Below are 72089 nucleotides of genomic sequence, written 5' to 3' on the forward strand. Positions count from 1 at the left end.
CCATAGTAGAGGGCCGGCCCTCCCCCTCCTCCACTCCTTTATATACGGGGGAGGGGGCACCCCATAGACACAAGTTGAACATTGATCTTTTAGCCGTGTGCGGTGCCCCCCTCCACCATAATCCACCTCGGTCATATCGTAGCGGTGCTTAGGCGAAGCCCTGTGTCGGTAGCTTCATCAACACTGTCGTCACGCCGTTGTGCTGACAGAACTCTCCCTCGAAGCTCTACTGGATCATGAGTTCGTGGGACGTCACCGAGCTGAACGTGTGCTGATCGCGGAGGTGACGTACGTTCGGTACTAGGATTGGTCGATCGTGAAGACGTACGACTACATCAACCACGTTGTCATAACGCTTCCGCTTACGGTTTACGAGGGTACGTGGACGACACTCTCCCCTCTTGTTGCTATGCATCACCATGATCTTGCGTGTGCGTAGGATTTTTTTTGAAATTACTACGTTCCCCAACAGCTAGATGGCTTCTTCTCTTTTTTTGATCTTCAATACAATGTTCTCCTTGATGTTCTTGGAGATCTATTTGATGTAATGACTTTTTGCGATGTGTTTATTGGGTCCGATGAATTGTGAGTTTGTGATCAGATCTATCCACTAAACTCTTTTATGCATGATTGTTATATTTCTTCTCCGAATTATTGGTTTGGTTTGGCCAACTAGATTGATTTATGTTGCCATGGGAAGAGGTGCTTTGCGATGTGTTCGATCTTGCGGTGCTCAATCTCAATGACAGAAAGAGACATGACACACATGTATAATTTCTATTAAGGGTAACAAGATGGGGTTTATTCATATGTGGGTTTATCTTGTCTACATCATGTTATCTTGCTTAAAACATTAAAAAACAGTTTGGCATCGAATTACATCAAATTAAAAAAACAAATATTACATTCTGACATTGTTGTCCCCTTTAACCACCCACTGATGCACAATCAGATCTTTCTTTAGTTGCTCGTGAGTTGGTCGATGCCGAATTTGTAGATGCATTTGAATAAAATTTTCAAATATGGTCGGATTCTGGTCTGGACGTTTGATAGAATCACCCATGTTCTCAAATTCTTGAGTTGCGGCAGCACCTCGCCCTCATCCTCGATGATCATGTTGTGCATGATCACACAACATGTCATCACCTCCCACAAGGTCTCCTAATCCCATTATTTAGCAGGTCCACGAACAACTGCAAAACGGGCCTGCAGAACTCCAAATGCCCTCTCGACATCCTTTTTTAGCTGCTTCTTGTCTAGGGTAAACTGAGACTTTTTTCTGGCCAACTGGGTTAGAGATGGTGTTGACAAAGGTAGCCCATGAAGGATAGATACCGTCAACCAGATAGTTGCCCATGTTGTACTCATGTCCATTGACAGTATAGTGGCAAGGAGGAGCTTTTCCTTTAGTCAGCCTCACAGTCAACGGTGATCGGTGCAACACATTGATGTCATTGCGAGACCCGGCATGCCAAAGAAAACGTGCCAAATCCAAAGATCATGTGATGCAACTGCTTCAAGAATGATGGTGGGCTTCTTAACATGACTCTAGTATTGCCCTTGTAAATCCTTTGCACAGTTCTTCAATTTCCAATGCATATGCAGTCAAGAGATACAAGAAAACCTAGCCACCCTATTGCTTTTGAGATTTCCAAGAGCCTCTCGGTGTTTGTCAAAGTTGGTTCTCTCAGATACTGAGGTCCAAGCACCTTGACTTCGACAGTTGCAAACCTAACCATGGTATCTCCACATGTGCTCTCAAACATACGTAGATACTCGGGCCCACGAATTACCGGTCGTGCAATATGCAAGCATCCGGACGCAATGGTACAAACGATTGAAGACAGTCTTGCGCATCCGAAAATGCCGGCAAAAATGGTCATCGAAGAGTGTATCGGGGGCAAATTAGTCAGTCATCAGTGTCAAATGGTCGCGCACCCTGTTGCGGTTGAGCGCTCGATGACCCTTGATCAACCACTTAAAATTGGGAACATGCTCCTCCGCATGCTCCGCGTCTTCAAGGATCGCCTACATCATCGCCGTCTCATCCGTGCAGTCGTCCTCGTCGGACGGCTCAACATAGTGCTCATATATGTACTCCAAATTGGAATCCATTGTTTGAAAGAAGAAGGAACAACTTTTTGAGCTCCGGCAAATCATTTAATAGTTGCCGGGCATGGTGAGTATAGCAGTAGCAGATGGTACGGCGACGAAGGAGAAGCGGGGTGGAGCCCGACTGGAACGTTTGAGGTGGCAGAGACGTATAGTTCCGACAAGGGTGTTGCGTGGCGGCCAGGATGGTGGAGCGGCGGCGGAGGTAAGAGAGAGAGAAAGAAGAAAAAATGGGGAGGATGGAGGTGCGGGGTCCGGGAAGGTTTTTGGGTGGGCCGGGGCTGTTGGAGTCCTACATGTCTACTGACTGGACTCCAACAAAGCCACCCCCACGCTTGTCTTGGGTTTGCCAGAAAAAGTACGCCCGGTACGCTCGGTGGACCGATACAGACCCGCATTGGATGGCTTCCGTGGTCCATACCACGCGGTCCAGACGTATGTGGACGGTTTGAGGGTCCGCCTTGAAGATGTTCTAAGCATTATTTGGGCTACTATACAGCATAACTTAATAAATCAGTATTTAAATAACATCTTTAGCATACAGGGGCATTGTAGATTTTCACCACCAGCTACAGCCTCACCTATCGTCCTAAAATAGTACCAAACAGGTTTTTTTGGCTTCTCAGCTTGTACTAGCTCCATCTTGCTTCTCGGCTTCTACCAGCTCTAGCCGCTTCTCGTTCAGCCGCAGCCCAAACAAACATATGACCTAAGTGTAATGTTGCACTGTCGTGAAACATATCTCTTATTTATCCACACAAAAATCATGATGCCACATTTTTTTTGAGAAAACTTCAAATCTATTCATGAACTGTCATGGCAGTACAAAGAACACTAGAATTATAAAAATTACATCCAGATCAATTGACCACCTAACAACGACTACAAACACCGGTGCGAGCCGAAGGCGCGCCGCTGTCATCGCCCCTCCTTCACCGGAGCCAGGCAAAACTCGTTGTAGCAAACAGTCAGGAAGTCGTCGTGCTAAGGCCCCACAGAACCAGCGCACAAGAACATCAACCGCCGTCGATGAAGAGAAGTGTAGATTAGAAGAATCCAACCAGTACACATGAACGTAAACGCACCAAGACTGAATCCATGGAGATCCACCGTAGATCAACACCAGCCGAATCCTGCGAGATACGCCGGGGATTAGGCAGGAGGACCTTATTCCAACTACAGGGAGCCGCCACCGTCTCGCCTTCCTAAATAGGATATAAACCCTAATCAACCCTGAAAGAAAACCTACAAACATAGCAGGAGCCCTCCCACCGGCTAGGGCCGAGGTCCACCACACCTCCATGGCCCTAAGGCCACCGGAGACAAGGTGGATCAACGGCGGCGGCGGCGGGAGGCAAGAAGACCCTCGTCTTTGGAGGAGTTTCTCATCATGATGCCATGTACTAATTCATGTTTAGCACCAACGCAACAAAATATATGCCACTGTGATGTCCAATATGAGCACGAAAGATCCATGGCATAACAACATCAATGAAAGACGATGAAAGACGATGACGAAGCGCGCGTTTGCTCTAGTATAGTATACACATCGCTTGGTACAAGAAGCCATTGATAGTGGGTCCCGCGGGCAAACGACGAGGAATGGTCAACTCGATCAACATGGCTAGGACTCTTATTTTATCAGACTACACTAAGCTCTTCATTTGAATCATTACGCACCAAACAAACCAAAGCGTAAACAAACTAGGCAGAGGATTTTCCATCTTGCCTTGAGTAACCTAAAATTTAAAAAAACTGAAAACATTTAATCATTAAATCCATATTGTTAATCGATCACAAGCAATAGATTTTCATAAGTGCACCCATTCGTTGAATGGCGGTTCAAATTTGCCAAAATCCATGACTAGTAGTAATCCTTAAGGGTAGCAAGTTTGTCAACAATATCTTTGAGAACGGATCATATGGGTATCATGTAGTTACATTGTACAGGCCATCACATCGCCTTCACCTGACCTGCCGCATGAAAGAAAAAAAATGTCTTACTCAAACAACATGACATCTAATGGTGGCCAGAAAGTAAGGCTTCAACTTTGAAACATAGGTTTTCAGGAACTAACCGGTTTTGTCGATTTTAGGAAGCAAACTTGGCAATGAGCTCCTTTAAAAGATAGGGGCATGTACTAATTATGTCGTCGAAGACTTCAGCCGCCGTTATCTCTTTCAAATTAGACGGTGTCTTGAGGAACTCAAGGCATACCTCCTTCAGTCCACCACAGCTGTGCCGCTCAGCTAGAATAAAAATAGTTCTGACCGAGCTCACGGCTATGTGTTTGCATAACTTTTCTTCACATAGTACCTTCAGCCTTTGGAGATCGTATCTATCTGCCGCTGCAAGCAAATGCTGCAGCCACAACAATTCTTGGGCTTCTCTTTCCTCCACGTTGTCGACCTCTATGTCGGGTAACGAGTCGGTGTAAATAAAGCTAAGCAATGCCCTAAACACTCTCGCCTCCATGTCTTCTATTTGTATGACGCTTGCTACCGTGCCTTCCATCATGGGGCCAAAGAGCTCTGCCTTGAAGACCGAAGACCGAGCGGCAAGCACGCACCGGTGCGCGACGATCGTCTCGCCGCCGACGCTGAACGTCACGTCGGTGCCCTCCTTGGACAGGAGGAGGTTCATGATATGCCGTTGTATGCTGGAAGGCGGCACCGTGATGAAGCGATCAAACGTGGTGGCGACGGCGAGGTCGCATCGGATGGTGAAGCAATTGCCCTTGAGATGACTTGACTTCTCGAGGTCGTCTCTTTTCCAAAAATACTTATGGCCCCATGTCGCATGGCAGCTGGAGAAATCGTGTGCCTTTTTGGCTCGAACACATGCGGGGCCTTGGTTTTCAACCTCGTCGACGAAGCTAAAGGAGTAGTGCACCTTCACAGCCTCTGTGACATCTTTATCGACAAGGTGCAGATAGAGAGAGATGTATTGGCTGCTTTCCGAGGTGTCGCCGTTAGGGAAGCAGCGGATGGACCAACGGCGGCCTCCTACCGTGAAAGGGAGAGACGCGATCGCCTTGCCAGGAGGCACAGAGGCTTTCGTACGCAAGTAATAATCGGTGACCACAAACAGGTGGTACCCGCTGGCCGTGGAGACGTCGACGGCGTGGCCGGTGGCGGTGTCACCAGCGTAGCGGGTGATAGAGACGCCGGCGAACGACATGGCGGACGGGCAGAATATAACCGACGAGTCTCCTGTGCGAGTCGCCGGAGTTGACGAACAAAACACGCACGTCGCACCCAGACGAGCAGGTCGATTCACATCACGTTGTGTATGTATGTATGTATGTATATATAGACGCCGACATACAACGCCGTAACACACCCGGACTCTAAAAAGAAGCCGAGACTGACACGCGGACAGGTTGGTTATTTGGACAAGCGGCGGTAAATCTTGATCCCCCAGTCTACATAAAAAAAACTCAATCTATCTGCAGCTTTGATTGAATTTGAATGTAGCAAGTCACGGAGATTGGAATTGGATAGGAATAGGAGGCTGCTAGGCGTCATGCGGATGCAAAAAGAAAACAACATCCACCTGAACCGTACGATCTGGGTGTCCCTAGCCGCCGATGGAAGTCAACGCAGTCTTCCCTCCCTCTGTTCTTCCCATCGCATAACACAGCCATGACCATGACGCCTAGCAACTCTGGCGGCCTGCACGGCAGCGCCGGCAGCAACGCCACCCGTCGTATCAACTCCGGCGGCCTCTCAGCATCAACTCGCTGCACAGCGGTGGCGTCGCACCACTGGCTCGCAGCATGACGGCGCCGGCAGCACCGGCTCGCAGCAACTCCACCCGTCGTAGCAGCTCCGGCGGCCTCGCAGCATCGGCGGTGGCGTCGCAGCACCCTCTCGTTACTTGTCGATGATTGTCGCAGCACTGGCTCGAAGCACGACGGCGTCGTCGCAGCATCGCCGGCGTCGTCGCAAACATCGCCGGAGCAGTTCGAATCGCTGTCGCAGCAGTTGAGCCGCCGTTGCCGAGATGTCGTCGCAGCACGAATCGCAGCACGATGACGCCGTCCAAATGTCGACGGCCGTCGCAGCACGGCGCGGCGGCGCCGTCGCAGCATCACCGGAGCAGTCGAGATCTTGTCGCAGCATCGGGTCACCGTCGCAATCCCGTCGCAGCATCAGGTCGCCGTCGCAGCCGAACCGCCCCCCTCGCAGCACCCTCGAATCACTTAAAAAAAGAGCTTGTGGAGGGCATCCATGGTGGGTGAGATCCCCGCCCGATGGAAGAGAAGAAATGGGAGGGGAGAAGATGGTTTGAACAGGAAGAGGGAGGACGTCTGGCTGAAAATGATCACATGACAGGATAAGGGAGAGAAAGAATAAAGCGGTGGTGGGCTCTATGTGACGCGTGGCAGTCAAAGAAGACGGCTGCGCGAGCGAGTCGTCTGCATCCGGATGAAACCAAGCAGTTTCCATAGGAATACTGAAACAGATGGAGCACAGGCTGTCCAGTTGCCAAACTGTTCTAGCCGAAATCAACGATACTACTGGCACATTGCTGCAGTTGATCTCTCTCTAGGGTAAAATATGCCTTGTTGACAAAACAAGTTTCAGATAGGAACTGACAACAGTACAAACCACTGGTTATCCTTCAGCGACAGTTTAGCGCCGATATCTTCGACAACGGAAGGGCACCATGATGTAGCTTGACTGTCCGTCCAGCTCACCCATCGCTATGACTCTGCCACTGAGTTCCTGCCTGAAAAGAAAGAAACAGAATGTTCATACAGTATGTCGCAAACTATCAAGAAAAGACACACAGCGAGACATGACGGTATGTTGCTTCTCTGAATTGGAAAAATAAAATCTCGGATTGATGGGCTGGGCATGATACATCCATTTTCTTTTCCCAAAGCGCAGATGATGCAACCAATTAAAATGTTTTCTGGCATAACATGAAGTCACACTAACTGACTGGTGCCAAAGGAAACAAAAGTACAACCTAGAAACATAAATATCAAAACAGTATATTAAAAAATACAGAAAAAAAAACTAACCGTTCTTATACATTTTAGGATGTAAACTTAGCAATGAGCTCCTTTAGAAGAGAGGGACATGTTCTAGTTATGCCCTCCAGGCCATCAGCCGCCGTTATCTCTTTCAAATTAGCAGGAGTCTTGATGAACTCAAAGCAAACCTCCTTCAATCCAGAACAGCTGTGCTGCTCAGCCAGAGCAAGGATAGTCGTCACTGAGCCAACACCTATGTGTTTGCATAGCTTTTTTTCGCATAGTGCTTTCAGCCTTTGGAGATCGTACCTATCCGCCGCTGCAAGCAAGTGCTGCAAAAACAATGCTTCTTGGGCTCCCCCTTCCTCCTCCCCCATGTCTATCTCCATATCAGGTAGCGTGTCGGTGTAAATAAATTCAAGCAAGGCGCTAAACACCTTTGCTTCCATGTCTTCTACATATATGACACTTGCTACAGTGCCCTCCTTCATGGAGCCAAACAGCTCTGCCTTGAAGACCGCTGACCGAGCTGCAAGCACGCACCTGTGGGCAGCAAACTTCTCACAGGACACAATGAATGTCACGTCTGTGCCTTCCTTGGACAGGAGGAGGTTGCTGATATGCCGTTGTATGCTAGAAGGCGGTACCTTGATGAGGAGATCAACTGTGGTGGCAACAGCGAGGTCACATCGGATGGTGAAACAATCATCCTTTAGATGGTTTGATTTCTCAAGAGCTTCTATTTTCATGAAATCCATGTGACCCCAAAATCGAACACTGCTGGAGAAGTTCCTTGGCTTCAATGCACGAAAAAATGCTGAATCCTGCTTCTCAACCTCGTCGACGAAACTAAATCCGTACTGCACCTTCAGAGCCTTCGTAACATTTTCATCAAGAAGGGAAAGAAAGAGAGATGCAGAGTTGGCACTCTCTGAGAGGAGGCCATTAGGACAGTAGCTGATTCTCCAACGATGGCCTCCTACCATGAAAGGGAGAGAGAAGACCCCCTTTCCATTAGGTGTAGTTTGCTTTGATGTGCGAGTAGTCATCAACCACAAGCAGATGGTACCCGCTTGCCGTGGAGACATCGATGGTGTGGCCGACAGCCTTGCCTTCGACGATGAGAGACACGCCGGCAAATGACATGGCAGATGAGCAGGATTTAACTGAAATCTGGTGTGGAGTATGCGGGGGAGAGTGAGTTGGTGTAGCAGACTAGCACTTCAACCACATGCTATCTCTGGAATGCTCGATCGTAAAGAGGGGGAATTCATAAGAATTACCCCCTCATCTTCCTCGTGCGTTCAAGTTATAGCAGCACGATTTCACTAAAGTAGAATCCTCACAGTCGGAATCAAATTCACAGCAGATCTTCCTTGATCCATTTTTCTCTCACCTACACAGATATTTACAAGATTCAGTATAGAGTGTTAACCTGATTCATGGCCTTTCATTTATACAAGTACTTAAGTAGACACACATCAAAAATCCATCTCTGCACCCGAGCTCATCTGCATCCACGCTGATGAAAAAAATCAAAACAAATACTAGAAAAATTCAAAAAATTCAAAAAAAAATTGTGCGGTAGACAATTTGATGCGTGAGGCCCGCTCCAATTTTCAAATCATTTAGACATCTGAGGAGCTCTCAGCAAAAAAAACAATGTGAGGGTCTGTAAAAAAGTTTAATGTTCATGTACTGTTTTGGCCTGATTTGTCTTTTTTGCTATGAGCTTCTTAGATGTCCAAATGACTTCAAATTTGGAGCGGGCCTCACGCATCAAATTTTCTACCGCACAATTTTTTTTTTGAATTTTTTTGGTTTTGTTTTGAATTTTTTATGATTTTTTTTTCTAACCAGATGCAGATGAGCCTGGGCACCGGAACGCCCTACTCCAAAATAATATTAGAGCGAAGAAGAACACAAATAATTCATGCTAAACAGTAAGCAGGTCATATGGTATCTATATCAGCTGGAAACTGCTGCTGCAAAGTGCCAATGAAACTAACCAAAATGACTACCAATTCTATGCATGGTGCCGACCAAATCTCCAAATGAGGTTCTGAACCATATATCGCAACATCCAAGAAAACTGAAAGGAAGAAACTCCAGAATCTGGAAATTATGCACCCGAACTACAGAATCTATCCGTGAGTTGGGTTTCAAGTGAGCATCTAGTTGGGCTTCAAGTGCAATCAGCTGCCAAGAATGTTAAATTATGATCTAAATTCTAGTGCCGTGTTGGACTAGACGTAGTACAAACGGTGTGGGCCTTTGCGTTGACGTCGACGCGTACGAGTACAACTCGTTTATTTGTCCTCCAAGGACTCTCATGTATTGCCGTCTTATATATCCCATGTAGTCGCACTTCAGACGGTCTGTCGTCTTGTACTTGTAATACTCCTCCTCGTAGTGATTGCGCCTTCGTACGTCCATGGTTTTCTCCCTCAAGGGTTTCCACGTAAAAATCCGTGTCTCTCTGTCTCGTTTATTTCTCGTTATTATCTAACAAGTGGTATACAGAGCCAAGTTACAGATACGGGATCAGAGACGACAGATTAGGGTTGCGTCTTATGCCGCCGCACGCGACCGGCGATCCCTCGAATCCAGAGCCGGATCGATTTGCAAGAAGCCGAGCCGAGGTCTCTTTCCGCTGCCACCGATTCAATCGGTTTGACTTTGATCTGTTGTTCTGCCGTGTTGCCGCTACTGCCCCGTACGCAGCGTCCACATCAGCTGGCCGTTCCATCGAATTGCCGCTGTCGGCTCCACGTGCAGTACCAAGTCCCGAGGCTGTTACGCTGCTGCTATTTGTTTCTGGCGAGGAGACTGATCTGTCCATCGTTCCTTCACGTGAAGCTAAGCTCAGATTTGTTTTTTTATTTCATCATCGATTAAGAACTAGTACTTTCATCAGCCAGTACTAGTATACGTCACGTGAAGACTACATGACTATTTTTACTCGATCAATTGCTACGTGCACAAGGATACTATCAGGTGCTATTTTCTTTAGTTCTCTGCTCCGCATATTAAATTCTGTCAAGAATTTTTCTACCGGCTTGTACTACTTTGTGTACACAGATTTAATCTACTCATGGCATCCATGAAGTACGATCTTCCGCCGCTGGACCGTGACACAAGGTTTACCCTATGGCAAGTCAAGATGCGGGCGTTGTTGGCACAGATCGACTATGATGAAGCACTGGATAGTTTTGGAAAGAACCGAATTGAGGACTGGACTGACGAGGAGAAAAAAATTGATCGTAAGGCTTTGTCAAAAATTCAACTCCATTTGCATAATAATATTTTGCAGGAAGTTTTGAGCGAGAAAACTGCCGCCGCTCTATGGTTAAAGCTGGAAGGGATTTGCATGACTAAAGATCTCACCAGCAAGATGCATCTGAAGCAAAAATTATTCCTGCACAGGTTACCCGAGGGAGGTAATGTTTTGAATCATATTTCAGAATTTAAAGAGATCATATCTGATCTAGCTGCAATAGAGGTTAAGTATGAAGAGGAAGATACTTCTTTAATGTTACTTTGTTCACTGCCAAGTTCTTATACCAATTTTAGAGACACCATATTATACAGTCGTGATACTCTCACGCTTAATGAAGTTTATGAAGCTTTGAACTCTAAGGAGAAGATAAAATTAATGGTGCCTCATGATGGTTCGAGTTCATCCCAAGCAAAGGGATTATCTGTTCGTGGCAGGACAAAGAAGAAGAACTCCAATAATGGAAACAGAGGCAAAAGTAAAAACGGCTACAGGGGCTGGTCGCAATCCAGAGACAAGAAGTATTGCAGGTATTGCAAGAGAGACGGGCATGACATCTCAGAGTGTTTCAAGTTGCAGAACAAGGAAAAGAGGAAAGGTAACAAACAAGGTGAAAATTCTGCTAACGTTGCTCGTGATGATAGTTCCGATGATGCTCTTGTCGTTATTGCTGGATGTGCTGAGACCAATGATGAGTGGGTACTTGACACCGCATGCACTTTTCATATGTGTCCACATAGAGATTGGTTTAATACTTTTGATTCCACTACTGCTGTTGGTTCCGCTTTGGGTTTTGATAACTCACCATGCAAGATTGAAGGCATAGGTTCTATTCGAATCAAGATGTTCGATGGCATAATTAGAACTTTGACAGATGTTCGGTATATTCCGAAGATGAAGAGAAATCTTATTTCTATGAGTGCCCTTGATGCAAAGGGGTACAAATATTCAGGTGGAGATAATATTTTGAAGGTCACCAAAGGTTCCCTTGTTGTGATGAAAGGTGACTTAAGTTCGACCAATGGTCTTTATTACCTTCGAGGTTCTACTGTTTCAGGTAACGCTACTCCAGTTGTTTCAAAGAATTTTGATTGTGATGTTGCTAACCTTTGGCATATGCGTCTTGGACATATGAGTGAACTTGGTTTAGCAGAGTTAAATAAGAGAGGTCTCCTTGATGGATATGAACTTGGTAAATTGAAATTTTGTGAGCATTGTATCTTCGGCAAGCACAAGAGGGTGAAGTTCAATACTTCGACCCATACAACTGAATGTATTCTTGATTATGTGCATTCTGATTTATGGGGACCATCTCGCAAGAAGTCACTAGGTGGTGCAAGTTACATGCTGACTATTATTGATGATTATTCGAGAAAAGTTTGGTATTATTTCTTGAAGCATAAATATGAAGCATTCTCAGCTTTTAAGGAGTGGAAGATTATGGTTGAAAGACAATCTAAAAGGAAGGTAAAAATACTTCGCACTGATAATGGTATGGAATTCTGTTCTAAGCAATTTAAGAATTATTGCAAGTCTGAAGGCATTCTCAGACATTACACCGTTCCTTATACTCCTCAACAAAACGGTGTTGTTGAGCATATGAACAGGACCATTATTTCCAGAGCCCATTGCATGTTGTCCAATGCAGGTTTGCATAGGCTTTTTTGGGCTGAGGCCGCTTCCACTGCTTGTTATCTCATTAATCGTTCACCATCTATTGCTCTTAATAAGAAAACTCCAATTGAGGTATGGTCTGGTTCACCTGCTGATTATTCACAGTTGAGAGTTTTTGGTTGCACTGCTTATGCTCATGTTGATAATGGAAAGTTGGAGCCTAGGGCTGTTAAGTGCATCTTTCTTGGTTATAAGTCTGGTGTTAAAGGTTTTAAATTATGGAATCCTGAAACCCAGAAGGTTGTTATTAGCAGAAACGTTATCTTTAATGAATCTGCTATGTTACATGATGTTCCATCTACTAATGTTCCTGTTGAGAGTGAACAGCAGCCTACTATTCAGCAGTCTACTGTTCAGGTGGAGCATGTTATTGAAACAGGTGATACATCTGGTAATGAAATTGTTGATGCACATGATGAACCCGTCATTGATGATGAGCATGTCACTCCCACTCCAAATCAGCCTATTATTCCACCCAGTTGGAATCTTGCACGTGACAGAGTTAGACGGGGTATTAATAAACCTGACAGGTTAATTGAAGAGTGCAATATTGTTTCTTTTGCTTTATCTGTTGCAGAAGAAATTGAAGGTAATTCTGAGCCTTCTTCATATTCCGAGGCTATTATTTCTGGTGATAGTAATAAGTGGATGACCGCTATGCATGATGAGATGGAATCACTTGAAAAGAATGGCACTTGGGATTTAGTAAAATTGCCTAGAGAGAAGAAACCTATTCGTTGCAAGTGGGTTTTCAAAAGGAAAGAAGGTGTTTCTCCTAATGATGAGACAAGATATAAAACAAGGTTAGTTGCTAAAGGTTATAGCCAGATTCCAGGTATTGACTATAACGAAGTCTTTTCTCCTGTTGTGAAGCATAGCTCTATTCGCACTTTACTCAGTATTATTGCCATGCATGATCTTGAGCTTGAACAATTAGATGTTAAAACTGCATTCTTACATGGAGAATTAGAAGAGGATATTTATATGGAACAACCTGAAGGTTTTGTTATTCCTGGAAAAGAAGAGGAAAGAAAAGCTTGTCTGCAAGTTAAAGAAATCTCTTTATGGATTGAAGCAATCCCCTAGACGGTGGTACAAGAGATTTGACACCTTTATGCTCTCTCAAGGTTTCAAAAGGTCTAATTATGATAGTTGTGTTTATTTGAAAACTGTCAATGGTTCAACTATTTATTTGCTCCTTTATGTTGATGATATGCTTATTGCTGCAAAGAGTATGTCAGAGATTAATGAACTAAAGAAGCAATTGAGAAATGAATTTGAGATGAAGGATTTGGGTGCAGCAAAGAAAATACTTGGCATGGAAATATCCAGAGATAGACCGTCTGGAAAAGTATATCTAAGTCAGAAGGGATATATTGATAAAATTCTTCGTCGTTTTAATATGCATAATGCCAAGCCGGTGAGTACACCGTTAGCTGCACACTTCAAATTATCATCAACTTTATGTCCTAAGTCAGATGCAGATATTGAGTACATGTCTAGAGTTCCCTATTCAAGTGCAGTTGGTTCACTTATGTACGCCATGGTTTGTTCTCGTCCTGACTTATCATATGCATTGAGTGTTGTGAGTAGATACATGGCTAATCCTGGAAAAGAGCATTGGAAAGCAGTTCAGTGGATTTTCAGATACCTGCGTGGTACTTCTAATGCTTATTTACAGTTTGGGAAAACTAGAGATGGACTTGTTGGTTTTGTTGATTCTGATTTTGCTGGTGATTTGGATAAGAGAAGATCACTCACAGGTTATGTTTTCACCATTGGTGGTTGTGTTGTGAGTTGGAGAGCAACTTTGCAGTCTATTGTGGCTTGTTCCACTACTGATGCCGAGTATATGGCTATTTCTGAGGCATGCAAAGAAGCTATCTGGTTGAGAGGTTTGTACACTGAGCTTTGTGGAGATTCATCTTGCCCTACCATATTTTCTGACAGTCAAAGTGCCATATATCTTACAAATAATCCAATGTATCATGAGAGGACAAAGCACATTGATGTCAGATATCACTATATTTGAGATGTTGTTGCTGAAGGTGATTTGAAGGTATGCAAGGTAAGTACTCATGATAATCCTGCTGATATGATGACAAAGCCAGTTCCTACCAATAAGTTTGAGCTTTGCTCAGGCTTAGTTAGTATTTCTCACTAGTCCGATGGACTTTGACGCACAAGGTGTTTATGCTCATTTGGATGGAGTTATTCACTTTCTTCGACTACTGGAGGGAATTTGGATCAAGGTGGAGATTGTTAAATTATGATCTAAATTCTAGTACCGTGTTGGACTAGACATAGTACAAATGATGTGGGCCTTTGCGTTGACGTCGACGCGTACGAGTACAACTCGTTTACTTGTCCTCCAAGGACTCTCATGTATTGCCGTCTTATATACCCCATGTAGTCGCACTTCAGACGGTCTGTCGTCTCGTGCTTGTAATACTCCTCCTCATAGTGATTGCGCCTTCGTGCGTCCGTGGTTTTCTCCCGCAAGGGTTTCCACGTAAAAATCCGTGTCTCTCTGTCTCGTTTATTTCTCGTTATTATCTAACAAAGAAGATGGATTTAAACCTAAACACCGAAAATCAATTAGCACACCTCAGATTTTCACGCCAGGGAGATGAAGATGAATCAGTATCCAGTAAGGGGCCCAGCCACCGCCGATCTGCGTGCTTGGTTCTCCTCAACAGTGCCGCCACCGCCGCTGTCATCAGCAAGAACAAAGGGGCGTCATCCGTCCCACAGTCTGTCACCGGATTAAAGCGGGGGGAATGAGGCGGAGTGCGGCGCGTTGCCAGATGCAAGCAAGGAGAGTGGTGGAGCTGCGGCAAGGGAGGGAGGCACGGCGCCGGCGGCGGCGGTGGCGGTGGCGAATCGAGCGTGGTCGCGTTTCCGTGGTCGGACCTGTTTGCTTTTGGGGAACACGGGTTCGATCCCTAAATCCTGTGGTTGGAGAGGGTTTCATTTATTTATTTTTTTGAACACTGGAGAGGGTTTCAATTGGCCCTATACCTGGCCATACCTCTGGCCGGGCCTAGCCAAGCCTGAAGAAAAAAACCAAGCCCGAGCCCGGCCCGGCCCGGCCATCGGGCCTGTTTTCTGGGCCCGAGCCCGGCCCAAACACGTAAAAGCCCGTCAGGCTCCCGGCGGGCTCGTCCCGACCTTCAGAGAAATGCGAAAACGGCGGGCCCGAGCCCGGGCTGGTCCGGCCTTCGGGCTCAAAATCTAGGCCCGAGCCCGGCCCGGGGGCAGCGTCGGGTCGAGCTTTTTCGGGCCGGGCCGGGCTTCCCATGGTCAGATCTAGTTGGCCCTAATATTTCAGGAGTGCTTTCGTGAACCGTCCCAACAAAATTAGAATGATTTTTATGTCCATTCTTTTAGAATAGAGATTAATTTACTCAATTATTAGGTACTACCTCCGTCTGAAAATATTTGTCATCAAAATCATTTTTATTCATTTTGATGACAAGTATTTTTGGACGGAGGAAGTAATAAATTAAGGCATAAGCCACGATTGAAGTTGTGGGATGTCAAAATGCATCGGTAGGGAGGTTTTTCGTCAACAATGACGGATGTTTTCCCACAAGTCTTTCACTGAAGCGTTCGTCTAGTTCGGCTAAAAAAATAGAGCCTAGGGCATGTACAACCCCCCGCTTGGTCACCATTTTTTTTCTTGAAAGAATGCGGGAGAGCTGGGCATTTAATTAAGAGGAATGGTGGAAGACCGCTGTTACAACCCGTTGGGTCATAATTTCTCCGAGAGCATTGGAGTGTTCTTCATGTCAAAACCTCCATGAACATGTTGTATTGTGGCTACCATCTGCTGCAGCTACCACCATCGTTGAGAGGACCATGATCGGATCCTACCGTCCTTGTGGCTCGACCACACGAACTTATTTGTGCCATCCATCACGACACAACATATATGCGATGCGGGTACGAACTGCATGAATGGCGCAATCTCCTTGTCTCCCCGGAGCGACCCTACAACGCTCTTGGAGAACACCTTATCGAGCCCCCACACCGGAAACCCCAAACTCGTCTACCACCCATAGCTAGCGAACTCGCACATGGGCGTAGACATCTTCCCGGATGCAGAGCAACTGGTGATTTGTGATATGTTGAAAGCCGACTTCATGAACATCATGGGTAACTAGTGTGTGGTGAAGTTAAAGGCTAGCACCACATTGGCATGTCTGATGCCCCATGAGGCACCTCGAGTCGTCGTCCAACTTGGATATATGGGAGGTCGGCTTTCATCAAGGTGCATACCTAGAAAGTGCAAGTTAAGATCGTCAGTATGGGATTAGAAAAAGTAAGGCCGAGAGACTACATAACGAACAGGAGAGACTGACATGTGTCTCCTGCAACAGATGGGTCACACCACGAGCTACGTAACGAGTCAATGTCTTGGGGGAGTTGAAAACATGCAATAGCTGGTAAATTTTACATGGGTGAAGAATGGCATTCAATAACATGGTAACGAAGTTATTATAGTCCAATAACGTAAGTGACTATAATCTCACAATATGTGACATTAATCCGGTGTTACTAATAAGAAATATTGAAATACATGAACATGTGATATATTTTTGAAGATTTCAAAGCCAACCGTCGACAATCAGGTTAGCAAGTCCAGAAATATAGTATTTGAATACTTTAAGGATCTTTGTTTATATCATACTTGCATATTTTTGGTTTGTTGGTTGCATGTATATATGCATTGCCACTCCTCCAGCACTGACACTCTCTCCCCTATCGTTGCCATAGGAGGGCCGGCCGGTGAAGCTGTGCCACGCCCGGGGTTGGTGGTGGTAGGGTTGTTTCGTCTCCCTCGTGTCGGAAACCACCCAAGCCGCCCCCAGATCCAATTTGGCGCACTGCGCGCAGCTCCTCCTCCAACTGTTGTGTCCTCCCTTTCCGCTCCGGCGTGGTAGCGCAGCCACGCCCATGGATGCTCCTCCCCCGTCGGTGCAAGTCTTCCTCTGTGAGCTACTGTTTTGGGGGGGGGGAGTGAGGCCCTTGGGTGGAGGTGATTTGGCTAGTCGAGACGTGTCCATGCCTCTGTGGAGGCTACTCTCCATATCTGGCGGCACCTCCTCTGAGTTGTGGTGGCGACTTCTGCGGGTCAATGGTCATAGTGGTTTTTCTTGGCAGGCGGTTGAAGCTTCGTGGTGGATCCTTGTCGGCATCGTTCCAATCCCGGCAGTGACGGACATGCGTTCTCCAGTGTCCATGGCTTTCTGGCGTGGTTTTGGCCCTGGAGCTTCGGTTGTTGCACCCCCTCCCGCTGCTTAAGCTCACCGATGTTATGGCGGCTCCATCTCCGGCAGCTCGAAACCGCGTTCCCTTTCGGTTCCTAGCTTACAGGAGGCGCCGGTCAACATCCTCCCTCTGTGTCGGCTCTCTACCCCACTACCTCTCCGACCCCGTCCACCTACAGACCATGTCGGTGTTGGGGAACGTAGTAATTTCAAAAAAATTCCTATGCACACGCAAGATCATGGTGATGCATAGCAACAAGAGGGGAGAGTGTTGTCCACGTACCCTCGTAGACCGAAAGCGGAAGCGTTAGAACAACGCGGTTGATGTAGTCGTACGTCTTCACGGCCCGACCGATCAAGCACCGAAACTACGGCACCTCCGAGTTCTAGCACACGTTCAGCTCGATGACGATCCCCGGACTCCGATCCAGCAGAATGTCAGGGAAGAGTTCCGTCAGCACGACGGCGTGGTGACGATCTTGATGTTCTACCGTCGCAGGGCTTCGCCTAAGCACCGCTACAATATTATCGAGGACTTTGGTGGAGGGGGGCACCGCACACGGCTAAGAGATCAAAAGATCAATTGTTTGTTGGGGAACGTAGTAATTTCAAAATTTTCCTACGCACACGCAAGATCATGGTGATGCATAGCAACGAGAGGGGAGAGTGTTGTCCACGTACCCTCGTAGACCGAAAGCGGAAGCGTTAGAACAACGCGGTTGATGTAGTCGTACGTCATCACGGCCCGACCGATCAAGCACCGAAACTACGGCACCTCCTAGTTCTAGCACACGTTTAGCTCGATGACGTCCCTCGAACTCCGATCCAGCCGAGTGCCGAGGGAGAGTTCCATTAGCACGACAGCGTGGTGATGATCTTGATGTTCTACCGTCGCAGGGCTTCGCCTAAACACTGCTACAATATTATCGAGGAGGACTATGGTGGAGGGGGGGCACCGCACACGGCTAAGAGATCAAGAGATCAATTGTTATGTCTTAGAGGTGCCCCCCTGCCCCCGTATATAAAGGAGCAAGGGGGGGCGGCCTAGGAGGGGGCGCGCCATGGGGAGTCCTACTCCCACCGGGAGTAGGACTCCCTCATTCCTTGTTGGACTAGGAGAGGGGAAGGAAAGGGAGAGGAGGAGAAGGAAAGAGGGGGGCCGGCCCCCTTGCCCTAAACCAATTCGGTTTGGGCCTTGGGGGGCGTGCCCCACACCCCCTTGCTACCCTCTATTTCCACTAAGGCCCATATAGGCCCATTAAGCTCTCGGGGGGTTCCGGTAACCTCCCGGTACTCCCGTAAAATCCCGATTTCACCTGGAACACTTCCGATATCCAAATATAGGCTTCCAATATATCAATCTTCATGCCTCGACCATTTCGAGACTCCTCGTCATGTCCGTAATCTCATCCGGGACTCCGAGCAAACTTCGGTACATCAAAACTCATAAACTCATAATATAACTGTCATCGAAACCTTAAGCGTGCGGACCCTATGGGTTCGAGAACTATGTAGACATGACCTAGAACTGTTTCCGGTCAATAACCAATAGCGGAACCTGGATGCTCATATTGGCTCCTACATATTCTAGATCTTTATCGGTCAAACCGAATAACAACATACGTTGTTCCCTTTGTCATCGGTATGTTACTTGCCCGAGATTTGATCGTCGGTATCCAATACCTAGTTCAATCTCGTTACCGGCAAGTCTCTTTACTCGTTACGTAATGCATCATTCCGTAACTAACTCATTAGCTACATTTCTTGCAAGGCTTATAGTGATGTGCATTACCGAGAGGGCCCAGAGATACCTCTCCGACAATTGGAGTGACAAAATCTAATCTCGAAATACGCCAACTCAACATGTACCTTTGGAGACACCTGTAGAGCTCCTTTATAATCACCCAGTTACGTTGTGACGTTTGGTAGCACACAAAGTGTTCCTCCGGTAAACAGGAGTTGCATAATCTCATAGTTATAGGAACTTGTATAAGTCATGAAGAAAGCAATAGCAACATACTAAACGATTAAGTACTAAGCTAACGGAATGGGTCAAGTCAATCACATCATTCTCCTAATGATGTGATCCCGTTAATCAAATGACAACACATGTCTATGGTTAGGAAACATAACCATCTTTGATTAATAAGCTGGTCAAGTAGAGGCATACTTGTCACATTAAGTTTGTCTATGTATTCACACATGTACTATGCTTCCGATTAATACAATTCTAGCATGAATAATAAACATTTATCATGAAATAAGGAAATAAATAATAACTTTATTATTGCCTCTATGGCACATTTCCTTCATTGTTTTGTCTAGAGGTGCCCCCTGCCCCCGTATATAAAGGAGCCAAGGGGGAGGGGGCGGCCGGCCAAGGAGGGCGCGCCAAGGGGGAGTCCTACTCCCACCGGGAGTAGGACTCCCTTCTTTCCGAGTTGGAATAGGAGAAGGGGGGAAGGAGGAGGGAGAGGGGAAGGAAAGGGGGGCGCCGCCCCCCTCTCCTTGTCCTATTCGGACTGGGGGGAGGGGGCACGGCCAGCCCTTGCCTCCTCTCTTCCTCTCCACTAGGGCCCATGTAGGCCCATTAAGCCCCCGGGGGGTTCCGGTAACCTCCCGGTACTCCGGTAAAATCCCGATTTCACCCGGAACACTTCCGATATCCAAATATAGGCTTCCAATATATCAATCTTCATGTCTCGACCATTTCGGGACTCCTCGTCATGTCTGTAATCTCATTCGGGACTCCGAACAAACTTCGATACATCAAAACTCATAAACTCATAATATAACTATCATCGAAACCTTAAGCATGCGGACCCTACGGGTTCGAGAACTATGTAGACATGACCTAGAACTGTTTCCTGTCAATAACCAATAGCGGAACCTGGATGCTCATATTGGCTCCTACATATTCTACGAAGATCTTTATCGGTCAAACCGCACAACAACATACATTGTTCCCTTTGTCATCGGTATGTTACTTGCCCGAGATTCGATCGTCGGTATCTCAATACCTAGTTCCATCTCGTTACCGGCAAGTCTCTTTACTCGTTACGTAATGCATCATTCCGTGACTAACTCATTAGCTACATTGCTTGCAAGGCTTATAGTGATGTGTATTACTGAGAGGGCCCAGAGATACCTCTCCCACAATCGGAGTGACAAAACCTAATCAATACGCCAACTCAACATGTACCTTTGGAGACACCTGTAGAGCTCCTTTATAATCACCCAGTTACGTTGTGACGTTTGGTAGCACACAAAGTGTTCCTCCGGTAAACGGGATTTGCATAATCTCATAGTTATAGGAACTTGTATAAGTCATGAAGAAAGCAATAGCAACATACTAAACGATCAAGTGCTAAGCTAACGAAATGGGTCAAGTCAATCACATCATTATCCTAATGATGTGATCCCGTTAATCAAATGACAACACATGTCTATGGTTAGGAAACATAACCATCTTTGATTAATGAGCTAATCAAGTACAGGCATACTAGTGACATTAAGTTTGTCTATGTATTCACACATGTATCATGTTTCCGGTTAATACAATTCTAGCATGAATAATAAACATTTATCATGATATGAGGAAATAAATAATAGCTTTATTATTGCCTCTAGGGCATATTTCCTTCAGTCTCCCACTTGCACTAGAGTCAATAATCTAGATTACACAGTAATGATTCTAACACCCATGGAGTCTTGGTGCTGATCATGTTTTGCTCGTGGAAGAGGCTTAGTCAACGGGTCTGCAACATTCAGATCCGTATGTATCTTGCAAATATCTATGTCTCCCACCTGGACTTGGCCCCGGATGGAATTTAAGCGTCTCTTGATGTGCTTGGTCCTCTTGTGAAATATGGATTCCTTTGCCAAGGCAATTGCACGAGTATTGTCACAGAAGATCTTCATTGGTCCCGATGCACTAGGTATGACACCTAGATCGAAAATGAACTCCTTCATCCAGACTCCTTCATTTGCTGCTTCCAAAGCAGCTATATACTCCGCTTCGCATGTAGATCCCGCCAAGACGCTTTGTTTAGAACTGCACCAACTGACAGCTCCACCGTTCAATATAAACACATATCCGGTTTGCGATTTAGAATCGTCCGGATCAGTGTCAAAGCTTGCATCGACGTAACCATTTACGACTAGCTCTTTGTCACCTCCATAAACGAGAAACATATCCTTAGTCCTTTTCAGGTATTTCAGGATATTCTTGACCGTTGTCCAGTGATCCACTCCTGGATTACTTTGGTACCTCCCTGCCAAACTTATTGCTAAGCATACATCAGGTCTGGTACACAGCATTGCATACATGATAGAGCCTATGGCTGAAGCATAGGGAACATCTTTCATTTTCACTCTATCTTCTGCTGTGGTCGGGCATTGAGTCTGACTCAACTTCACACCTTGTAATACAGGCAAAAATCCTTTCTTTGCCTGATCCATATTGAACTTTTTCAAAACTTTATCAAGGTATGTGCTTTGTGAAAGTCCAATCAAGCGTCTTGATCTATCTCTATAGATCTTGATGCCTAATATGTAAGCAGCTTCACCGAGGTCTTTCATCGAAAAACTTTTATTCAAGTATCCTTTTATGCTATCCGTAAATTCTATATCATTTCCAATTAACAATATGTCATCTACATATAATATCAGAAATGCTACAGAGCTCCCACTCACTTTCTTGTAAATACAGGCTTCTCCAAAAGTCTGTATAAAACCATATGCTTTGATCACACTATCAAAGCGTTTATTCCAACTCCGAGATGCTTGCACCAGTCCATAAATGGATCGCTAGAGCTTGCACACTTTGTTAGCACCTTTTGGATCGACAAAACCTTCCGGCTGCATCATATACAACTCTTCTTCCAGAAATCCATTCAGGAATGCAGTTTTGACATCCATTTGCCAAATTTCATAATCATAAAATGCGGCAATTGCTAACATGATTCGGACAGACTTAAGCATCGCTACGGGTGATAAAGTCTCATCATAGTCAACCCCTTGAACTTGTCAAAAACCTGTCGCAACAAGTCGAGCTTTGTAGACAGTTATATTACCATCAGCGTCAGTCTTCTTCTTGAAGATCCATTTATTCTCGATGGCTTGCCGATCATTGGGCAAGTCAACCAAAGTCCATACTTTGTTCTCATACATGGATCCCATCTCAGATTTCATTGCCTCAAGCCATTTTGCGGAATCTGGGCTCATCATCGCTTCCTCATAGTTCGTAGGTTCGCCATGGTCAAGTAACATGACTTCCAGAATAGGATTATCGTACCACTCTGGTGCGAATCTTACTCTGGTAGACCTAAGAGGTTCAGTAGTAACTTGATCTGAAGTTTCATGATCAATATCATTAACTTCCTCACTGATTGGTGTAGTTGTCACAGGAACTGGTTCCTGTGATGAACTACTTTCCAATAAGGGAGCAGGTACAGTTACCTCATCAAGTTTTACTTTCCTCCCACTCACTTCTTTCGAGAGAAACTCCTTCTCCAGAAAGGATCCGAATTTAGCAACAAAAATCTTGCCCTCAGATTTGTGATAGAAGGTTTACCCAATAGTCTCTTTTGGGTATCCTATGAAGACACATTTCTCCGATTTGGGTTCGAGCTTATCTGGTTGAAGTTTCTTCACATAAGCATCGCAGCCCCAAACTTTAAGAAACGACAACTTTGGTTTCTTGCCAAACCACAGCTCATAAGGCGTTGTCTCAATGGATTTTGATGGTGCCCTATTTAACGTGAATGCGGCCGTCTCTAAATCATAACCCCAAAACGATAGCGGTAAGTCAGTAAGAGACATCATAGATCGCACCATATCTAGTAAAATACGATTACGTCGTTCGGACACACCATTTCGTTGTGGTGTTCCGGGTGGCGTGAGTTGCGAAACTATTCCGCATTGCTTCAAATGTAAACCAAACTCGTAACTCAAATATTCTCCTCCACGATCATATTGCAGAAATTTTATTTTCTTATTACGATGATTTTCCACTTCACTCTGAAATTCTTTGAACTTTTCAAATGTTTCAGATTTGTGTTCCATTAAGTAGATATACCCATATCTACTCAAATCATCTGTGGAGGTGAGAAAATAACGATACCCGCCGCGAGCCTCAATATTCATTGGACCACATATATCAGTATGTATGATTTCCAATAAATCAGTTGCTCGCTCCATAGTTCCGGAGAACGGCGTTTTAGTCATCTTGCCCATAAGGCACGGTTCGCAAGTACCAAGTGATTCATAATCAAGTGATTCCAAAAGTCCATCAGTATGGAGTTTCTTCATGCGCTTTACACCGATATGACCCAAATGGCAGTGCCGCAAATAAGTTGCACTATCATTATCAACTCTGCATCTTTTGGCTTCAACATTATGAATATGTGTATCACTACTATCGAGATTTAATAAAAATAGACCACTCTTCAAGGGTGCATGACCATAAAAGATATTACTCATATAAATAGAACAACCATTATTCTCTGATTTAAATGAATAACCGTCTCACATCAAACAAGATCCAAATATAATGTTCATGCTCAACGCTGGCACCAAATAACAATTATTTAGGTCTAAAACTAATCCTGATGGTAGATGTAGAGGTAGCATGCCGACCACGATCACATCGACTTTGGAACCATTTCCCACGCGCATCGTCACCTCGTCCTTAGCCAATCTTCGCTTAATCCATAGTCCCTATTTCGAGTTGCAAATATTAGCAACAGAACCAGTATCAAATACCCAGGTGCTACTGCGAGCATTAGTAAGGTACACATCAATAACATGTATATAACATATACCTTTGTTCACTTTGTCATCCTTCTTATCCGTCAAATACTTGGGGCAGTTCCGCTTCCAGTGTCCAGTCTGCTTGCAGTAAAAGCACTCAGTCTCAGGCTTAGGTCCAGACTTGGGTTTCTTCTCTTGAGCAGCAACTTGTTTGCTGTTCTTCTTGAAGTTCCCCTTCTTCTTCCCTTTGCCCTTTTTCTTGAAACTGGTGGTCTTATTGACCATCAACACTTGATGCTCCTTCTTGATTTCTACCTCCGCAGCTTTTAGCATTGCAAAGAGCTCGGGAATAGTCTTGTCCATCCCTTGCATATTATAGTTCATCACGAAGCTCTTGTAGCTTGGTGGCGGTGATTGAAGAATTCTGTCAATGACACTATCATCAGGAAGATTAACTCCCAGTTGAATCAAATGATTATTATACCCAGACATTTTGAGTATATGTTCACTGACAGAACTATTCTCCTCCATCTTACAGCTATAGAACTTATTGGAGACTTCATATCTCTCAATCCGGGCATTTGCTTGAAATATTAACTTCAACTCCTGGAACATCTCATATGCTCCATGACGTTCAAAACGTCATTGAAGACCCGGTTCCAAGCTGTAAAGCATGGCATACTGAACTATCGAGTAGTCATCAGCTTTGCTCTGCCAAACGTTCTTAACGTCGTCAATTGCATCTGCAGCAGGCCTGGCACCCAGCGGTGCTTCCAGGACGTAATTCTTCTGTGCAGCAATGAGGATAATCCTCAAGCTACGGACCCAGTCCGTGTAGTTGCTACCATCATCTTTCAACTTAGCTTTCTCAAGGAACGCATTAAAATTCAACGGAACAACAGCACGAGCCATCTATCGACAACAAACATAGACAAGCAAAATACTATCAGGTACTAAGTTCATGATAAATTTAAGTTCAATTAATCATATTACTAAAGAACTCCCACTTAGACAGACATCTCTCTAGTCATCTAAGTGATCACGTGATCCAAATCAACTAAACCATGTCCGATCATCACGTGAGATGGAGTAGTTTGAATGGTGAACATCACTATGTTGATCATATCTACTATATGATTCACGTTCGACCTTTCGGTCTCCGTGTTCCGAGGCCATATCTGTATATGCTAGGCTCATCAAGTTTAACCTGAGTATTTCGCGTGTGCAACTATTTTGCACCCATTGTATTTGAGCGTAGAGCCTATCACACCCGATCATCACGTGGTGTCTCAGCACGAAGAACTTTCGCAACGGTGCATACTCAGGGAGAACACTTCGTGATAATTTTAGTGAGAGATCATCTTAAAATGCTACCGTCAATCAAAGCAAGATAAGATGCATAAAGGATAAACATCACATTCAATCAATATAAGTGATATGATATGGCCATCGTCATCTTGTGCTTGTGATCTCCATCTCCGAAGCACCGTCGTGATCACAATCGTCACCGGTGCGACACCTTGATCTCCATCGTAGCATCGTTGTTGTTACGCCATCTATTGCTTCTACGACTATCGCTACCGCTTAGTGATAAAGTAAAGCAATTACAGGGCGTTTGTATTTCATACAATAAAGTGACAACCATATGGCTCCTGTCAGTTGCCGATAACTCGGTTACAAAACATGATCATCTCATACAATAAAATATAGCATCACGTCTTGACCATATCACATCACAACATGCCCTGCAAAAACAAGTTAGACGTCCCCTACTTTGTTGTTGCAAATTTTACGTGGCTGCTACGGGCTGAGCAAGAGTCGTTCTTACCTACGCATCAAAACCACAACGATAGTTCATCAAGTTAGTGTTGTTTTAACCTTCGCAAGGACCGGGCGTAGCCACACTCGGTTCAACTAAAGTGAGAGAGACAGACACCCGCCAGTCACCTTTAAGCAACGAGTGCTCGTAACGGTGAAACCAGTCTCGCGTAAGCGTACGCGTAATGTTGGTCCGGGCCGCTTCATCTCACAATACCGCTGAACCAAAGTATGCCATGCTGGTAAGCAGTATGACTTGTATCGCCCACAACTCACTTGTGTTCTACTCGTGCATATGACATCTACGCATAAAACCAGGCTCGGATGCCACTGTTGGGGAACGTAGTAATTTCAAAAAAAATCCTATGCACACGCAAGATCATGGTAATGCATAGCAACGAGAGGGGAGAGTGTTGTCCACGTACCCTCGTAGACCGAAAGCGGAAGCGTTAGAACAACGCGGCTGATGTAGTCGTACGTCTTCACGGTCCGACCGATCAAGCACGGAAACTACGGCACCTCCGAGTTCTAGCACACGTTCAGCTCGATGACGATCCCCGGACTCCGATCCAGTAGAATATCGGGGAAGAGTTCCGTTAGCACGACGGCGTGGTGACGATCTTGATGTTCTACCGTCGCAGGGCTTCGCCTAAGCACCGCTACAATATTATCGAGGACTTTGGTGGAGGGGGGCACCGCACACGGCTAAGAGATCAATTGTTGTGTCTAGAGGTGCCCCCCTGCCCCTGTATATAAAGGAGCCAAGGAGGAGGGGGCGGCCGGCCAAGGAGGGCGCGCCAAGGGGGAGTCCTACTCCCACCGGGAGTAGGACTCCCTTCTTTCCTAGTTGGAATAGGAGAAGGGGGGAGGAGGAGGGAGAGGGAAAGGAAAGGGGGGGCGCCGCCCCCTCTCCTTGTCCTATTCGGACTAGGGGGGAGGGGGCGCGGCCAGCCCTTGCCTCCTCTCTTCCTCTCCACTAGGGCCCATGTAGGCCCATTAAGCCACGGGGGGTTCCGGTAACCTCCCGGTACTCCGGTAAAATCCCGATTTCACCCGGAACACTTCCGATATCCAAATATAGGCTTCCAATATATCAATCTTCATGTCTCGACCATTTCGAGACTCCTCGTCATGTCCGTAATCTCATTCGGGACTCCGAACAAATTTCGGTACATCAAAACTCATAAACTCATAATATAACTGTCATCGAAACCTTAAGCGTGCGGACCCTATGGGTTCGAGAACTATGTAGACATGACCTAGAACTGTTTCCGGTCAATAACCAATAGCGGAACCTGGATGCTCATATTGGCTCCTACATATTCTACGAAGATCTTTATCGGTCAAACCGCACAACAACATACATTGTTCCCTTTGTCATCGGTATGTTACTTGCCCGAGATTCAATCGTCGGTATCTCAATACCTAGTTCAATCTCGTTACCGGCAAGTCTCTTTACTCGCTACGTAATGCATTATTTCGTAACTAACTCATTAGCTACATTGCTTGCAAGGCTTATAGTGATGTGCATTACCGAGAGGGCCCAGAGATACCTCTCCGACAATCGGAGTGACAAAACCTAATCTCGAAATACGCCAACTCAACATGTACCTTTGGAGACACCTGTAGAGCTCCTTTATAATCACCCAGTTACGTTGTGACGTTTGGTAGCACACAAAGTATTCCTCCGATAAACGGGAGTTGCATAATCTCATAGTTATAGCCTTATAGGAACTTGTATAAGTCATGAAGAAAGCAATAGCAACATACTAAACGATCAAGTGCTAAGCTACCGGAATGGGTCAAGTCAATCACATCATTCTCCTAATGATGTGATCCGGTTAATCAAATGAAAACACATGTCTATGGTTAGGAAACATAACCATCTTTGATTAATAAGCTAGTCAAGTAGAGGCATACTAGTGACATTAAGTTTGTCTATGTATTCACACATGTATCATGTTTCCGGTTAATACAATTCTAGCATGAATAATAAACATTTATCATGATATGAGGAAATAGATAATAACTTTATTATTGCCTCTAGGGCATATTTCCTTCAGTCGGTTACAAAGCTCATGTTTTTCGGTGACGGCAGTTGCAACCCCACCTACCCCCTTCCGAGGTGGTGATCGACCGACAATCTGACTTCCTTATCTTCGAATCCTGTATGGCAGCTATGGGTTCGCTCGGACCCAGGCCAGGCTAAACCCTTACTCGGCTTACCGATGTTGGTTGCGACGACACTCGTTGGTATCATTTCCCTTCTTGGAGGCGCTGCTATGGCCCTACTCTGTGTGCCTCTTCGAGCTTCCGGGGAAACCGTAGGTCCGGTTCTTCGAATTGGATGGCGGCGGCGGCACAACTCGTCCCCACTCTTGAAAGCTCTATCTTGCTTGCTCGTGGCATCCTCGGTGGTTCAGCATGCCTCTCTAGTTCTAGGCTTGGTGAGTTTAGTTTGTGTCTTTCCCCGGATCGGGATGAGCATCCCTTGTATCTCTACCCCGGGTTCCATGCTCATGCCTTATTGCGTTCATGCCACGTGTTGTTGTATTCTCTATTGTACTCATCCTTTCTTCTTCTATCAATGAAAGATACGCAAGCTTTGCCTATTTGTGAACAATAATGTGATTTAAAAAGCACGGAAGCTTGGTTTGATCAACAAGTTGGGCATTGGGAATTGTATGTACTTGGTTTGAGGAATTGTCTGTACAGAATCACTCTCTATAGCGCTTAATCCCGTAAAATTGTATCAAAGCCTGGTTTAAAAAACTAAAAAGCACTTTGAATTTGAATAAGATCATGCTCCTTTTTTTCTTTTATAAAATGGATTGTTTGGTTGTTGATCCATTAATTAAATAAATTAGGTTGTAAGATCGATTCAAGAATTTTAGCATATCCATTTCTTATATACTTCTCTTTTAGAATAGAGGGAGAGAGAATGAGAGGAGAAATGAAGTTGCTCCAAAAAAGACTACATGGGGCATGTCCGCCACCTAGTGTAGCCGTTAAGCAATCATATATGTGCATAGAGAGTGGATTCAGAAGTACTTCCACCATCGCCTTCCTTCTGCATCCAAGTTTATATGTTGTTTTCGCTGCCCGACGATCGCATCGCAAGCGCCCGTGCAGAAACTCGATCGACACTCACATTCGAGTTCACGAACAGAACACGACGCACGCAGACTAACTGAATCTAGCTAGTGCTTTGCCAGTGCAGCCCAGCGGCTTACCTTTTTCCTTATTGCTTCTGTCAGTGATGATAGATATAAAACCTAATGTATATATATACACGCACGGGCAGCCGGCACTATATCGCAGTGGGACTCAACTTGAAGCCAACACGACATTTACTGCTACAGTACTAACAACACACGTACAAAAGCAACTTTAACATGCAAAGTACTCCGTAATGCAGAAGGGCAGGGCATGTCAATTAGGATTTAGGACCCAAACAAGATTTCCAACAGCATAATTTCCAACAGCTCTATTGCTCGGCAGAGGTCGAGGTTGCTTCAGCTGCGAGAGGGGGATGGCAATACCAGGTTGTTCCACCAGCAAGCAAGTCATCGGCAGAGAAAGAACACCATCAGGATGGTGCGGCACAATGGGAACATCTTCTCAGGCCAGGACAGTGTGGCGGCTGCGGTGGATGATTACTATAGCGAGATCTTTGGCTCCTGTGAAACGAGGAGGCACGCACTTAACTTGGAGGCCCTAGGTTTGCCACGGTTGGACCTTGCGCACCTCGAGGAGCCCTTTTCCATGGAGGAAGTAGAGAAGGTGATTAAGTCAATGCCTCCGGATAAAGCACCGGGGCCGGATGGATTCACGAGCCGTTTCTATGCCACTTGTTGGCATATCATAAGGGAGGACTTCATGGCAGCAATGACATGCCTATACAATGGTGATGTGAGAGGGTTGGCGACAATCAATAAATCCCTTGTGTCCCTTTTACCGAAGAAGGAGGGTGCTTTAGATGTGGGTGATTTCAGGCCCATTAGCTTGGTCCATGGGGTAGTCAAGATCTTCGAGAAGGTGCTTGCCTCCAGGCTCGTGTTGGAGCTGCCAAACTTGGTTGGAAATCATCAAAGTGCTTTTGTCAGAGGTAGATCACTGCATGATAATTTCATGCTAGTGCAAAGCATGGCCAGACGCTTGCATGCGTTGAAGAACCCTACTGTGCTCTTGAAGCTCGACATCTCCAAAGCTTTCGACTCGATACAATGGCCCTTTCTGCTGGAGGTCATGGAGCAGCTAGGCTTTGGCGCCAAGTGGAGATCATGGGTGTGTGGAATCCTAGCTAAGTCCACTACACGCATCATGGTGAATGGTGACACGGGTGGAACTATATACAACTGTAAGGGCTTGCGGCAGGGTGATCCCGTCTCACCAATGCTTTTCATTCTCACTATGGAGCCACTGCACCGGCTCTTTGACTGCCCAGCGTGGGTTCTTGCAGCCGTTGGCGGCATCAGGGATGAAGAAGAGGATCTCAATTTTTGCGGATGATGTCGTCTTGTTTACCAAGCCGGAGCCTATGGATCTCGCTATCTGCAAATGCATTTTTGACCTATTTGGAGAGGCTTCGGGTTTGCACATTAACATGAACAAATCGGCTGCGCTACCGATACGATGTTCGGAGCAGAGCATTGCTTTTGCGAGTCAACAGCTGGGGTGTCCCGTTGGATCTTTCCCTGTGAAGTATCTTGGGTTACCCCTGTCTCTAAGGAAACAATCAGCGGCTCAGCTTCAGTGCCTGGTGGATCAGATGGCAAACTGTTTGCCAAGGTGGAAGGCGGCCCTCATGCCGAAGAGTGGTAGGCTTACTTTGGTGCTTTCGGTCCTGTGTGCAATGCCCATCCATGCGATGATGGCTTTGGACCTTCCTTCCAAAACCATGACGGCCATGAACAAGATTTGTCGAGGATTTCTATGGTGCCGGAGAGCGGAGGCTAATGGAGGAAACTGTGCGGTGGCTTGGGAGACCGTGTGTACCCCAAAATGGGTAGGAGGGCTAGGTGTGCCTAACTTGAGGTGGATGAACATAGCCATGCAGGCCAAATGGCCATGGTTGCAGAGGACGGATAGGAGTAGACCCTGGAGTGAATTCAAAATCAAAGTTCCATCTGAGGCGATGCAAATCTTTCAAGCGGCTACTAGGTGCAGGGCAAGCAATGGGATGAACACCTTATTTTGGGAAGATCGATGGCTAGATGAGATGAGGATTCAGGAGCTTGCGCCGGCGGTATATGACTTGGTGGCACGCCGGATCAGGCAGATGTGTATGCTTGGCCACGTGGGGATGGACAAGTCCTGGGCAGCTTGCCTTGGTCCCAACATAACTATGGTGGCACTGCAACAGTTCCTACAGCTATGGCAGCGGGTTCAGACGTGGGAACCGGTGGAGAGTGTCTCGGACAGGATAGTTTGGTCTTGGGAGCCGACGGGACAATTCTCTGTGAGATCTGCGTACGCAACGAAGTTCTGGGGAAGGGAGATCATTCCCTCCACGGAGTTAACGTGGAAATCGAGAGCCCCGTCTCAATGCAAATTCTTCACGTGGCTGGCCCTGCGAAACAGATGTTGGACGTCGGACCGGCTAGCTAGGAGGGGGCTGCCACATCAGGTCAATTGCCCTTTGTGCGACCAAGAGGAGGAAACCATTGATCATGTGTTGCTAACATGCGTCTTCGCTCGTGAGATTTGGGTGGCGATTTGTACGGCTCTGGGAAAGCCGGAGTGGGCACCATCTACGCAGGATGCTCTCAAGCCGTGGGTTTGTGACAAGCAAGCGGCTGCTAATGTGGCAAGGAAGGATCTGCACGCTATACTGCTTCTCACGTTGTGGGAGTTGTGGAAGCATAGAAACGCGATTGTCTTCGATGGTGCTTTGCCATCAGCTAGTCAACTGATCAATAGAATTGTGAACGAGGGTAGAAGCTGGTTGATGGCGGGGCTCTTCAAAGGCAATGTAGAGGCTGTGTTTGCAGGCTTAGTTAGGTGGACGAGTGGGGAGTAGTAGTCTAGTTAGCGTGTGCGATCGTGCGCGATCGTGCGTGAGGTGGAGTTGTACATGGTGTTTGTCACACCTTTGTAAATGACTGCTCAAGGCTTTCTATGCCTTTCCTTCTTTAATATATGACTCGTGCATATTCGAAAAAAAGATTTGAATTTATATAAAAGTACTACCCCCTCCGTCTCATAATATAAGAGCGTTTTTGACACTAGTGTAGTGTCAAAAACGCTCTTATATTATGGGACGGAGGGAGTATAAATCAAGGGGCTTGGATAGGAATATTGAAACCGACATGTACAAGCTGTTCATTTGCCAAACTGTTCTAACCGAAATCAAATGATACTACAGGTGCATCTTAAAATTCCTCATACGCATTACTAGAGTTGAATCTCCCTAGAATTAATTTTAGATTCTTGAAAACAAGTTTCAGGTAAGAACTACCAAAAGTAGAAACCTTCACTTATCATCCTTCAGCGAAAGCTTGGCGGTGATATCTAGGATACCCATCTCCATGACTTTTGGCCACCCAAGTTGCCGCCTAAAAGAAACAAAAGGAAGGTTTCATGCGAAAATCCTCATCTGAGCTCAGGCTCAGATGCTCCCACTCAGAAAAAAAATTCAAAACAAATATAAAAATATTCAAAAAAATCCAATTTTTTGTGTAGTAGATAATTTGTTGCGTGAGGACCGCTGCAAATTTCAACTCCTTTGGACATTTGAGCAGCTCTCGGCAAAAAAGACAAATCGGGTCAAAACAGTTTGTGAACAGTAAACTTTTTTACAGACCCTGATTTTGTCTTTTTTGCCGAGAGATGCTCAAATGTCCAAACGAGTTGAATTTTGCAGCGAACCTCACGCATCAAATTATCCACCACACAAAAAAATTGGAATTTTTTGAATTTTTCTAGTATTTATTTTAATTTTTTTCGTCAACGCGGGTGCAGCTAAGCCCGGGAGCCAAATTGGCCTTCTCGGTTTCATGTCACAACTTATATTAAGAAAAGAACAGTGCAACACATGACAGTGCGTTGCTCCTCTAAATTTGGGAACAAATGTTTTTGTGGCACAACATGAAGCCAAGGCGAATGCTACATATTTCAGAAATATACAGAGAAAACTGACCGTTCTTTCAGATTTTAGGAAGCAAGCTTAGCAATGAGCTCCTTCAGAAGAGAAGGACAGGTTCTAGTTATGTCCTCCAAGCCGTCAGCCGCCGTTATCTCCTTCAAATTGGCGGGAGTCTTGATGAATTCAAAGCAAACCTCCTTCAACCCATGACAATTATGCTGCTCAGCTAGAGTAAGAATAGTCGTCACCGAGCTCACATCTATGTGAGAGCACAGCTTTTCTTCACATAGTCCTTTGAGCCTTTGGAGATCATATCTATCCGCTGCTGCAAGCAAGTGTTGCAGCCACAATGCTTCCTGGGCTTCTCCTTCCTCACCCCCCATGTCTATCTCCATCTTGGGCAGCGAGTCGGTGTAAATAAAGTCAAGCAAGGACCTAAACACCTTTGCTTCCATGTCTTCTACATCTATGACACTTGCTACAGTGCCCTCCTTCATGGAGCCAAGCAGCTCCGCCTTGAAAACCACAGACCGAGCTGCAAGCACGCATCGGTGGGCAGCGAACTTCTGACCGGACACCATGAATGTCACGTCCGTGCCCTCCTCGGACAGGAAAAGGTCGCTGATATGCTGTTTTATGCTAGAAGGCGGCACCTTGATGAGGAGATCAACTGTCGTGGCAATGGCGACGTCACAGCGGATGGTGAAACAATCATCTTTTAGATGCTTTGATTTCTCAAGGGCGTCTCTTTTCATGAAATTCCTGTAACCCCAAGAGGGGTGACAGCTGGAGAAATTGTCTGCCTTTTTTGCACGAATATATGTTGAATCTTGCTTCTCAAGCTCGTCGATGAAACTAAATCCAAACTGTACCTTCAGACGCTCCACGGCATTTTCATCGAGAAGAAAATAAAGAGATACAGAGTCCGCACACTTTGAGCGGTCGCCATTAAGATAGTAGCTGATGCGCCAACGATGACCTCCTATCATGAAAGGGAGAGAGAGGATGTTTCTGCGATTAGGTGTAATGGCTTTGATGTGCGAGTAGCGGTTAACCACGAGCAGGTGGTACCCGCTGGCCGCGGAGACGTTGATGGCGTGGCCGACGGCCTCGCCATCGCCGCCGACGAGAGAGACGCCGGCAAATGACATGGCAGATGAGCAGAATATATAACTGAAATATGAACTGGACTACGTGGGTGAACTCGTCAGTACTGCCGCTCGAGTCTTCCTCGTGCGTCCAAATCGTGGAAACTCGGCCGACGCTCGTACAAGTATTTCGTCAGAGTTCACGAACAGGATTTGGTCCTCTGCTAAACTATTTGCTTCTGTCAATGGTTGACTCACATCATGCTTTCCGTGTATATATAGACGCGAACATACAACACCATAACACAATAGGATTCTAACTTGAAGCCGTGACGGACATGAACTGTACCAACACACGCGTACACAAACAACTTATAAACAAGGAAACTTAACTAGCAGACGTTTGAGCACATTTCATGCGGTTGGCAAACGGAGCTGCGGCAGTTTGGTCTCCGTCTCTTCCGAAAGCCGGTACTGACATGCAGATGGCTTACTATGTTTTTTCTAATACTCTGCATCGCAAACACAAGCGCTCATATATACGGGCATACACTCACCTCTATGAACGCACACATGCACATCCTACACCTATGAGCACCATCGGAAGACCGAGCCGACGTATCATCTTAAGATTTTAGGAAAGTCATCGGAAGCGCCTCATAGTCGACAGGAACGTGTTCTCCCACTGACACATTGCCGGAAATCCTGAAATAAATACAGGATAAATGCGAGCACCAGGACTTGAACCATGGTCTGCCTACCTAACTATCCAACCACAGGTTTATTCGCAACGGCCTACTATGTTATGCTGATGAAAAGTGTGGCAACGGGCCATCAAGAACCACGGTTGATCCAGGGTGCATGAACATCAACTGAACTAAAACCAAGAAAAATATCTTCAATGAAATAAGGCTGGTCATAATGGGGATTGGGAGTATCATATATTAGTATCATGCATATGATGCTAGTGTATGATACCATCCCTAGTGCATAGTATCATGTATGGGAAACGATTGCCCTCGGCCGACTGATAACCACGGTGCGTCCGCCGCCTCCATTGCGTGTCATGCGTCCTCGGCATAAAGGCAAGTGCAAGCATCTTTTCAACAACAACGGTGTTGTTGCAAATCTTGACGGCGCACGGCTACTGTGATGCAACGTGACTTCATTATGTAGAAATATAATCCTGCAACAAGTCCTTTGTTGCAAAAAAAAAATTAATCCACAACAAGAGGGTTGTTGTAGAAAAATTCTAAAAAATATCTACAACAAGATGTCTGTTGTAAAAAAACTGCAACAAGACATTTGTTGCTGAAAATTCTGCAGCAAGATGTCTGTTGCAACGAATTTTCACAACAAAGCATGTGTTGCAGTGGTGGATGATAACGCTCGGCCACTCGATGCGTCAAATCTGACGGCTTGCGCCCGGCCGATCTTTTAAAAAGATCAGCCGGTGAACGCGTAGCGCACCCCATCATGTATTTGAACATAGCTTTCAATGATATAAATTTTTATGACATGCAAGAACATTTTGTTAGTTAAATCTATGGTCAAAATTTGGCATAAAATACAATGAGGACCAATAAACTAGGACGAAGGTAGTATGATACTTCCATTACGACCAGCCTAAGATGTATATTTGGCTGGTGACAGGAAGTGGGAATTCTTTCGGGTGACCATGACAATGGCACGATTGAAGCTTTCAATAAAATTCTCGCTTCAATCAAACAAAAAGGAAACAAATCTTGATCGTTCAATTTACATAACTGACTCAGTCTACAGCTTGGATTGAATTTGAAAGTACTGTAAGCCACATGGCTTGGATAGGAATACTGTAACCAAATGGAGCACGAGCGGTTCAGTTGCCAAAAATGTTCTAACCGTAACCAAATGATACTACTGATGCATTTTGAAATCCCTGCTTCTTGATTGTAAGTTTCATATAGGAAGTAACAATGGAACCGTCACTAGTCATCCATTAGCCGAAAGCTTGGCGATGATATCTTTGACAGCCGAAGAGCATCATGCAGCAAGACTGTCCAGCACACCCATCACCATGGCTTTTTGCCGCCTGAATGAAAGGAAAATAAGGCTAATGACGCAATGTTTAGTAAAAGGCAGAGTGCAACACATGACTCTGTTGCTTTTCTAAACAGGGAAATAAAAATTTATAAATGATGAGCATGATACATCATTTTTTGGGCCAAAGCACACATGAACAACCTAGAAACATAGATATGAAAAAAGTGTATCTAGAAAAATACAGTAAAAACTAACCTTTTATAGACTTTAAGAAGCGAACTTAGCAATGAGCTCCTTTAGAAGGGAAGGACAGGTTTTAGTTATATCCTCCAAGCCGTCAGCCGCGGTTATCTCCTTCAAATTGGCGGGAGTCTTGATGAATTCAAAGCAAACCCCCTTCAACCCATGACAATTATGCTGCTCGGCTAGAGTAAGAATAGTCGTCACCGAGCTCACATCTATGTGTTCACACAGCTTCTCTTCACATAGTCCTTTGAGCCTTTGGAGATCATATTTATCCGCTGCTGCAAGCAAGTGTTGCAGCCACAATGCTTCCTGGGCTTCTCCTTCCTCATCCCCCATGTCTATCTCCATCTTGGGCAGTGAGTCGGTGTAAATAAAATCAAGCAAGGCCTTAAACACCTTTGCTTCCATGTCTTCTACATCCATGACACTTCCTGTTGTGCTCTCTTTCATGGGGCCAAACAACTCTGCCTTGAAGACTGCAGACCGAGCTGCAAGCACGCATCGGTGGGCAGCGAACATCTCACCACTCACCCTGAATGCCACATCAGTGCCCTCTTTGAACAGGAGGAAGTCGCTGATATGTTGTTGTATGCTACAAGGCGGTACCTTGATGAAGAGATCAATGGTACCAGCAATGGTGATGTCACATCGGATGGTGAAGCAGTCGTCCTTTAGATGCTTTGATTTCTCAAGGGCGTCTCTTTTCATGAAACTCTTGTAACCCCAATATGGAATTGTAGTGGAGAAATTGTTTGGCTCTACCGAACGAATATATGCCGAATTTTGCTTCTCAAGCTGGTCGACAAAACTAAAGTCGTACATCACCGTTACTGCCTCAGCAATATTTCCATCGAGAAAAAGAAAAAGAGATATAGAGTCGGCATGCTCCGAGTGTTTGCCATTAGGGTAGTAGCAGATGCGCCAACGATGGCCTCCTATCATGAAAGGGAGAGAGAAGATCGTCTTGCCATTAGGTGTAGTGGCTTTGGTGTGCGAGTACCGATTAACCACGAGCAGGTGGTAGCCGCTGGTCGTGGAGACGTCGATGGCATGGCCGACGGCCTTGCCGTCGCCGACGAGCGAGACGCCGGCAAATGACATGGCAGATGAGCAAAGACAGACGCACCCCGCAAACTCCGCCGACGCTCGTGTACAAGTACTTCGTCAGAGTTCACGAACGAAGACAGACGCACCCGGGACGAACAGGATTTGGTCCTCTGCCAAGCTATTTGCTTCTGTCAATGGTTGACTCACATCATGATTCCTGTGTGTATAGACGCCAACATACAGCACCATAACACAATAGGATTCTAGTAACTTGAAGCCGTGACGGACATGAACTGCACCAACACACGCGTACACAAACAACTTATAAACAAGGAAACTTAACTAGCAGGCTCTCAATCAGGACACGGATAAGTTTTTCTTTTTCTTTTTTTGATGGCACGCGGCGCTCCGGCAGCGGGCCGGACACCAAAATAAATCTTGATCGTCCAGTTCACAATAACTGACTCGATCTGCAGTTTGGATCGAATTTGAAAGTAGCAAGTCACGGAATACTGAAACCGATGCAGTACAAGCTATTGAGTTGCCAAACTGTTCTAACCAAAATCAAATGAGTCGATAGTAGTGGCCGTATGCATCTTTCTGATGCAGAGGCCGGGGTTATATCCCTTTTCCAAAAAAAAATGAGTCGATAGTAGTGGTGCATCTTGGAATTCCTCATACATATCTGCAGTTGATCTCTCTCTAGACCAAAATACACCTTCTTGAGCACATGTTACAGACAGGAACAAAGGAACAAACCCATGACATCCTTCAGCGAAAGTTTGGTGCAGATATCTTTGATAACTGGAGGGCATCATCATGAAGCTAGACTGTCCAGGTCTCCCGTCAACATGACTGTATGCCAACTGAGTTCGCACCTGAAGGAAAGAAAAAGAAGATTCATGTCGCAACTGATTAAGAAAAGACACATTTTTTTTTGGCCAAAGCGCACATTATGCATCCAGTTAAATTTCTGCCACAACATGAAGTCATACCGAATGGTGCAAAGAAATAAAAAATGCAACCTTTAGAAGAGAAGGACAGGTTATTTTTGATACGGTAAAAACTTACTGGTTTTATAGATTTTACGAAGCAAACTTAGCAATGAGCTCCTTTAGAAGAGAAGGACAGGTTCTAGTTATGTCCTCCAAGCCATCAGCCGCAGTTATCTCTTTCAAATTAGCAGGAGTCTTGATGAACTCAAAGCAAACCTCCTTCGATCCACCACAGTTGTGCTACTCAGCTTGTGTAAGAATAGTTGTCACTGAGCTCACGTCTACGTGTTCACACAAATTCTTTTCACACAGTGCTTTCAGCCTCTGGAGATCATATCTATCCGCCGCTGCGAGCAAGTGTTGCAGCCACAATGCTTCCTGGGCTTCTTCCTCATCCCCCGTGTCCGTCTCCATCTCAGGCAATGAGTCGGTGTAAATGAAGTCAAGCAAGGCCCTAAACACCTTCGCTTCCATGTCTTCTACATCTATGACACTTGCTATTGTGTTGTCTTTCATGGAGCCAAACAGCTCCGCCTTGAAGACTGTAGATCGAGCTGCAAGCACGCATCGGTGGGCAGCAAACTTCTCACCACACACCATGAATGTTACGTCAGTGCCCTCCTTGGACATGAGGAGATTGGTGATATGCTGTTTGATGCTAGAAGGTGGTACCTTGATGAAGAGATCAACTGTGGTGGCAATGGCGAGGTCACATCGAATGGTGAAACAATCATCTTTTAGATGCTTTGATTTCTCAAGAGCGTCTTTTTTTATGAAACACCGGCGACCCCAAGATGTAGTACTGCTTGAGAAGTTATCTGCCTTTCTTGCACGAATATATGTTGAATCTTGCTTCTCATGCTCGTCGACAAAACTAAAAATGGACTGCACATTCAGAGCCTCTGCAACATTTTCATCAAGAAGACATAGAAAGAGAGATATTGAGTCCGCACACTCTGAGCGGTCGCCATTAGGATAGTAGCTTATGCGCCAACGATGACCTCCTATCATGAAAGGGAGAGACACGATCTTCGTGCCATTGGATACAGTGGCTTTGGTGTGCAAGTAGCGGTTAACCACAAGCAGGTGGTACCCACTGGCACTGGGGATGTCGATGGCGTGGCCGACGGCCTTGCTGTCGCCGACGAGAGACACGCCGGCAAATGACATGGCAGATGGGCAGAACTTGACTGAAATTTGATACTATGTGTTGGGGAGCGAATTGGGGTGTCAGATTAGCACTCGCCCTCCAGTCCACTCGCTATATATGGAGGACAAGGGCGTAAAGAGGTTGAATTCGTAAGGGAGGACTGCCCCGGCCCCTCGTCCTCCTGGCGTGTAAGTTATGGCAGCGTGATTCCAGAGCACGTTCACACGTCTGCATGCGTGCGCTTGGGAAACGGAGCTGCGGCAGTTTGGTCTGCGTCTCTTCGAGAGCCGGAACTGGAGCAGTCAATCGCCTCCACTTCCCGGGGAGATGAACAGATGGCCTGTGACATGCAAACGGCCTGGTTGATTGCACATGACATTGACATGGAAAATCATTGTAACGATATGCTGATCCACGTCGCATGAACATCAGCTGAACTAAACCCAAGAAAATTTTAGAGTTAAATATACTAGAGGTGCCCCAACTTGTCCTGCATGGTCAGTTTAGTGCCTAAAGTTGTAAAATATACGAAATCGGTGCTCGAACTTGTCTAGTTGTGCAAATACGGTGCCTCCATCTGTATGCAGACGTACGTCCAGCCTTGTGGCATGTCAGTGTGGCAGTGGCCTACCTGTCAGTGTCTAAGAGCGCGGAACATGCTGGGTGCTCCATGCATGAGGATTTATTTTGCAGAAACCCCTTCATATTTTACTTAATCACGTAAAAAAGACTTCAAATACAACGTATGGTAGCGAGAACTAACATGATGCATTATCTATCACGTATCGCTCTCCAATTTTCATAATGCATTATCTATCAGTTTTATTTTTATTTTGTCAAAGTTCTTGTTTTGTTTCATGACACATAATTTTTCACATACAAAAAATACAACATGCAATTATTCAGTATTTTAAATCTTTTTTTGTTTTCATTATTGTGTACTTTGAAGAGGTAGGCATGAACTTTTTCAGAATTTATGGGGCTTTAAATAGTTGAACCAATATTTTTTTATAAATTTATGTATGTTCATTCTGGACAACAAGCACACACACAATCATTGTTTATCTTCATTGTATTTCTAAAATAACCAAATTTTAACAAATTGACAACATAGTATTTGTAAACTATTCAACATGTATTAACAAGTATTGAGTTGAACTTTTAATACAATTATTTAACATGTTACATAATAATTTTTTAATACACATTGAGTTTGTTTAATACACATTGTGAATTTTTAGTGCACGTGATGAACTTTTTCCAAATGCACTAAAACTTTGTTTAAGTTTATGGAAGTTTTAATTTATTATTACTCCATCGGATCCATAGTAATTGATGCTAGTTTAGTACAGAGTTAGTACAACTTCAAAAAATAATATTACACTTCTGTGGGTGCATGCGCAAAAAAATTCAGAATTTCTTTAGCTGTAAAAATCCGTTTCTTTGAACTTCAAAACAAGCAACACAATGTACATGTGCTTCAATGCTACCTTTCGCATAGCAATGCAATATATATAGTTCGACATCGTTAATTTTAGATGACTAGAGTATGTCCTCGTAGACAACCTGCGAGTGCACTATAATTTGCTACCACCAGGTCTCATGATCAATCTTGCCTCACGCAATTTTTTTCTCTAAATTTTCATGTTTACATACGTGATTAAATAAAACATGAGGGGGTTTTATAAAAAAATCCTCATGCGCCGGCCACCTAGCGCATTCCCCGCTCTCAGCCACTTACAAGTGGGCCACTGCCACATTGGCACGCCACATGGGTTAGACGCATGTCTAGATACAGATGGAGGCATCGTATTTACACAACCACACAAGTTCGAGCATCAATTTCATGTATTTTGCAACTTTAGGCACTAAACTGATCATGCACGACAAGTTGAGGCACCTGTAGTGTATTTAACTCAAAATTTTATCCAAACACGGAACTACGAAGCAACTGGCACTTTTTCCTTTCCAAAATGGCGCCAGGCACACAATGTTGGATCTGCTCCCTCAGTCCAAAAATACTTGTCATCAAAATAAATAAAAGGGGATGTATCTAGATGTATATTCGTTCTAGATATATCCCTTTTTATCCATTTTGATGACAAAGTATTTTCGGACGGAAGGAGTAGGAGACAAATGGCTCGATAAAGCAAACACGCCCAATTGGAGCTTCTACCGCAAGATATATTTTATTGCCGCGAAGCAAAATTGATCAGCTCTTCACTAGCGCTGACGAAACAAAATAATTCCTACATCGCTCGCTACCTATATCATCGCGCCACAGCAAACATTTCCAGCAAAATAGTAGTCTACCATCTTGCCTACGGATTCACCTGATGCAGCAGATATACGCTAAAAACACAGCCATAGGTCTACCATCTTGCCTACGGATTGATCGGATGCCTTCATTACCACTCAACATGGCAATTACAGGACACACTGATCCACTAGGATCATTACAACAGGAAAACAACAGATTCACAACAGCCTCGCAAGACCCTGGACAGATCTTTGCAACCATACATACATAAAATTCCACTGGGTAGTCTTAGACGGGAGCCTACGGTACGAAGACCATAGTAAACATAGTTTGCCCTTATTGGAAGATCCACTAGTCCTTTGTGCAACATGTACTTATCTAACTCCGGAAGAGGGGCAAAATTGTTTCAACTGTGGCTGCAACACCACATGTATGCTGCTGGTTCATGATGCGACAAACGTTCCGCTGCTTCTGTTCATCAAAGATAAGCTCATCAGATTACGACCTAGGCATACATTTAACAGGATCTACAGGTGGATGAGAAAGAAATGGTTCCAGCAGTTGTTGTGGTGAGCCTTATCCAGATTTCATAGACAAAAATCAAATAAGAAAAATAAGCTCAGTAATTCAAAATCATGTGAGGAAAGAGTGTTCTGAAGGCATCCATGTGTGGGCTATAAAACAACATTATTTCCCTTTTTTGGTCATAATATTTCTGCACAGTGTTTAAAAATTGGTTCTAGTAGTCATATCATACATAAACATTTCTACAAGCAAATATATAGTTTATTGTATTTTTAAGGACCTGAATATCCAGCGAACCTCAGATTTTTAGGCATGGCAAATCGAACGTTTTTCATGGTAAATTATGTTCGCCGAGGATGGCAAGTTTAGTTGGTAAGCATGGCAAATCCGCCTCAGTTCATTTTTTGCCATGAAATTGCCGTGCTTGCAAACTAAATTTGACATCATCACGCCAATGTAAATTGCCATGAAAAACGTTCGATTTGACACACCTAAAAATCTGACGTCAGATTTTTAGTCTTCCTGTTTTTTAATTCCTGGTTACCAGGTTGCCAAACTCGAATCATGTTTCTAAAGTGAAATTTTATATAGAACATCCTGTGAGTTCTGACTTTACAAAAGGGTGCAAACTACTAATACTCTATTAGAGTATTTGCATCTATCAACATCTCAGGAAAACATCACACCCATAGGTGACAGCATTATCTAAAATGAAAGTACGACATCTTTCGGAAAAGTAATGTTGAGAAAGGAAAAAGTAATGAGAAATCACTAACCTTCAACCGGCAAATTATCCCTTACGGGTTGATTATTTAGCCAAAGGAAGCTCTGCACTTGCGAGACCAACATAAGCATTTCTTAGACCTCCGACACCCAGAATTACTTCCCAGCTGATGTAGAATCAGGGGAGAGAGGGGTGGCGGCTGGGATAGAAAGATGGCCTGGTATTGTATTCTATTGGAGTTAGGATTTCCTGTACAAGGGGGCAGCACATATATAGGCTGCAGGGTTACATGGGCCACATGGGACACATGGGCCACATGGGCCATAAGCGCGCGCGCACACACACACACACACTGAAATACAGATAAGACACAGCCCAACACTCCCCCTCAAGAGGGATGATAGATATCTATCATGCCCATCTTGTCACAAGCAAGATTGCTCTCCCTGGTTCCCAAACCTTTTGTCAGACAATCGGCGACTTGTTGTCCAGAGCTCACATGAGTTATCTTGATGATTCCTGCATCCAGTTTCTCTTTGATAAAGAATCTGTCTATCTCCACATGTTTTGTTCTGTCATGTTGCACTGGATTATTAGCAATGCTGATTGCAGATTTCTTGTCACACCACACATTCAGAGGATCTTGTCTGAGCACTTTCAGCTCAAGCAGAAGGCCTCTTACCCATAACATCTCACTCAGCCCTTGAGACATTGCCCTATACTCAGCTTCGGCAGTTGATTTTGACACCACCGGTTGTTTTTTGCTTCTCCATGATACCAAATTTCCACCAACAAACACACAATAGCCATAGGTTGATCGTCTATCATCAAGACAGCTAGCCCAATCAGCATCGCTATAACCGTCAACATTCAAATGGCCATTACTCTTGAACCAGAGTCCCATACCAGGGCTGCCCTTTAGATACCTCATGATTCTATAGACTGCATCAAGGTGTCCACTTCTGGGGTCATGCATATATCTACTTACTACACTTACTGCATATGTAATATCTGGTCTAGTGTGACACAAGTACAGAAGTTTGCCAACCAATTGTTGATATTTTGCTTTGTTAACTTGTTCACCCATCTGTGCTGTCAATTTGTGATTTTGTTCAATGGGAGTTGGGGCTGCTCTACATCCAAGCATTCCCATATCACTTAGGAGCTCTAAGGTATACTTCCGCTGAGACATGGCTATTCCCCTCTTTGATCTTGCAACTTTAATACCCAGGAAATATTTTAGCTGACCAAGATCCTTAACTTCAAATGCTTTGCCTAGGCATTTCTTTAGTCTTCCAATCTCCTCTTCATTGTCTCCCGTTATTATGATGTCATCCACATATACTGCAAGAATAGTAATCTGTTGCTTGGAATGTTTATAGAAAACAGTGTGATCTCCATTGCATTGTTTATACTCCATACTGCAAACTGCTTGCCTGAACCGGTCAAACCAAGCCCTTGGCGATTGCTTCAAATCGTAGAGAGATTTTCTCAATCTACAAACCTTCCCAACAGTCCCAGGTGTAGAAAGTCCAGGAGGAATTTTCATGTAGACTTCCTCTTGTAGATCTCCATGTAAAAAGGCATTTTTTACATCAAGTTGGTGTAGTTGCCATCCAAAGTTAGCTGCACATGAGATTAGAATCCTCACTGTATTCATCTTTGCAACTGGGGTGAATGTTTCGTCATAATCAATACCATACGTTTGGCTGTACCCTCTGGCTACCAGTCTTGCCTTGTAACGCTCAACCTTACCCTCAGGATTCTGCTTCACTGTGAAGATCCACTTACAACTGACTGCCTTCTTCCCATATGGAAGAGTCGCTAGCTCCCATGTTTTGTTCTTTCTCAGGGCCTCCAACTCTTCCCTCATGGCTTCACACCACTTTGGATCTTGTCTTGCTTCTTTCCAGTCTTTAGGAACAATCACGACTTGAAGGGATGCGACAAATGCTCTAAATGAAGGTGATAGGGCTTCATAGGTGACATAATTACTGATGTCATGCTCAAGATTGCCCTTGCTCAAAGTTTTCCTTGCTACTTCCTTCTTGAGAGCAATTGGCAGGTTAGGTGATGCTTCTTCAGTACTTGAATTTTCATATGACTCCACTTCAGATGAGCTTCCTGTCACTTGAGTTTCTTCTGACTGCTCCCCCTGTTCCATAGTTTCTTTTGACTGCTCCTCATGCACTTGTTCCTCCACAACTCTCTTCCTTCTTGTATACACCTGAGGATTCCTTTCCTCATTTGGTCTCTGCCACCTCTGCTGTTCAGCCCCATCAACTACAACTGGAATGAAGGATCCCACTATTTTCGGGGTTGGTATTGGCTGCTCCTTGTCGCCATTGGTGCTGCACTCACCACTCAAGTTGCACTCCCCCTCTTGACCACCCTGCATAGATTATGAGTGGTCAAGTTCTTCGAATAAAGTGCTGAGATCTGTCTTCTCACCATAGAAAGGCTCAGATTCTCGAAAGGTGACATCCATACTTACAAATGTGCGCCTTTCAGCAGGACTCCAACACTTATAGCCTCGCTGCCCTGCAGGATATCCAACAAATATGCATTTTACAGCTCGTGGATCCAGCTTTCCCACTGCTGGTCTATGATCTCTAACGAAGCAGGTGCACCCAAATTACTTCGGAGGAACTGAGAATTTGTTCTCCCCAAATAGCATCTCACATGGGGACTTAATACCAAGCATTTTTGAAGGCATCCGGTTGATCAGGAACGTTGCAGTCATGACAGCTTCACTCCACAAGAATTTTGGCACATTCATGGTGAACATAAGTGATCGAGCCACTTATAAAATGTGTCGGTTTTTTCTTTCTGCAACACCATTCTGAGCAGGGGTATCTGGACATGATGTTTGGTGCATTATGCCTTGTGCTGACAGGAAACCTCCAAATTGCTTACTCAGCTTCTGCAGTTGATTTTGACACCACCGGTTGTTTTTTGCTTCTCCATGATACCAAATTTCCACCAACAAACACACAATAGCTAGAGGTTGATCGTCTATCATCAAGACAGCTAGCCCAATCAGCATCGCCATAACCGTCAACATTCAAATGGCCATTACTCTTGAACCAGAGTCCCATACCAGGGCTGCCCTTTAGATACCTCATGATTCTATAGACTGCATCAAGGTGTCCACTTCTGGGGTCATGCATATATCTACTTACTACACTTACTGCATATGTAATATCTGGTCTAGTGTGACACAAGTATAGAAGTTTGCCAACCAATTGTTGATATTTTGCTTTGTTAACTTGTTCACCCATCTGTGCTGTCAATTTGTGATTTTGTTCAATGGGAGTTGGGGCTGCTCTACACCCAAGCATTCTCATATCACTTAGGAGCTCTAAGGTATATTTCCGCTGAGACAGGGCTATTCCCCTCTTTGATCTTGCAACTTCGATACCCAGGAAATATTTTAGCTGACCAAGATCCTTAACTTCAAATGCTTTGCCTAGGCATTTCTTTAGTCTTCCAATCTCCTCTTCATTGTCTCCCGTTATTATGATGTCATCCACATATACTGCAAGAATAGTAATCTGTTGCTTGGAATGTTTATAGAAAACAGTGTGATCTCCATTGCATTGTTTATACTCCATACTGCAAACTGCTTGCCTGAACCGGTCAAACCAAGCCCTTGGCGATTGCTTCAAACCACAGAGAGATTTTCTCAATCTACAAACCTTCCCAACTGTCCCAGGTGTAGAAAGTCCAGGAGGAATTTCCATGTAGACTTTCTCTTGTAGATCTCCATGTAAAAAGGCATTTTTTACATCAAGTTGGGGTAGTGGCCATCCAAAGTTAGCTGCACATGAGATTAGAATCCTCACTGTATTCATCTTTGCAACTGGGGCGAATGTTTCGTCATAATCAATACCATACGTTTGGCTGTACCCTCTGGCTACCAGTCTTGCCTTGTAATGCTCAACCTTACCCTCAGGATTCTGCTTCACTGTGAAGATCCACTTACAACTGACTGCCTTCATCCCATATGGAAGATTCGCTAGCTCCCATGTTTTGTTCTTTCTCAGGGCCTCCAACTCTTCCCTCATGGCTTCACACCACTTTGGATCTTGTCTTGCTTCTTCTAGTCTTTAGGAACAATCACGACTTGAAGTGATGCGACAAATGCTCTAAATGAAGGTGATAGGGCTTCATAGGTGACATAATTACTGATGTCATGCTCAAGATTGCCCTTGCTCAAAGTTTTCTTTGCTACTTCCTTCTTGAGAGCAATTGGCAGGTTAGGTGATGCTTCTTCAATACTTGAATTTTCATATGACTCCACTTCAGATGAGCTTCCTGTCGCTTGAGTTTCTTCTGACTGCTCCCCCTGTTCCATAGTTTCTTTTGATTGATCCTCATGCACTTGTTCCTCCACAACTCTCTTCCTTCTTGTATACACCTGAGGATTCCTTTCCTCATTTGGTCTCTGCCACCTCTGCTGTTCAGCCCCATCAACTACAACTGGAATGAAGGATCCCACTATTTTCGGGGTTGGTATTGGCTGCTCCTTGTCGCCATTGGTGCTGCACTCACCACTCAAGTTGCACTCCCCCTCTTGACCACCCTGCATAGATTGTGAGTGGTCAAGTTCTTCGAATAAAGTGCTGAGATCTGTCTTCTCACCATAGAAAGGCTCAGATTCTCGAAAGGTGACATCCATACTTACAAATGTGCACCTTTCAGTAGGACTCCAACACTTATAGCCTCGCTGCCCTGCAGGATATCCAACAAATATGCATTTTACAGCTCGTGGATCCAGCTTTCCCACTGCTGGTCTATGATCTCTAACGAAGCAGGTGCACCCAAATTACTTCGGAGGAACTGAGAATTTGTTCTCCCCAAATAGCATCTCACATGGGGACTTCATACCAAGCATTTTTGAAGGCATCCGGTTGATCAGGAACGTTGCAGTCATGACAGCTTCACTCCACAAGAATTTTGGCACATTCATGGTGAACATAAGTGATCGAGCCACTTATAAAATGTGTCGGTTTTTCCTTTCTGCAACACCATTCTGAGCAGGGGTATCTGGACATGATGTTTGATGCATTATGCCTTGTGCTGACAGGAAACCTCCAAATTGCTTGTTTACATATTCAGTTTCATTGTCAGATCTGATCAGCTGCACCTGCACATTGAATTGGTTTCGCACATAGGCATAAAACTCCTGAAAACATTGGAATACCTCATCTTTATGTCGCATGAGGTACACCCAAGTCATGCGAGTGTGGCAGTCTATAAATGTCACAAAATATTTCATTCCACTAACAGAAACAACAGGACATGTCCACACATCAGAGTGAATCAGCATAAACGGGGATATACTCCTTAGCCCCTTACTCAAATATGAGATTCTTGTGTGCTTTGCATATTCACATGCATCACACACAAGCTTACTCTTGTCTACTCCACGCATTACATCAGGAAACATCTTACTCATCTTATCAAAAGCCATATGCCCCATGCGACAGTGATGGATCATCGCCATTGTCTCACTTACTCCAACTAGTACAGCCAAAATAGGACTAGCACCAGACCTAGACACATCACGATCCATATACCACAATCCACTACGCCTGGTTCCTGTCCCAAGTTTCCTTCCAGTCATCCTCTCCTGAATCAAACATATTTTCTTATCAAGAGTTATTCGGCAATCTATCTGATCAATCAAAGCACTTAGAGAAAGCAAGTTCACAGGAAAAGCTAGAAATGTAATACATCAGATAATTTAATAGTGGGTGTACACTGAACTGATCCAACTCCTTTAATCGGTTGTGAGGTGCCATCAGCAGTTTGTATTGTTTCACAATGTGTAATTGGGTACTGAGTATATGATTCAAACTCAGTTGAGGTACCCGCAACATGCTTGGATGCTCCAGAATCTAATGTCCAATCTGGAAGAAAATCATGTGTGGATATAGATGCATTTGCAAAGTTACCTTCCCCTGTGTAGACAAAGTGGGCAAAGTTCCCGAAGGTGTTGTCCTCCTGACTTCTACTCTTCGACTCCCCTTGAGAGGTTGTTGACGTCCCTTCTTCTTGCATTGCCAAGTTAGCCAAGTTTGCTTTGAAGCCACTGGAATAATTCGAACCCCTCGAGTTACCTCTGCCTCTAACTCCCCGGTATCCACCTCGGCTGTAACCTCTTCCCCTACCACGTATTTCTCTGTGTTGTGCTGTGCAATTGATGCTTATGTGACCTTTCTCTCCACAGTTGAAGCACTCTCTTGTCTCCTTCCATTCAGACACAGTAAATGCTGAGCGAGATGCATTTGCTTCTCCAGTCTTGGTCAACTTCAACCTGACCTCCTCCTGTGCCATTGCTGCAACTGCCTCCTCAAGCGAGGGGAGCTTTGGCTGATGAAACAACCCAGCACGCCTTCCTTCAAATTCTGAGCTAAGTCCCTTCAAGAATTTCATCACTCTCGTACGCTCTACCCACTTCTTAGTAGCAACTATACATTCTGAATGTGGTAACTCCAATGGATCATAGTGGTCTAAGTCAGCCCACAAATGCTGCAATTCTGCTACATACTCCATCACCGACTTATCCCCTTGTTTTAGCTCATTTACTCTATCCTCAATCTGCGCCATAAGCATTATGTTCCCTTTCTCGAAGTACAATGTTTCCAGGGTTTTCCATACCTCTGCTGCATGGGGAAGAGTCTCCACGGCTGCTGCAATGGATGGGGTCAAGGAGTTCAGCAGCCATGCCACCACCAGGGAGTCAATGACACTCCACTTCTTCCACTCTTCACTTGCCCTGTTCGCCGGTTCATCTACTTCCCCTCTGACATAGCCTTCCAGCCCCTTTGTCCTCAATATTAGCAATGCCCTTCTGGACCAGCTTAGGTAGTTTGTGACCCCTTCTATATTTTTTTATAAATTTATGTATGTTCATTCTAGACAACAAGCACACACACAATCATTGTTTATCTTCATTGTATTTCTAAAATAACCAAATTTTAACAAATTGACAACATAGTATTTGTAAACTATTCAACATGTATTAACAAGTATTGAGTTGAACTTTTAATACAATTATTTAACATGTTACATAATAATTTTTTAATACACATTGAGTTTGTTTAATACACATTGTGAATTTTTAGTGCACGCGATGAACTTCTTCCAAATGCACTAAAACTTTCTTTAAGTTTATGGAAGTTTTAATTTATTATTACTCCATCGATCCATAGTAATTGATGCTAGTTTAGTACAGAGTTAGTACAACTTTAAAAAAAAATACACTTCTGTGGGTGCATGCGCAAAAAATTCAGAATTTCTTTAGCTGTAAAAATCCGTTTCTTTGAACTTCAAAACAAGCAACACAATGTACATGTGCTTCAATGCTACCTTTCGCATAGCAATGCAATATATATAGTTCGACATCGTTAATTTTAGATGACTAGAGTATGTCCTCGTAGACAACCTGCGAGTGCACTATAATTTGCTATCACCAGGTCTCATGATCAATCTTGCCTCACGCAATTTTTTCTCTAAATTTTCATGTTTGCATACGTGATTAAATAAAACATGAGGGGTTTTATAAAAAAAAATCCTCATGCGCCGGCCACCTAGCGCATTCCCCGCTCTCAGCCACTTACAAGTGGGCCACTGCCACATTGGCACGCCACATGGGTTAGACGCATGTCTAGATACAGATGGAGGCATCGTATTTACATAACCACACAAGTTCGAGCACCAATTTCATGTATTTTGCAAATTTAGGCACTAAACTGACCATGCACGACAAGTTGAGGCACCTGTAGTGTATTTAACTCAAAATTTTATCCAAACACGGAATTACGAAGCAACTGGCACTTTTTCCTTTCCAAAATGGCGCCAGGCACACAATGTTGGATCTGCTCCCTCAGTTCGAAAATACTTGTCATCAAAATGAATAAAAGGGAATGTATCTAGATGTATATTCGTTCTAGATATATCCCTTTTTATCCATTTTGATGACAAAGTATTTTCGGACGGAAGGAGTAGGAGACAAATGGCTCGATAAAACGAACACGCCCAATTGGAGCTTCTACCGCAAGATATATTTTATTGTCGCGAAGCAAAACTGATCAGCTCTTCACCAGCGCTGACGAAACAAAATAATTCCTACATCGCTCGCTACCTATATCATCGCGCCACAGCAAACATTTCCAGCAAAATAGTAGTCTACTATCTTGCCTACGGATTCACCTGATGCAGCAGATATACGCTAAAAACACAGCCATAGGTCTACCATCTTGCCTACGGATTGATCAGATGCCTTCATTATCACTCAACATGGCAATTACAGGACACACTGATCCACTAGGATCACTACAACAGGAAAACAACAGATTCACAACAGCCTCGCAAGACCCTGGACAGATCTTTGCAACCATACATACATAAAATTCCACTGGGTAGTCTTAGACGGGAGCCTACGGTACGAAGACCATAGTAAACATAGTTTGCCCTTATTGGAAGATCTACTAGTCCTTTGTGCAACATGTACTTATCTAACTCCGGAAGAGGGGCAAAATTGTTTCAACTGTGGCTGCAACACCACATGTATGCTGCTGGTTCATGATGCGACAAACGTTCCGCTGCTTATGTTCATCAAAGATAAGCTCATCAGATTACGACCTAGGCATACATTTAACAGGATCTACAGGTGGATGAGAAAGAAATGGTTCCAGCAGTTGTTGTGGTGAGCCTTATCCAGATTTCATAGACAAAAATCAAATAAGAAAAATAAGCTCAGTAATTCAAAATCATGTGAGGAAAGAGTGTTCTGAAGGCATCCATGTGTGGGCTATAAAACAACATTATTTCCCTTTTTTGGTCATAATATTTCTGCACAGTGTTTGAAAATTGGTTCTAGTAGTCATATCATACATAAACATTTCTACAAGCAAATATATAGTTTATTGTATTTTTAAGGACCTGAATATCCAGCGATCCTCAGATTTTTAGGCATGGCAAATCGAACGTTTTTCATGGTAAATTATGTTCGCCGAGGATGGCAAGTTTAGTTGGTAAGCATGGCAAATCCGCCTCAGTTCATTTTTTGCCATGAAATTGCCGTGCTTGCAAACTAAATTTGACATCATCACGCCAATGTAAATTGCCATGAAAAACGTTCGATTTGACACGCCTAAAAATCTGACGTCAGATTTTTAGCCTTCCCGTTTTTTAATTCCTGGTTACCAGGTTACCAAACTCGAATCATGTTTCTAAAGTGAAATTTTATATAGAACATCCTGTGAGTTCTGACTTTACAAAAGGGTGCAAACTACTAATACTCTATTAGAGTATTTGCATCTATCAACATCTCAGGAAAACATCACACCCATAGATGACAGCATTATCTAAAATGAAAGTACGACATCTTTCGGAAAAGTAATGTTGAGAAAGGAAAAAGTAATCAGAAATCACTAACCTTCAACTGGCAAATTATCCCTTACGGGTTGATTATTTAGCCAAAGGAAGCTCTGCACTTGCGAGACCAACATAAGCATTTCTTAGACCTCCGACACCCAGAATTACTTCCCAGCTGAACATTACCTTGGCTCTGACCATAATCATATGTAAGCTCTGTCACTGGAGGAATGTGCTTAAGTGCAAAGAATGCGATGTGTGGATATCCCTCATCACCATGATCATATAGAGCTGGTTGCCAGAAAACATTAGGTGAGCAGCTGTGGTTCATAAAGCGAGCTATGTTGCCAGTCCGTTTTGCACTAATAACTATTGGCAGCTGCTTAGATGGTTCTTTTAAGTCGGAAGGACTAGGTTCGCCCAGTAATTCTGGTGCATATTTCCATCTTACGTTCTGCTCCAAGGGAGGGGTCTCAAAGATGTAATCGTCCTCTGCATCAACAACATTCTTGTCAAAAATTTCACCTGCATATTCACAGATAAATGCGCCTGCTCGGATAGGATCCCAACTACGGAGGCCCCAACCTCGATCTCCCGTCTTAAACACTTCAAAGTGGATTTGGATACCAATTTGCACAACCCGGTTCCGGCAATCACGTACACAAGTGCATGAATCATTGCACTCATACAACATAGGCATCCGACTAACAAGTGTGCCTGAAGCACTGTAAGGAAGGTCGCCAGCATTTTGATGCGTACAAGAACAGTTGTTATGACCAGGTAGGCATACGCTTATGCATCTGCAGCCTTGCATCTTTTTCATTGAGCTCAGGGAATTCATGTAGTTAAGTTTAGTTGTATAGATGAAGTGGCTAGGACCTTTCTCGTCATCGACCTCATTTACAAGGCAGACAGGCTTACTTTCCACACCATATGATATGTCGTTCAATATAACATGATCTCTAGAGGATGGATTTTCCCTCCATTTTTCAGTCTTCTTCCAAACTGCAATGCCATCAGGTTGTCCAGGTTCTCTCAGTAACTTGTGTTTAAACACTTTGAACCCAGATTTCCCTTTCTCCATCCAGGCTTCTCTGATCTTGTAAAGGCCATCATATATGTATATCTTACCAGTTGAACAAGTCAAGTCTCTCACAGTGCGAACAACTCTAATGGGATTACCTCTGTACAAACTCCTCTCCAGTGCAAGATTACCTCTCTCAAGCTTTTGGTCATCCTTACCAGACATGCCATGTCCAGTGTAAACCAGAACATCTAGATCATCTTCGGTATTCTCATACACACCAGCTGACACAACACTAATGGCCACAGGGTCCTCCTCGTTACCAAACTTAGCTGACATGTAATCTATCCCTGCCATGCTCTGACTATTTAACCCTACCAGGCACATCTCGATTCTGAAGTAGAACATGTCACCAACCGCGACACCTGGAACCTCTCCAATCTTCTTGCTCTTATTGACGCGAAGTTCAGCGTTCATCATGATACTCCCAGCCTTCAAGTTATGCTGCTGCTTCGCTACTTGCTTCGCTTCATCCAGCTGCACCAGCCGTCGCCGCAGTGCATCAAACATAACAAGTACATTATCTGCAGATTCCCTAGGATCATCTGAAGACAAAGATGGCAGGTGCAGCAGACTTGTGTCAATTTTCCTGGGCCGTCCACGTTTTGATGTGTCACCACTATCAACATCTTCAGAATGACTTGAAGGAGTCACTGAACTATCAGGCACACGCTTCGGCCGCCCTCTCTTCCTTTTACCATCCTCCAATAAGGTGACTGCAGATGGAGCCTGCATAAGGGGCTCACTCTCTTTTGAATGAACTGGAGGAGTTAAAGTATCTGAACTATCCTGCACAAGCTTGGGTCGCCCCCTTTTCTTTGTGACAGATTCATGTACGCTAGATGCAGGAGGTGTATGAAAAATAGGTTCGCCATCTACTATAGGCACTGAAGGAGTTGGTACGACAGAAACATCTGGCACATGCCTGGGTCGTCCCCTCTTCTTCTTACCAGATTCCTGTGTGACGGCTGAAGGGGGTGTCTGGAGAACAATATTATTACCTTCTGGAGGAGCTGAAGGAACCAAATGAACTGGAGGAGCCGTAGGAACAGTAGTATCTTGCACACGCCTGGGCCTCCCCCTCTTCTTCTTACCAGATTCCTGTGTACTGACTGCTGGAGGAGTTTGCAACACCGGGGTGACCGTTGTGGTACCATTAGCATTAGCAGCTCCATTCATATGAACCATATATGGTTGCACCGGGTTGGGATCTGCAGGACCATTAGCATTAGCAGCTCCATTCATATGAACCATATATGGTTGCACCGGGTTGGGATCTGCAGGAGCGGACAGTAGTGCAGAGGTTGGCAGAACACCACCAGGCATTCCCAGTTCAGTACCTCCAGCATATGGTCCAAATGGGGTGACACAGAGAACTGCAGGTGAGCCTTTTATGGTAAAAGTGTGCATCCCAAGCGGTGCAGGGAACATGGGAGCCAATGTGCGCAAGGGTTTGGCGTCGATGACTGCTGCATCATTCAACACAACTGAAGTGGGCTGCTGATTTCCAGCCATTGTAAGCTGCCAACTGATATTTTCCCAAATGAAGACTTGCGCCAGCAATTCCTTTATATCCTCGTCTACAGGTCTAGACTTGTGCACAAGTCATACTTCAGAGAAAGCTGAAAAAAGAATATCCTTCGGTGAGTATAGAAGTCATAAAGAACTTAAGCTGTTGGTTGTTTAATGCAGATCATGAAGCAGTAACAGCGGATATAGAAAAAACATTTAACACTTATAGTTCATCACGCATTACAGTTCACTGATTACTACACAGAAGACATGCAATATTAATAGCATAATCATGACAAATAAACAAAGATAAAGCATTGATTAAACTTTGCTTGCTAAATGTGCCATCAATCGAACTGTGACAATGTTACTTTTGTAATGTTGAGATGGTACATGCGAAAATGGCACAGCTATTCGACACAAAATGCTTCCATGGAATTGTTTTCTTTCCTAATTTATAAACTATGGCAGCAAAGTACCTGAAAGGTTGTGTCATGACCTAGGTTACGGAGGGGATAGACGTGGGTGGTAGGAGGGCGAGGGTAGGGAGTTCAGGCTTGGCCGCTTAGGTGCCATGACGCCATGAGGATTTTTTTTTTTCGAAAAGGGGGGCTTCCCCGGCCTCTGCATCAGCATGATGCATACGGCCATGTTATTAAGCATAAAATAGTCCACAAAGTCTCCAAGTCTCAAGGTTGTCAACAAGAAAAGTAAGAAAAGGCTCACACAAAGCCCGAAGGCTAGATACACAAGCTAGCCAAAGCACTTATACATCACAGCCGTTTGGCTCCAAAATAGACAGGTAAACTAATTGCCTATCCTGTTACACGACCGCCATCCAAACCGGCTGAATATATCCCGAGCTACCATCTCCCATCGGATAGCAGCAGTAACCAAAAGCTCCCTGGCCTTCGTCGGAGTGAGTAGCGACCAGGAACGGATAAGAGCCGTTGCTCGGAAGATAACCTGCAAAACATGGATATTTGTTGATCTGTTAAAGACGAAGTCATTTCTGCAATTCCAAAGCGCCCACAAAAAAGCGCAAACCCCCAAGCGAATATGTTTTGCTAACCCGGGCTCTACCCTAGTTAGCCATGTCCCAAACAACATGTTAACCGACCTTGGTGGGGTAATATTGAAAGCGACTTGAATAGTCGTCCAAAGAATTCTAGCTAGTGGGCAGTCAAAGAAAAGATGTTTAATGGTTTCACCCTGATCACAGAAACTACACCTAGTAGGTCCTGTCCAATTACGCTTAATAAGATTATCCTTTGTTAAGATCACCTGTTTATGTAGAAACCACATAAACACCTTGATCTTTAAAGGAACTCTGACGTCCCACACATGCTTTGAAGTAGGAATCGAGCTGGAATTAATAACATCAACATACATTGATTTAACCGTGAATTCCCCCGACCTAGTGAGATTCCAGCATAATTTATCAGGTTGTTGAGATAGTTGTACCTGCATCAGTCTCCTAACTAGATGCAGCCACTCTTCCCAACGATTGCCCACTAACGATCTTCTAAACTGGATATCCAGGGGTATCGAGGCGAAGACCGATGCAACCAAAGCATCGCGCCTTCGAACTATACGATACAGAGACGGATACTGGATTGCTAGGGGAGCCTCTCCAAGCCAAGTATCCTCCCAGAATCTCGTGCTTGCACCATTACCAACTAAATGCTTTGACCTCTGAAAAAATGAAAGCTTCACTTTCATAAGCCCTTTCCAAAAGGGTGAATCAGTTGGTCTAACCGACACCTGAGCCAAAGTTTTGGTTTGGAGATACTTGTTACGCAGGATTTGAGCCCACATGGCGTCAGTTCCTGAGGATAACTTCCACAACCACTTACTAAGAAGGCATCGGTTCTTGACTTCGAGATTCTCAATCCCCATACCCCCTTGGTCTTTCGGTCTACAAATGATATCCCACTTCGCTAACCGATATTTTCTCTTAGGCTCCTCCCCCTGCCAAAAGAACCTCGATCGATAGAAGTCCAGTCGTTTCCTAACTCCAACTGGGACTTCAAAGAAGGACAAAAGGAACATGGGCATGCTCGTGAGCACCGAATTAATAAGAATTAAACGGCCTCCATACGACATGAGCTTGCCCTTCCAACAACTTAGCTTCTTCTCGAAACGATCCTCAATACACTTCCATTCATTATTCGTGAGCTTGCGGTGATGAATAGGAATTCCTAAGTAGGTAAAAGGCAGCTCACCCAAACCACATCCGAACAACTGCTTGTAATCCTCTTGTTCCTCTTTGGCTCTCCCAAAGCAGAACAACTCACTTTTGTGGAAGTTAATTTTGAGCCCACTTAGCTGCTCAAACAAACAAAGCAGCAGCTTCAGATTTCTAGCTTTTACCAAGTCATGCTCCATGAAGATGATAGTGTCATCAGCGTATTGCAGGATGGATATACCCCCATCCACTAAGTGTGGCACCAAGCCCCCTATTTGGCCAACTTCCTTGGCTCTCCCTAACAACACCGCCAACATATCGGCTACTATGTTGAACAGAATAGGGGACATCGGATCTCCCTGCCGCAGGCCCTTATGTGTCTGGAAGTAATGACCGACATCGTCATTCACTTTTATGCCAACACTACCCTTTTGCGTAAAAGTTTCAATCTGGCTCCTCCGGCCCTCGTGGAAACCTTTCATACGCAAAGCTTGTTGCAGAAAAGGCCATTTAACTTTGTCATACGCTTTCTCAAAATCTACTTTAAAGATGACTCCATCAAGTTTCTTAGAGTGAATTTCCTGGAGCGTTTCATGCAACACCACCACCCCTTCAAGGATGTTTCTGTCTGGCATGAAAGCTGTTTGGGATTGCTGCACCACAGAATGCGCAATCTGTGTGAGCCTATTAGTCCCAACCTTGGTAAAAATTTTGAAACTGACATTCAAGAGGCAGATAGGACGGAACTGCTCAATCCTGAGAGCGTCGGTCTTCTTTGGAAGCAACGTTATCGTTCCAAAGTTCAAATGAAAAAGTTGAAGCCGTCCAGCAAAAAGGTCGTGGAACATGGGTAGCAGATCCCCTTTGATGATATGCCAACATCTTTTGTAAAACTCCGCCGGGAACCCATCCGGCCCGGGAGCCTTATTGTTCTCCATCTGAGAGATGGCATCGAAAACCTCCTTTTCCGTAAACGGCGCAACTAGCATGTCATTATCAGCAGCAGTTAATTGAGGCACATCCTCAGTCCTGGACTCATCGAGGGACACAGCGCTATCCTCCGACGGTCCAAATAACTGCTTGTAGTATTCGGTGATGTATAGCTTAAGATTATCGTGACCAACAATTGTGCCTTCATCTTGCTCGAGCTGAAATATTTTTTTCTTTCTGTGTTTGCCATTCGCAATCAGATGAAAGAATTGAGTGTTCGCATCCCCTTGGATTACTTTGCGAACCTTTGCTCTGAGCGCCCACTTCAGCTCTTCTTCGCGGAGAAGTTCCTTCAACCTCTTTTCCGCATCAATCTTACAGCACATATCCGCAGATTGAAGAACCGCTGATTCAGCTTTAACATCTAGGTATTGAATAATCTCCAGGAGTCTGTCTTTCTCAACCTTATAAACTCCACTTAGATGTTTAGCCCAACCTCGAAGAAAGCACCTCAAATGCCTAATCTTATTCTGCCATCTCTCGACAGGCGATCTACCCCTAGACTCTCTAGCCCACTCTCTGGCAACAATATCCAAGAAACCTTCTCTTTCAAACCATGACGTTTCAAAGGAGAAAGTATTCTTGTTTCCCACATGCCTTGGCTCCCCTGAGTCAACAAATAGCGGTGTGTGGTCCGAAATTCCTCGCGTTAGAGCCTGCACCGTGACCAGAGGGAACTTCTGCTCCCATTCGGCACTTGCAAGAACCCGATCCAACTTCTCATATGTCGGATTTGGTAAAGAGTTAGCCCAGGTAAATTGTCTACCAGAGAGTTCGATTTCTCTCAAATCCAAACTCTCAATGATGGTATTAAACATAAAGGACCATCGCCCATCAAAATTATCGTTATTCTTTTCATCCCGCCTCCTAATAATGTTGAAGTCCCCCCCAACCAGGATAGGGAGTTGTTCGGACCCACAAATTCGAACCAGGTCAGCCAAAAATTCAGGTTTAAACTCAGGTTGTGCAGCCCCGTAGACCGCCACCAACACCCAGTTAAACCCATCTATTTTGGACCTGACTCTGAATTTCACTGCAAAGTCACCCATAACAACACTCCGGACTTCAAGGGAATCACATCTCACACCCAGCAAGATGCCCCCAGACCTCCCTCTTGGAGGAAGACAATGCCAATCGAATTCCACCCCTCCCGACAACGTGTTAAGAAACTGAGGTGCAAAATTATCCCTACCAGTTTCAGAGAGAGCAATGAAATCTAAACGGTGCTCTAAAGATGCCTCCGCTAGAAACCTACGTTTAGCCAAGTCCTTAAGACCTCTGCTATTCCAGAATATTCCTTTCATAGGTCATCATGGAATTTTTTGGCCTTACGAATTCTAGCACTCCTGCGTACCGCGGATGCAGGGTACACCTTCCGCTTCCACTTACGTTTAGGAATGTTATCACCTGTAGCCCGGTCCTCATAACCGTGCTCTGGTTGAACATGTGCTGCATCATCTACCTGGAGTTCATCCTCATCAGGCTCCGCAGACGGAGGAACAAGATCCGCGCAGAATTTATCAAGCACCCTAACACCCAAGGCCTCAATCTCCGCATCATTCAAAGGTTTTACAGCCGCTAGGTTTCTAATAGACTCCAAGGCCCGTTCCGCTTCCAAATCTAAAAGATCATTAACCGAGTTTTGAATTTCCAAATTATTATTCCCAAGAGACACCCCCACTTGGTTTGCATTATTAATAATCTCATCCTTAGAGAAATGCAGAATAGAATTTGAAACATTAACTGACATACCTGTTGTGCTCTCCACATCACGCAGCTTGGCCGCCCGCATAGCGCACCTCTGCTGCAAATCATCAACCTCCGGAAGGTCCTGGAGACGAGAGCTCGTCCGCCTCCCCTCGGAAGCAGGGTCTCGGATCCCTCCGAACGCGATCACCTCCTCCCGAGTAGCGGCTCCCGGAGTAGGTCTGGGAGAGGGGGACCGCGTAGGAGATGTGGAGATGCCTGACGGAGTTGGCACCAGGGCCTCCTGCCCTAGTCCGACCCCCCCAGCCGACGCCGTGGCAGCCGTGCGCTCCACCTGCAGGACCGCCGTCGGTACTAGAGGGTCAGGGGCCACCTGCCCCTGACGCCTGCCTAGCACCTCCGGCGACCCCACCACCAACGAGGCTCCCGCGAGACGGACCTCCAGGGCCTCCTGGCCCAAAGATATGTCGCCCCGGCTGGACACAGGTACCTGCGCCGCCTGCTGTGAAACAGAAGAATGAGAGGGAGTCGTGGCCACCTGCCCAGACGCCCCTCCCCTCCGCAAGGAAACCGAAGACCTAGATCGCCCTGGCGACTCCTGAGGCTCCACCTCTTGAACAACACGGGCACTGAAGCTGGCCGACTGCCGGGGTGACCGCCCAAAGTCCAAGACCGGTAGCGAATGCTCGAACGCATCGTCAGAGTCAACCCGATCACTCCACAGACGAGGAGGCGCCGACGACGGCAGAAAAGATCCAAACCGCAGTGAGTTATGAGGCAAAGACGAAGCCGGGGACTGCTCCATCCCGGCTCCGTTCTCCGGCTCCTGAGCAGCAGGCCCCGATCCATTGGGCTCCTGTGCTGCCTCATCCGCCTGCTCCCTGGGAGCACCTGTATCATCACCCCCATCGTGCATATCCACGTCAGTGCCAGCAGCAACCTCAGCAAACAACTCTGCATCCTCAAACTCAATATCAAGTGGAAACACCTCGCCTCTATAGGTCCAGTTGATGACGTCTGGGACATACTCAATATCCAGAATGCTAACTCGCAGTCGAGCCACCCCCTGAGCTGTTCTGGAGGTAAAGCTCCGCTTTTCTCTCCTTATTTCTTCGATACCTAAATCCATATGCTAATTGCCTAGCATATGTTGCCGGTAGTTTAGGAAAGAGTGAACCGACTCAAAACAAGGAAAGATCTAAACAGAATCTGAACTAACCAAACTAACTAGGCTTTGAAAACAATAAAGACCTATCCGGCTGGGTCTAGTACCCCATGGTGTGGCATCACTCCCCCTTCAACAAGCAGCCCAAGAATACTCAGGAACCGGTGCTCGCGTCCAGTTGATCAGGAATCAAGCTGGGGACGGGGATGTGCCAGCTTTAATGCCCACCGGGAAGCTCGTGGGCCAAATACCTTACCCAAAGCACAAGACGGGGATGGGGATGGGATAGCATTACCTTTGCCCATTACCCGCCTTACCCTTGAAGGCCTTACATGTGGGATCTAAAATTAGTAGACCCCAAGTAATTCTCGCGATCACCCACCTCAAATTTCCACCCATCCCGCCCCTTTGCGCCAAAAAGCCCTAAGAAATCCCTAACCTAGCCACAACATATTGTTTATTGTGCTGAAATGTTGTTTTTTCTACTGAAATGCTATCGAAGGTTGTTGTTGATTGCGTGTGTGGCTTTTTCCCACGGGGATAAAAAAACTGACGGGGACGGGGATGGAAAACTTTTTATCCCCGCAGGCGGGCAAGGGAGATCTATCGTGGGGACGGGATGGGTGGGTAATCCCCATTGCCAGCTTCAATCAGGAGCCTCTTCCGAAGCATCCACACAACAAGCATAAAGGCGCTTGCAACGATGACCGGGCATGCACTTGCTGTCACAGTTGTAGCAGAGGCCCTTGGCGCGCTGGTCGTCAATCTCAGATGGTGATAGCCGCTTGCTGGGCAATGCCACTGTAGCCTTGGGGGGAGCAACAAGTTCTGGAGTAGACAGCCTGATGGCTCCCCAGTGTTTCCCTTGGGCACAAAGTTGTCTCGTTGGCTTCTGGTGTGTCATGCTCCTCGTGCGGGCGCCCATCGGTGCATCGACCATGGCATCATCTAGCGTCTCCAGGTACATGAGCTTGATATCAGCGCAAATCGACTTACTGAGACCAGCCACAAACAGCTTTCTTCTGGGCCGACAACTTCTCGTCCAGAAGCTTAGTGATTTCTGCAATGGTGGCCATCAGGGTTTTCAAGGAAGCCATGGCCTACTCCAGCCGGATCACAGTTACCTGGTTCGCGAATTGGAGATCCAGTTCGTGAACTTGCTGTATCCGGTTCGGAACAACATACTATAAGGTTTGCATGCAAATAGCCATCGGAGATCCTAGATTGATAATACATAAAAAATAGAAGTAATATGTTGGTTGGTCCAGCCCAAACAGGCCCACAAGGCCATGACCTGCTGCTCCAGCTGCTCCCGATAGCCTCCATCAAAACCTAGTCCAGCGCTACCGCCTCATGCGCTCGTTCTTTCTCCTGCTCATCCTCCACACGTGCATCTGTGGCAAGAAGGGGCTGCTGTTGGACGACAACGACGGGCCTGCCGCCAGGTTTTCGCCACCATCCGTCGTGCCACCCACCGTGTTTATTCTGCCGTCCAATCGCCGCTCACCAGCCACCACCTCTAGCTACCGAATCCATTTTTCTGGTTACAAATCGGGCAGCTAATTCAGATCGGAGTTTGAAACCTCTCCCAGCAAATCCGGTAACTATGAGCAAGATAGGTCTTTATTGCTTTCCATGTCGAGTTAGTTTGGCTAGTTCAGATTCTGTTTAGATCTAGATAAGCCTTCTATTTTAGGATTTGTTAGCTTTCTGTATTTGCAAGTATTGGTCATTGTTCAGAATAGAATCAGGAGTCTTAGTTGATTCAGTTTCTATCTTTAGTTGGTTGGCTGCTATATAATCCAGGGTGTACTCGTGTAACTGGTATTGAAGAAAGAAACAGAGAAAAGGGGAGGTTTACCTCCAGATCGATCTATCCCCCCAAGCACAACGGTTCCAAACCCAAACACCCTAGCCCCAGACCTCCTACCTCTCACGAGTCATGACTACACCCTAGCCCCAGACCTCCTCGGCGAAGAGAGGATGATATGGAGGAGGGCGACGGCAACTCTGGAAGAGTTGTGTTAGGTATAAAGGCGGGTGAAGGGGGCTGCAAACTTACAATGAAAAAACTATTTTGAATTTGCGCGCCACATTGTAGTAAGATTTGAGCATGCAATACGACCGCGACACGTCAGCCCAGTGAGGCAGCGTATGTACCCAATACGTGTCGCCATCTTCCCAGATCCAACGCAACCAACACCTCACCGCCAGGCACCAGCCCGCACATCCCACAAATGGTTGGCTGACCGCTAGCTGCAAACCCACACCGCAGCACTACCATCCCACGTAATATGCTGCCCAAGCACAAAAAATGCAACCCTAGCTTCTGCACTTCTCATTTTTCTCAATTATGAATTTCTACATAAAAAAAGCAGTGAGCTGAAATTCATCCACCTTGGCTTAGGTTAAGGTATCCACATAATAGTGCTCCTGATTCTACAATGGGATACAAAAATGTACATACATATATGCAGTGGCCGAGCCATGATTGAAGCAAACCCCGGGCCAAAATTTTAGGGCCTATAACTAACCCCTAGAAATACCTCATAACCACCCCTAAAAAAACTTGCTAAAACATGCATAAAATTGCTTGATAGCACAATAAATCTAGAATTTAAACTCAACGCTGAAATGACAAGTGTAGGCACCGGACGAAAACTATCGCGGCATCTTCTATTTCTACAATATTAAATGAAATCGATATAAAATGTGTTAACTCGAGTTCAATCAATACAATGTACATACACATAATCCTATTTCAAGTCAATTTCAGTTCAATGTCAAATGCATCAATTTCAGTCCTGTCTCTCGGTACGAAAAATTTACCCAGTGAGTGGTGCCCGGCGGCAGCAGGATGGCGATCGGGGTGGATACCGGGGAGCAGGGGCGGAGTCCTTGGAGCAGCGAAGGCAAGGGCCTACGCCCGGCGGCAGCGGCACGGAGGCCGGGGCCGGGGCCGGAACGGCGCGGTGCAGCCAGCAGCAGGACTGGGGCGGCGGGACGACGGTGGGGGGGCGGCGGCCGGCGACGGACTACGGGCTGCAGCAGACACACGGGAGCAAAGAGCAGGCGAGGGGCGGCGCGAGCGTCGGAGGAGCGAGCGTGGCTGGTGTGATCCTGCAGGCTATGGAGCTAGGGTTTTTTTAGGCAAGCTATAGGGAGATAGTTTTTTTTTGAGACAGACACCCACCCTTCAGGCCTTTGTATATCTGGGCTGTGCTGGCCCGAATACGGGCCCAAAACGAAATCCATCCATATATACCTTTTGTTTTGAACTTGTCATCACATATAGCCCTCTGTGAGCGTGGCATCTATTTCTCGCATTAAGTGAGTCGAGAGGAAAAACCCTAAACCCTAAGTGATGCTAGCTACCATGCCACGCTACTCTTCGTGTTTATTAAAGGGGTCGCGACGTACTTGAAGAGAGGCAAGCGGGTTTTCTCTGTTTTTCTTTTTTTTTTGTTTCTTTTTTTCTTCTCCATTTTTTATTTGTTTATTCAGTTTTTTCATTTTATTTTTTCATGGTTTTTCTGTTTTTCCTTTTTGTTTTTTGACAAGATTTTCTTCATTTTTGTTTGGTTTTCTTTTTTCTTCTCCATTTTTGCTTGGTTTTCTTTTTTCATCTACATTTTTTTCTTAGGTTTTTTTTCGCTCTACATTTTCGTATATGTCAAAAACATTTTTTTAATAAGTGAACAACATTTTTATATACACGTTCAAAATTGTCTGAACACTTATTTAACATTTTTTAAATACTTGTTCAACATTTTAATGTTTATTAAACATTTTTTCAAATATTTATTCAACATTTTTCAAATAATCGTTCAATATTTTTTAGTACTTATTCAACATTTTTTCAAATACTTGTTCAACATTTTTAATACTTATTCTACATTTTAAAGTACTTGTTCAACATTTTTTAAATACTTGTTCAACATTTTTAATACTTATTCTACATTTTCAAATACTTGTCCAACATTTTTGTTAATACTTATTCAACATTTTTCAAATACTTGTTCAACATTTTTCAGATACTCGCTCAACATTTTAAATATTTATTCAACATTTTTCAAATATTTGTTCAACATTTTTCAAATATTTGTTCAACATTTTTTCAAATTATAAATAAAAGTACAAAGATAAAGCAAAAAACAAGAACATAAAACAAAAAAAAATAGGCCTTTGCCTCCTGCTAGGTTGGGCCCGCCCATCTGGGCTCCCCCCTCCCCCCGACGCGAGGCGTCCCCACGTGCTCGCTTAAAGAGAGAAATAGGGGTGCCCCTCTGTGAGACTCAAACAAAAATATAGGCCTCTGTTTATCGATAATTTACCCTTCAAAAAAGTGCACCGATATTCAGAGAGTGAATCTCAATGCTTCATGAGAGAGAGTGCTTCTCCACAAGTTTTCGGACAGCGATATTATGACGACGTCTTTTGGCACTAGACCATCGCAAGTTTGGAGAGCTATAGTTGAAAGGTCGGGGTATTTTGAAGATGGGGTTGATTCGTAGATTGGTGATGGTTGCACGACCAATGTCTAGTCAGATAACTGGATACCTAGGTACGAGAGGATATTATTGTACGTGGTGTTATCTGATGATCCTCCTCCGAAGGTCTTCGATTTTATTTTGTCGGTGACCGAAGCATGGGCGTCCACAAACTTAGGCATCATTTCTTGCCTATGGACGCTAACATCATTCAATATATTCACATCAGTACTCTTCAACATGATAACTTCTGGGCATGGCATTTTGAGAAGACCAAGATTTTTACAATCAGATCATGCTCATAATGTTGGAATGTACCAAGAAGGCCAAAGAGGATTGGCTAGAAGAGCAGACGGCCTCGAGTTTATGAGATCTAAGAAGGAATGGACCAAATTATGAAGGTCAAGGTACCATCTAGGGTAAAGAATTTTGCATGTTTCTCGCATTGCACTCGCTTCAAACTTGCAAGGTCTTACAACACAGAATCATAGCGAAGATGGCGACTTTGTGCAATTTTCCATGGTGCTTTTGGTTCCTGGCGTCATTCACTCATATATTGCACCATCGCACGGTGCATCTGGACCTTAGCAGGTTGCCAAATGGTTCAACACATGTGCATGTCTACATGTCCAGATGCGAATGAGTGGTTCTTTCATCTCACAGAATATGTCTCCCGTGCAGAGTTTATTGAGGCCTTGATCACTCTTTGGGAAACCTGGTCGGCGAGAAGAAAGGCAGTTCACGAGGTAGTTTATCAGAGTCCGGGCACTATACATGATTTCATTAGAAGCCTGGTAGTTACACTTGATACGGTGCAAGACGAGGAAGGGAACCAAGCAGCCTGTAGCAGCTCATGTGGATGTGATGCATAACTGGCTCCCGCCACCTGTGGGATTTGTTTGTCGATGATGGTTTGTCATCAGCAACAACTCGTATCGCATCGGCCTCCATTCCACTCTAAGAGAAAGTCGTGTCACCTTATGAACAACATTCAACACATGTTGTGGTCGCGCCCCTCGCGTTCGTCTAGATCATCTGCACCATGATCTATTTGCAATCTCGCTCTAATACCACTTATTAGAATGTATGCCAGTAGATCCGAAGAAAAAGTAGATAAGAAGACAGTATTTGTCATGAGGTTTATCGGTCAATGCCAATCTACGGAGCATGATTACAGGTATTCCTCCAATTTAGTAAATCGACATAGTACAACCCATCATACGCATCTCCGACTACCGTGCCACAGAAAGTTCGGCACCCCTTCCATAGGCGCCTCAACTTCCCTTTCAGATCTTATGTTTTGCCTACTAGTTTCGTCTAGTATATCTTGGATACCTCGTGGTGATGGGGTGTACTATGATAAAATGCCTAACCATTTGGATATGACACAAATCAAATGATAGCTTATACACATATTCAACACTAACTCTAGTAAGCTACACGAAAGATTGTGTGCAACTGTCATTGCACATTTCTAAGCTAAACTAAACATGGTTATAAAAATGGTCAACCATCTGGTTTCGTTTTTTTAAACGACAATGGATACCTCACACTTAGGAACAATTAATTTCCATTCGATTTAGAAACATACTGTATTTTTTTGCCTATTTGCTTGGCCTGAATTTTAATACGCCGAAATTGGAACGGCCGCCAGTCTGCATCCAATTTAACAGAAGACACATCCAAACATGTTCACGGACATTCGTTGCCATCAAATATATTTTTGCGAAACGGAATTGCCATCAAATATGAAACCAAGGCTAGGACAGAGCAGACACCAGGCAGATTCGCCATGCCGAAATGCGGCAGGCGGCCAGCGACCTCCACGCAAGTACGTGCAAATGCACGTATCTAAGTAAAATTGATCATTATTCAATTTGCATGCAGGTACAAATCTGAACAAATAATTTTAAGAACATAACCAACATAGTATATCTTTTATTTGAAATTGCTACTTCACCCCAGAAATAAAAAGCAAACAAAATTCCAATTATCATCTACATGCAAGCCACATATTGACCAACGCAAATACTGCAAAAACATATTTCAAATGCAAGAAACCTATAATCTTTGTACACAATTTTATCTGAGCTAAGTGAAATCATAGAAGTACTCCTTGCACAGCAATTTTATAATTTATACAGCTAATTGTATAATTTCCAGAGTTTAGAAAAATAAGAAATTCTGCTACTATAGACTTATAGAGATCTTATTCGAAGATGACACCATTCAAATATATTAAAACATATTTTTCTTTACGGGAATACATTCACAAAACAACAAACATCAATAACAAACTCTTTATATTAATATTTCAAATGACTTACATAATTTTCAATATACATCGAAAAACTTGAAACAGGTCTATGCCTATATGATTGGCTTGCTCCATGCGTGACTCTATTCCATTGTTTGATGCTCTAACTCTTCACATCTTCTATATCACAAGACATACTTTGTACTACTCTTCACATCTTCTCATTAACGACAAATACATGATTATCATCGCAACTACCAGTCAAGAGAAATGAATGGAAGATGGGAAGTACCTGTCAGCATCTCCCTTACTCCCAATATTATGCTTCCACTCTCTGTTTCCTTCCCTTCTCCGGATTCTTTTCATCAAACTAACAGCATGAAGGAGAAAATCAACCAAGCATACCAGTCAAGAGAAACAAAATATAAAAACATGAATAAACATTATCTCACTTCATTGCAAATCTGGGATACTTGTAGGCACCGAGCCGCTGATTATCCTGCTACTCGTTGGACTGCTCAATGCAAATTACCTAGAAGGTTCAGCTTTGGTGGTCCTGCAAGCAAACATCTTGTCTGGATATAATAATAGTAGGGACAAACTTGAAAACTTTATTAGATGCCCCTGATGCATCGTAAGGCCTTCCAGTGGTAGCTTGGACAGCCCAACAGTATAGACCTGTAAATCAGGTACCAACATGAAAATATAGAGGAAGATTCCATGAATTTTTGTAGGTGAAGAAAAAACCCCAGTTAGTAGTTGCTGCAAGCCTGCAAGTACATATGTATTGAAAGATTCTACATACAATATGATATATCAGTCCAGTAAAAGTGGTGACAAGTCTATACATATTGCAGCATTGTATACATAGTAAGATATGGGGTGAAGATAACATATCATTACAAAACTCAGTCCCCAAAAGTGAGGTCAACCTTCAACATATTTGCACAGCAAACACAATATAGTCAGACATATGGAAAATGTATTTACATGCCAAAATCATACAATTAGATGGCATATATTTAGACATTTGTTCAGAGTGTCTTATTTTTTATAAAAAGTAGTACAGATATGCTAATGCTGTTATCGTTCTTCTTATGTAAGCAAACGCCTTCTAATGGATGGCATGGAAACTTGTTTTCTAAAATGCCTCCAGAAGGATAAAAGTTTCCTCTTCTTATGTAAGCAAACGCCTTCTAATGGATGGCATGAAAACTTGTTTTCTAAAATGCCTTCAGAAGGATAAAAGTTTCACATGGAAACTTATTTTATAAAATGCCTCTAGAAGAATACATGAACTATACAGATGAGAAAATCCCTGTTGTTTAAATTGACATTTTATTAATGACGTTGAAGTTGCGATAGAAAATATTTATGTTACCCATTCGTCTAGCAAAGAACAAAAAAATGACCATATAAATACTTGCATCAAAATCAATTTTAGTGTGTCTTGCACAATTACTTCTCGAACCCAGTGTTGGTACGGGTGCTTGGCTAAGAGGTATGTAAAAGTCCTAAATGAAAATAAATATACACTCCTACTTGTTTTATCTAATTCAATCATCAAAAGCATATCAGTGAATAGTAAAAAAACATATTGGTTCAGGAATAGGAGTTAATCTGAAGCATGTGTGTTGTTCTTAACTTATCTCTGGCTGCTCTCTCCTCCTCCTCCCGGTTGCTCTGTTGATATCCTCTTTCAGAAGCACATGCAATAGAAGGAACAAAATTGAGTTTGAAGGAGAACCGTATTTTGAGAAGAAAAAAACAGCGGAAATTTAGTACAGGTCAAATTCAGTAGCTTCAGAAAAATATGCAATTGATGTAATTGATACACATCATTTTGGCCCATGCTTAAGAACAATACCAATTACAATTTAAGATTGCTTATTGTGCCACCAAATTTACGTAAGCCAAATTGGCAATGGATGTCAGATTGCATGTACATTAGGGAATAGGTGAAAGCATCTTACAAGGAATACATGTACTTGTGCGTTATGGAGTTGTACACTGGAGATTAATTTGTGAAGGGCCGTACAGAGAACGAGTGTCCAAGAAACAAGCACAAAGGCAGATTTTCTCAGAGATGAGTGCGACCTCCGATGCAGGGCGGTCCTGAAGTTTTGGGGGCCCGGGGCGAAACTAAAATCCAGGGGGGCCTAATATAAGGGTCATAACATCACCCAATTTGAATATCTACATCTAATATTTTTTAGGTATTATAACTTAAAAGTGTCTTCTAACACCCCGCTTGCCTCCGGGAACACATGACACGGGTTGACTCATTATTCTATCTAGGAGATACATGCTCACAAATGAAAACTCCAAATGTTAGACATTCGCTGATCCTAGAAAACATCAAAACACCCTACTACAAACTACTGAGCAAAGTCAAAGGAAAATAAATAGATACGTAAGTTTGAGTCTCTTAAAATAATTCTCGATGCAAATTCACTTGTGGTAGGGTCGACATCAACTTTATACAACAGTTTTTTGTCAATGCATAATGTTGCCAAACCATTTAACCATGCAAGATATGCATCATATATGTATACGGAGGTAAATTAATTAATTAGCAACGTACATACAAGGATTGGAGAATAGGTAATACTAAGATGATATAGCTCATACCAATCGCATTGGCGTCCTTGATTAGACGCTCAGCAATGAGGCACTTGTCCATGTGCGTGTTTCCGCCTACAGTCCATATCGCACGCCCATGGCCGGGAAAGTGGATAACGGCCGGAAGCGCTCGGCGCTGTCAATTGCCATGGCCTGGCGATGTGCATGCGAGTTCTGTGTGGCTGCATCCATCTACTCGAGAATATTATCTGCCGGCGGCCTGCGACTTGTGATCGGGAGTTCGGGACGGGGGAATAGAGAGGCAAATAGGGTACTGAATTAAGGATGCGATCTCATACCTCACGAATCACGATCGTACTGATTGGAGGACGTGATTGCCTGTGTATGTTGTACTTGCCTATCCTGCTACGTCTTTTCTTTACTTGGGCTAATTTCTTTCCGGGAGAAGGCACCAGCGTACAACATATCTGGAGGGGCCGGGCGTGCTCCGATGCACAAGGATCGACCGAAGGACGTGAATCGACGGCCGCTCCTGCATGCGTCCATGTCCTCAGCGACGGCACCTCCTACGTGGGCATTTGTTTCCGGCGGCACATGCCCGAGAGTAGCACCCTTGGCAGCCGAGGCTTCGCGTCGAGAGTTGGGTCGGGGCAGGTGCCGTGCGTAGGGCAGTGGAGGCGCGTGGTCGTGCAGGGCCGGCGGCTCGTGCGTAGAGGGCCTCCAGCGGCAGCGGCGGCGGCAGGTCCCGCGCGCCTCAACGCGTCGCCGGCCGAAGAGCGCCCTCGCCTAGGGTCAGGCCGGCGGTGGAGCGGTCGGCGGCCACAGCGAGATGAGGCAGTGAGTACGGTGGCGGCGGCGGCGGCGATGCATACTGTGGCGATCTTGGGGAGTACAGGCGGCGTGGCAGTTGGGGCGAAGTGTGGACGCAGAGGTGAGGCGGAGAAGAGGTAGTGCGGGCGATCGTGTTATATGAGGACGTGGGGGTGCGGGGATTAGTTGCCGATGGGTTGATTAGTGGCTTGTTGCGTTAAACATTTGGACATTTTAGTCCCTTGGATCTGATAGATAGACGGTTGTCCTTATTTGGATCTGCCCCTCTCTTCCTTTTATAGTGGTAGTAGATGCACAGTTGTACAGCAACATGGTAGTAGCCGTCAGAAACAATGTGAGAAAAGAAGGGAAAAGTCTAAAATAAACCTTGAACTTGTGGACGAAAACTAAATCAAACCCTAATCTTTAAATCCCTGAAATCAGCACACTGAACTATTTGATCCCGGTCTATTTTAAACCTCATACGCGTTCTCATGGGGGATAGTCGATGTGCCACAAAGGTTTAAAATAGGAAACATTTTCAAGAAAAATGTTTCCAAAAAGAACACGGGCGGCCCACCAGAAGCATGTTTTCTCTTTAATGTAACACGCAACTAAAAATACCAGAAAGAACATAGGCTCACACTAGGACTCAAACTTCGCAGCTGAAGCTTTTAATCTAGTGCCACCAGCCACTCTAACCACTAACTTTTGGTGAATAAATATAAGCGCAAAACTATTTAACAGCATAGTGCAACGTCCAGATCTGAATTTTCTTTTGGAAAATTTTCGATACCTTTTTCCTGAAAATTGTCAACGATTTTGAAATCCAAATATTCTTAAAAGCAACAAAAAGTCCAATAATTATTTGCAAAAAGTG

General features: G+C 44.7%; 2 protein-coding genes, 1 long non-coding RNA gene and 2 pseudogenes across 3 annotated transcripts; all 5 read right to left on the reverse strand.

Annotated features, from left to right (window-relative positions):
* Positions 1-4204: 4204 nt before the first annotated feature.
* LOC119281801 lies at positions 4205-8243 on the reverse strand (annotated as a pseudogene).
* A 24804-nt stretch (positions 8244-33047) lies between these two features.
* Positions 33048-34130, reverse strand: LOC119281802 (BTB/POZ and MATH domain-containing protein 1-like). Its single transcript, XM_037562230.1, has one exon. It carries the CDS (start codon positions 34128-34130, stop codon positions 33048-33050), a length of 1083 nt encoding a protein of 360 aa, XP_037418127.1.
* A 2226-nt stretch (positions 34131-36356) lies between these two features.
* LOC119281803 lies at positions 36357-39547 on the reverse strand (annotated as a pseudogene).
* An 8748-nt stretch (positions 39548-48295) lies between these two features.
* LOC119281804 lies at positions 48296-49200 on the reverse strand. Its single transcript, XR_005138556.1, has 2 exons — positions 48997-49200; positions 48296-48671 (listed from the first exon to the last, which is right to left on the reverse strand). It is a non-coding gene; the product is annotated as an uncharacterized LOC119281804 (long non-coding RNA).
* Positions 49201-52369: 3169 nt separating this feature from the next.
* LOC119281805 (histone-lysine N-methyltransferase, H3 lysine-9 specific SUVH1-like) lies at positions 52370-55022 on the reverse strand. The gene is made up of 3 exons (XM_037562231.1): positions 52949-55022; positions 52610-52915; positions 52370-52413 (listed from the first exon to the last, which is right to left on the reverse strand). The coding sequence occupies exons 1-3, from the start codon at positions 55020-55022 to the stop codon at positions 52370-52372; spliced, it is 2424 nt and encodes an 807-aa protein (XP_037418128.1).
* Between the last annotated feature and the right edge of the window lie 17067 nt (positions 55023-72089).

Source organism: Triticum dicoccoides, chromosome 3B (genome assembly GCF_002162155.2).
Source record: "Triticum dicoccoides isolate Atlit2015 ecotype Zavitan chromosome 3B, WEW_v2.0, whole genome shotgun sequence".
In the NCBI taxonomy this organism is placed as follows: Eukaryota; Viridiplantae; Streptophyta; class Magnoliopsida; order Poales; family Poaceae; genus Triticum; species Triticum dicoccoides.

Bases quoted from the DNA above. Each gene is read 5' to 3' on its own strand.
- LOC119281802 (XM_037562230.1), bottom strand. From the start codon at position 34,130: ATGTCATTTGCCGGCGTCTCTCTCGTCGGCGGCGATGGCGAGGCCGTC.
- LOC119281805 (XM_037562231.1), bottom strand. From the start codon at position 55,022: ATGGCTGGAAATCAGCAGCCCACTTCAGTTGTGTTGAATGATGCAGCA. The intron at 52,916-52,948 runs GTGAAATTTTTG...TTGTTGATGCAG, and splicing joins ATTTATCTGTGAATATGCAG to AGGACGATTACATCTTTGAG. The intron at 52,414-52,609 runs GTAATGTTCAGC...CTTTCATTTTAG, and splicing joins TGATTATGGTCAGAGCCAAG to ATAATGCTGTCATCTATGGG.